The 69,364-nt window shown below is 52.7% G+C and overlaps 3 protein-coding genes across 3 annotated transcripts; all 3 read left to right on the forward strand.

Moving 5' to 3' along the window:
- Window positions 1–1,546: 1,546 nt before the first annotated feature.
- On the forward strand, window positions 1,547–29,012 carry MTMR8 (myotubularin related protein 8). The gene is made up of 14 exons (XM_054641482.2): window positions 1,547–1,630; window positions 3,117–3,239; window positions 4,119–4,281; window positions 6,383–6,540; window positions 8,057–8,185; window positions 10,312–10,446; window positions 12,746–12,878; window positions 14,266–14,375; window positions 16,782–16,907; window positions 18,492–18,541; window positions 19,117–19,317; window positions 19,685–19,813; window positions 20,975–21,101; window positions 23,352–29,012. Exons 1-14 carry the CDS (start codon window positions 1,607–1,609, stop codon window positions 23,577–23,579), a joined length of 1,836 nt encoding a protein of 611 aa, XP_054497457.1. The 5' UTR covers window positions 1,547–1,606; the 3' UTR covers window positions 23,580–29,012.
- Window positions 29,013–35,188: 6,176 nt separating this feature from the next.
- On the forward strand, window positions 35,189–36,796 carry ASB12 (ankyrin repeat and SOCS box containing 12). The gene is made up of 2 exons (XM_054641695.2): window positions 35,189–35,981; window positions 36,663–36,796. The coding sequence occupies exons 1-2, from the start codon at window positions 35,189–35,191 to the stop codon at window positions 36,794–36,796; spliced, it is 927 nt and encodes a 308-aa protein (XP_054497670.2).
- A 2,173-nt stretch (window positions 36,797–38,969) lies between these two features.
- Window positions 38,970–48,472, forward strand: AMER1 (APC membrane recruitment protein 1). Its single transcript, XM_054641661.2, has 2 exons — window positions 38,970–39,104; window positions 40,809–48,472. Exon 2 carries the CDS (start codon window positions 40,896–40,898, stop codon window positions 44,100–44,102), a length of 3,207 nt encoding a protein of 1,068 aa, XP_054497636.2. The 5' UTR covers window positions 38,970–39,104; window positions 40,809–40,895; the 3' UTR covers window positions 44,103–48,472.
- The last annotated feature ends 20,892 nt before the right edge of the window (window positions 48,473–69,364 follow it).

Below are 69,364 nucleotides of genomic sequence, written 5' to 3' on the forward strand. Positions count from 1 at the left end.
CATTGCTATTCCACAGGTACATTTTGTGCAGTGCTGCAAAGTCCCCTAAGTGATGCCCACCCCGTTTATTATTAACTTTAAAAACCATGCTCATGCTTCTGCAAACCCCAGGAGAAGCTACCGGGGAAAAACGACTTTGGATCACGTGGAGCACAAACACAAAGCCTTAATTAACGAGCGCTGCCCCCACTAATTGCAGAGGAGGAGCCTGTGCTGCTCCGCACCGGGAATGACAGGGAATTACAGCCCGTGTGTCTCTTCTTCCCTTGATCTCAGGCTGTGTGGGTTTGTACGAGCAGTAGAAATTATAGAATATGGAATAACAGCCATGGAAGGTGTCCCAGCCCGTGGCAGGGATTGGAACTGGATGAGTTTTGATGTCCCTTCCAACCCAAGCCAGTGTGGGATTCTGATTTTGCTGTAATTAAAAGCTGTCAATTCTCATGCTCGATACAAGATCACCAATAATGAAAACCTGTAAATTTTCAGGCTCGCTACAAAATCTAACATTTAAAACCGGTACATTCTGAGGCTCCTGAAGGGATTTTTTTGGCTATTCAAGGTTTGGCTTGGAACAAACGCCTGGGAGCTGCTGCCCTTGGGGCTGTGGGACACCAGCACTCATTGCAGCAGTGAACAGCAATTCCAGCAGTTCCTTGGGCTGGGCACCCACGGGACACAGCATCGTGCTTGGAATTTAAAACACACGGCAAACAGGACGAACAGGTGTCACTAGCTGTGGGAAGTGTGACAAGTGTTAAAGTGACAAATGTGCCTGCAAACCCTTTCTCCAGGGGAGGATGCTGTCAGCCTGCTGCTCACCCAGACGGCACAGCTGATGGCCGCACGCATTGAGGGGGGAAAAAAAGTGTTTTTTCCTGAAATATTCCCTGAGAGCTTCGCGATCGCCGGTGCTGGGAGGGGAAAAGACACGGGGAGAGAGTGGGACTGCAGCAGGATGGAGAGGAGGATGAGGGGGCTCCCGGGGGCTCTGGGCACATCCCGGGCGTTCCGGGCACATCCCGAGGGCTCCGGGCACATCCCGGGAGTTCCAGGCATATCGTGGGGACTCTGGGCACAGATCGGGAGTTCCGGGCACATCCCGGGAGTTCCAGGCACATCCCGGGGGCTCCGGGCGCATCCCGAGGGCTCCGGGCACATCCCGGGAGTTCCAGGCATATCGTGGGGACTCTGGGCACATCCCGGGAGTTCCGGGCACATCCCGAGGGCTCCGGGCACATCCCGAGGGCTCCGGGCACATCCCGGGAGCTCCGGGCACATCCCGGGAGCTCCGGGCACATCCCGAGGGCTCCGGGCACATCCCGGGAGTTCCGGGCACATCTCGGGAGTTGCAGGCACACCCCGGGAGCTCCGGCCGCACCCCGAGGTCCCGGGGCAGCAGGTCGGGGCGCACCCCGTGCTCTCCGGGTGCATCCCGTACTCTCCGAGCCCGTTTCCCGCTCTCCGGGCGCTGCCCTCAGCGCTGCCCTCAGCCGAGATGGCGGCGCTGGCGCGCGGCTCTCGCGAGGCGGGCGGGGCGGGGCGGGGCGGGGCGCGCGCGCCCTGATGGCGGCGGGGCGGCCCCTGACGGCGGGGCCGGGCGGCCATGGAGCACATCAGCACCCCCAAGGTAACCCCGCGGCCCCGGCCCGCTCCCCGCCGTCGTTCCCCCCGCTGTCCTCACTCCCCCGCCACGGAACGGCCCTCGCGGCTGCGGGTGGGGGGTCACAGCCGCGGTCCCCCGGTGTTGGTGGCTCCGGCGCTCTGTGGGGAGGGGGTTGCAGTGCTGGGCAGAGCCCCGCTTTGGTTGCAGTGGTTTGGGGACGATTCCGGGATGTTTCCTTTCTGTCAAAGCGCGGAGGTTCCTCTCAGTCCCAAGGAAGGAACCAAAGGGTGCTTTTTTTTTTTTTTTCCCCCGTTGAATTAAGTCAAACAAGAGCTACGGGAATGCTGTGCTAAAAGGAATTGCATTTATTCAGGCAGCAATAATTTCATTTTCTCCTTCACTGCAATGAAGGTTATTGTTACTCGTTTTATTCTGTAGAACATTAGTTTGGGGATGCTCCTCACCCCCTGCTCTGAGGTGCTCCGCTGGTGCTGCATGTCTGTAGTGCCCTGAAAAGGGCAATATTGTATTTCATAGTTATATCTGCTGAAAATCAAACCTGCTAAAAGGACACCGAGCCCAGGCCTCAGCTCTCCAATTTATCTGCTGAGATTGTTCCATTTGCACTTGAGACATATGGAAGCTCGCACATTCAATACCCAGAACTGATCTATCATTTACTTCTAAAACATTTGTTTTCATTGTCCATCCAATTATTTTTTCCTATTATTTCTGCTTAATGGCGAAAGAAGAATTCCATCTGCGTTCATTAGGCGGCAAATAGGCCAGGAGAAAATCAATCCGGTGCTGTAACATATTTTATTATGTCTGTGCTCAGTTCTTTAAAGATGTTTTTTATTAATTAGCTTGGTGTGGTTTATGAAATACACTTGGAGGCCAGGAAGTGAGTTACAAGAAGTAGCTACTAACAGGGAATGAGCAGTGGGAAGTCAGACTGGAGAGGGCTGTTCCTTTCAGGGCAACATGTTGATCACCCTGAGCACAGGCAAGGCTTTCCTCTGCAGTTCTTTGTCTTGTTATTTCTGCAGCTTCACACAGTAACAAACTGGGATCATCTTGGCTACAAGTCCAGTAATCCTGTTAGGGTTTGCTGGTGCTGAACCACGGCTGTTTGCTTAACCTTTATGGCTTTAATTCATGGAGAAATAAGTTGAGTTTATGGTGCAAGGCTGGCTTGGTGCTGCAGGGGGGACTTAAGACCTTGTGTTTTTCTGTCTTGCTTCATGAGCTGTGTGTTAGAAGTTGAAAGAATGGAGCTCAACATGTATTTAGGCAGTGCTTCCATCAGAGCTGGAGGAATTTCTCCTTGGAAGGGGCTGCCAGAGAGGTTTGGAGTCCCCATCCCTGGGGTGTCCAAGGAACAACTGGATGTGTGCTGGGTGACAAGGTGGGAATTAGGCACAGGCTGGACTCCATGATCCCAGAGGGCTTTTCCAGCCTCAGCAATGCTGGGATTCTGTGGTGCTCTCATGCTGTGTTCCTGCTGCAGGTGGAAAACGTGAAGCTGCTGGATCGCTACGCCAGCAGGAAGGCAGCGAGCGGGACCCTGTACCTGACAGCCACACACCTCATCTACGTGGATGCCTCTGCTGAAGTCAGGAAGGAAACATGGGTATGCTGGGCTGCAAACACACCTGGGAAAGCTGCTTCAGGTCACAGGATGGATTGGTGGGGAGAGAATTGAAGGATTGTCCCATTCCACCCCTTCAGGGACACCCTCCACTGTCCCAGGGCTCCCAGCCCCACTGTCCAGCCTGGTCTTGGGCACTGCCAGGGATGCAGGGGCAGCCCCAGCTGCTCTGGGCACCTCCCCACCCTGCCAGGGAACAATTCCTAATTCCCAATATCCCATCTATCCCTGCCCTCTGGCAGTGGGAAGCCATTCCCCCTTGTCCTGGAACTTAATGCTCTCATTTCCAGAAGGAGCAGATTTGGGAATTCCAGAGCCATAGTGGTCTTTTAGAGCATTTTGATCCCAAATGCTTCCCAGAAACAGCTGGTTTGGAAGGAAATGAGCACAATGGTGACGTGACTTGATAGAGTTCACTTATGGAATTAGTGTCAGTTCAAGGAATGTAAAAAACTTCTGTAATTTCCTATTTAAAACTCAATATACAAGACCACTAGACGTGAATTTGCAGCTTTTAGAAGTGCAGATTTAGCCTGAAATGAGCCTGTTTTGTTAATTCTAAAGTGAAATGGGAATGACAGAATGTGTTTCATGTGGAGGTGAAAGCAAAGCAAAGTGCATCAGGTAACCTGAGCTGCACATCTGTCTCTGAAAGCAATTTATGTAAATCTGTGTTTTTTCAGTCCTGCTTTAGTTCCCTGGGTTTTGGGTGCAGTTTATGTTTGATGTCACAAACTCATTTCCTGCTGCTCCTTAGCTGCAGGAAGCACCAACAGCTGATTGTATTACAGAGGTTTCCTATCTGCTTGCACTGCTCACAGCTTTATCAGTGACAAATGATGTTTATTCCCTTTTCTCCAGATCCTGCACCACCACATCTCCAGCGTGGAGAAGCTGCCCCTGACCACAGCTGGGTACCCCCTGCTCATCCACTGCAAGAACTTCCACGTGGCTCACTTTGTGATTGGGCAGGAGAGGGACTGCCACGAGGTGTTCACCTCCCTGCTCAAGCTCTCCCAGCCAGGTGCTGCCGTTGGGAATGTGTCCTGGGAATCTCTGGAATGCTCCAAGCTGAGCCCTGGGAAAGCTCTGCTGGGTTTGGGAGGGAGGAGTGGGGTCACAATCAGCATCCAGCAGCAGGGACAATGGCAGGGCTCAGGGAGCTGAGCTCTGTGGAGCAGGACATTGCTTCCAAACTAAACACAGTCTTGGGAGCCAAGGAGGATGGAGAGAGATTGTTCACAGGAGCCTGGGGTGACAGGACAAGAGGGGATGGATTCACACTGACAGAGCAGGGTTAGGTGGGAAATTGGGAAGGAATCCTTCCCTGTGGGGGTGGCCAGGCCCTGGCACAGGGTGCCCAGAGCAGCTGGGGCTGCCCCTGGATCCCTGCAAGTTCCAAGGCCAGGCTGGACATTGGGGCTTGGAGCAGCCTGGGACAGTGGGAGGTGTCCCTGCAGGGGTGGCACTGGATGAGCTGTTGCAACCCAAACCTCTCTGTGATTTTGTCACTGTCTGGCAGTGGGAGTGACATGGTCTCCCATGAGGAACTTCTGGAGAGCTGTGCAAAGTTCATATCCCAGACCTGGCCACTGCCAGCCCCTTGTGTCACCCAGCTGTTGGCTGTGTGCAGTTCTGCCCTTTCCAGCTGCTCCAGGCATTCACAGAATTCCCCAATCCCACAGTTTGGCATCTTGGCTGTGTTTCCAGCAGTGTGGTTAGGCTGCTCTGCAGTGTTTGCTCAGTGAATCCTGTGCTTCACCTGCCCTGACTTGGAGTCACTCTTGCAGTGTGAGCCAGACACCCTCAAAAGCCTGTGCTCTCTTCTAGCTCCAGCTTTTTATTCCAGCATGGATGAATCTTCAGGCTTTTCTTGCAGGACAGCATTCCACTGGGCTCCTACCTGGCTTCTGCCTCTGGCAGCCTCTGCTTTTGGGATGCTGGAACCCATTTTGGAGTTGTCTTATTACAAGGATGTCATTTGTAGTTGCAATTTGTGATGGTGTCACCAGGCTGAGGGAGGGGAACTAATGGCACCAGGCAGCTTCTTGCTGGCCTTCACACAGGGCTGGGCTGGAAATGCTGTAGGAGAAATGGGCTTTGCCCAGTTTAGATGGTTTTTAATTTGATATTAAGGCCTGTGTCTACTCCTAGAACCCTCTTGTGCTCTTTGGAGTTTTTTTAGTTCTGAGGTTCTGCCTCTGATGCTGTAGCTGGCAGGTTTGTGGTGTTATATTTAAAAGCTGTCACTGGTTTTTGAGGTTTGAAAATTGGATGTCTGGGTAGTGCCTGAAGCGTGGGAGCTGGCACTGCAGGGGCTCACACCAGTTTCCTTTGGTCTCAACTGTGTAAATGCTGTAGCTCTTTCTTTTCTCCTTGTTTGTAACAGCACATTTTTGTTGTTTGAAGATGTCTGGGTGTGCTCCCTTCATGGATTTCTGGCAGAGCACGTCATTGCTGCTTATTTGCACACATGTGATGGACAGCTCTGGGTTACCTGCTCGGTACCCAGCTGCTTTATCAGCCTCTGACAGGTTTCCCTCTGTCTCTGGAGCTGCCTTGGGAATCAGCTGGATGAATTATTGGTTGGATTTGCACTTTGTGAAGAGAGGGAAGGAGGTTGGGATGGTAAACGGGCACTTGTCAGAGGCAGCCTGAAGCCTTTGTTGGGCTGACAGCAATACTCCAGACATCCCTCATGTCTTCCAGTCTCAGAATTTGTTACTCAGCAATGACCTTACAGGTGTGCAGGAGCTGTTGTTTGAACCCTCCACAGAAAACAGATCTTTTAATCCATGTTTTAATGGTGATGATATAAATCCCATCTAACATGCTTACTACAGTGAATTCAGGAGGAAATCATTGGTTTAGGAAAAATTGTATCTACCAACTTGGGTTAAAACACTTTGTTAGAATTAATGTACCTCCCTGCATTTGGAAACTGAGTACTGGAAATTCCTGGGGATTTCAGGATGAATTTCAGCACTTGGTACTATCCCAAACCAAAAATCTATAAAAGTTGAGATGTCTTAAATACTTTGAGTGCTAAAGAGGAGCAGAAGTTTCGGCCTCCATGGGTGTCTTTGCATCTCTAACTCGTTGATTTTTTTCTTTCTCCTCCCCAGTGAAACCTGAAGAACTTTATGCTTTCTCTTACAACCCTAAAATGTCCAAAGAGAGCCGGGAGATGGGCTGGAAGCTGATTGATCTGAAACTGGATTACCAGCGCATGGGGATCCCCAACGACTCCTGGGAGATAACGGATATTAACAAGGACTATGAGGTAATTCCTGCCAGAGCAGCCATCCCCTGCACCATCTCCTTGCTGTTATTAATGCCAGCCCTGCTGCTGCCTCTGGGGAGGAAGGAGCTCGCTTGGTCTGAGTCAAAGCAATCATCTTGATGGGGAGTTGCAGATGGTGATGCTCCAGGAGAGTCACCTTGTTGTGTTTGATCCCCCTGGCAAGGGAGCAGAGCTTTGTTTTTCTGCAGAAATGTCAACCCATCTGTTAGGCAAAGCCTCAAGTACCCTGAGCTGCTTTTGGTATTTCCAAAGCCTGTCCCACCTGGCTGGTGACAGATGTGGAGGAGAGAAGGAAATGGCAGCAGTTTGGATTGGTGGGAAATGAGGCAGAGTAGAGAGGGACTAGGGAAGGGAGGAAGGGAAAAACAGCAGTGGAAAACAGAGCCTTTTTTGCTTTCTCAGTTGGATCTTCTCCTACCTAAGGGCTCTCTGTCATTTCAGTCTGAGCTGCCTGCTGCTGTTATTTTCCCTGAAAGGCCAACTTGGATCTAAACAACATGAAACAAAAGCATTTGTCAGCAAGCTTGTTCAAAATCCTGCTCCACATTATTTCCCTTTTTATTTCCTCTGGGGCTGTGTGCAGTCAGACCTGGCTGTTGAAAAGCAAGGCAAGCAACTTCAAGGAAGACACCAAGATATTTGTAACCCTGAATCTCTTTCCCTGGTAACTTTCTTTACTTTAAGCTCTGGATTGAAGAAATACAAGCCTGTGCTGTCAGAGGTGGCTGCCAGTTTTACCTGCCTGTGCCTGGGGGGGCACTGAATTGAGCTCTGATGTGAGAGGTGCTGTTTCCAGTAGCTGCTGTGGCCTCTCAAATCAGTAATCACTCAGAGGCTTTGCTTGCTGCAGTGCAACTCTCAGGTGCTTTAGAGTTTCCTCATGGTTTGCAGCCTGTTTTAGAGTTGTCAAGCCTGATGTAAAGCCAGGCTTGGAGAGCAGCTTATCTTTGAAGTCCAAGCTGCACAGACTGTGCTTGTTTGAGGAGAAAGGATGAAGCTGCTCTCTGAGGATTCCACCTGAGTGCTGGAAGTGATTTCCAAGTTGCATAACATTTAGAGAGAACTTTTAAAATAGAGTTAATTACTCTTTTGTGGGAAGGAGTTCTTGGCTGTGAGGGTGGGCAAACTCTGCAATAGAATTCCCAGAGCAGCTGTGGCTGCCCCTGGATCTTTGGCAGTGCCCAAGGCCAGGCTGGACAGGACTTTGGAGCACCCTGGGATAGTGGAATGTGTCCCTACCCATTGCAGGGGGTGGGATGGTTTTAATGTCCCTTCTGTAACTCTAATTTAGAAACTTCCATGACATTTCTGCATTTAAGGAACTTCTTTGAAGCTGCTTTGTGCAGTCCAGTTTTTAGATTCAGCTGCAGAGTTGACTGTTTCCTGCATTCTTTTCCTGAACACCTCGTAACCTAATAAGCTAAAGATGAATTTTTCATGAATTTTGAAGTGCTCAGGAGCAATATCTGGTTTTTTTTGCTCTGTTCTCCCTCAGGTTTGCAGCACATACCCTCCTGAGATCGTGGTGCCTCGAGCTGCCACCAAGGCCGTGGTGATGGGAAGTTCAAGGTTCAGGAGCCGAGGGCGGATTCCGGTGCTTTCTTACTTGTACAAGGAAAACAATGTTAGTGCTTCACTGCCTGCTGCCTGGGGGAGTGAGGGCTCTCCTTTTTGTCCAGTTCCCTTCCAATGGAAGGAAAGAATAAGATAATTATTAGACTTGAGGCCTTTGAGAACTGTGCTTCTCTTAATGGCTTTCATTCTGAGTCACAGAATGAGCTGAAGGCAAACACTTGGAATGCATCCAGAGCCCTGCCAAAAGCACAGACTTTCCAAGCTTCCTGTTGGGAATTTTTTCTTAATCAGCTTTCAGCAATTCCTTCTGATGTGGGGTTTTTTAATCTCCTCTTTAGCTATATTGAATAATGTTTTACCAACATTTATATATTGACTTGGCTGGATTTTCTTAGTATTGAAGAGGAGGAACCACCCTGAAATAAATCCCCACTAGTCCAGAATAAGTGAAGGTTTCATTTTTTTTTTCCACTGAAGACCAGAATGTAAATTTGTAACTTTGCTGCCTCAGCAGTGTTTTAGATGCTGATCTTAGGAAAATTCAGTCACAGCCAAATTGTTGTTTTCCTGAGGAAGCGTGCCTTGACCTGGGCACTGCCTGGAGTTGTGCTGGAAACTAATGAAATTTCCTTAAAATACACCCTGTGCTGCTCTGAATGTCCAACAGCAACTGAGAACAAAAACTTAAAAGAATGGTTTGGAATAGAAACCAAATGGAAAACATGAGAAATTGCTCCCTTCCAGTACTTTCTGGAGGCTCATGAAAAGGACAGAGAGGGACTTTTATATGGGAACATAGTGACAGAGCAAGTGGGAATGGTTTTAAACTGCCAGAGGGCAGGGATGGATGGGATATTGGGAATTAGGAATTGTTTTCTGGGAGGGTGGGCAGGCCCTGGCACAGGTGCCCAGAGCAGCTGGGGCTGCCCCTGGATCCCTGGCAGTGCCCAAGGCCAGGCTGGAGCACCTGGCAATAGTGGAAGGTGTCCCTGCCTATGGCAGGGGGCAGAATGAGATAGTTTGAAGGTCCTTTCCACCCAGCCATTCTGGGATGCCATGAACTGCTGACATTTGGGGTGGTGACCATCAGGCAGAGCAGGTGGAGCCTCCTCACCCTCACTACTGCAAGTTCCCCAAAGTTGTCACTTGTGAAACCTCCCAGTGTGTGTCCACTGCAGCAGCAGCTGCTCAGAAGGCGCACAGGGGGCAGTTAAACTGTGACTATGAGGGGTGTGGGGCAGGAGGAGAGGCTGAAGCTGTGAGCCCAGGGACAGGAGGAGAGGCTGAAGCTGTGAACCCAGGGGCTCTGGGGCAGGAGGAGAGGCTGAAGCTGTGAGCCCAGGGACAGGAGGAGAGGCCGAAGCTGTGAGCCCAGGGGATCTGGGACAGGAACAGAGGCTGAAGCTGTGAGCCCAAGGGCAGGAACAGAGGCTGAAGCTGAGCCCAGGGGCTCTGGGGAGGAGGAGAGGCTGAAGCTGAGCCCAAGGGCAGGAACAGAGGCTGAAGCTGAGCCCAGGGGCTCTGGGGCAGGAGGAGAGGCTGAAGCTGTGAGCCCAAGGGCAGGAGGAGAGGCTGAAGCTGTGAGCCCAAGGGCTCTGGGACAGGAACAGAGGCTGAAGCTGTGAGCCCAAGGGCAGGAACAGAGGCTGAAGCTGAGCCCAGGGGCTCTGGGCAGGAGGAGAGGCTGAAGCTGAGCCCAAGGGCAGGAACAGAGGCTGAAGCTGAGCCCAGGGGCTCTGGGCAGGAGGAGAGGCTGAAGCTGAGCCCAAGGGCAGGAACAGAGGCTGAAGCTGAGCCCAAGGGCTCTGGGACAGGAGGAGAGGCTGAAGCTGTGAGCCCAGGGGCAGGAGGAGAGGCTGAAGCTGAGCCCAGGGGCTCTGGGGCAGGAACAGAGGCTGAAGCTGAGCCCAGGGGCTCTGGGGCAGGAACAGAGGCTGAAGCTGAGCCCAAGGGCTCTGGGACAGGAGGAGAGGCTGAAGCTGTGAGCCCAGGGGCAGGAGGAGAGGCTGAAGCTGAGCCCAGGGGCTCTGGGGCAGGAACAGAGGCTGAAGCTGAGCCCAGGGGCTCTGGGGCAGGAACAGAGGCTGAAGCTGAGCCCAGGGGCTCTGGGGCAGGGCACTGGCAGCAGGCTGAGCTGTGTCTGTGTGTCTGTGTGTCTGTCTGTGTGTGTTGCAGGCTGCCCTGTGCCGCTGCAGCCAGCCCCTGGCCGGGTTCAGCGCGCGCTGCCTGGAGGATGAGCAGATGCTCCAGGCCATCCGAGAGGCCAACCCCGGCTGCCCCTTCATGTATGTTGTAGACACGAGGCCAAAGGTACCTCCATGGGCTCTGGGCTGCTTTTACATCTCTTGTGAATGTGCAGTGCTGTTTCCAGTTCATTCTGTCACAATCCTGGGTCGGTCAGTCCTGCACAGGAATGTGGGACTGGGCTCCTGGTCCAGGGTCTACAGATGGAATGTGAAGTTGATCCTGAGGGTTTTTGCCTCCTGGGTTTGAGGTTTCACAAGGTCTCTTGTGTTGAGATGACCCCAAGGTGTTGGAAAGTCTCTTTTTTCCCAGCCCTGAGAACAAAGAAGAAGACAGGGTTCCTGGGCTGTGGTTCTCAAGGCTGTTTATTTTCTCTTATCTAATACATTGTCTTTCTGACCCTCTGAGGTCTGTCAAGCAGGTTGGGTTGAGGGACCCTGAATGCCCTTGGGGTGGTGTTATTTTTTTGTACTAAAAGCTCTGTGTACTTTATTTACAATAATTTTCCAATACCTATCCCCTATGTTAGACAGTCTGTCCCTGCTCTAAACCAGTCCAAAAGTGCCACCAGCACAGCAGAAGATGGAGGCTAAGAAGAAGAAGGAGAAAGACAGGACAGGCCCAGATTCCTCCATCTTGCCTCCTGAACCCCCATTCTAAATCCCCAAAATTCTACTTTTTCTCCCTGTGACAAATTCACTAACATTCTACTCAAACTTTTGTGGCTTGTAAAGCTTCACACAAAGTTGGGAATTGTTTCCATGGGCTAAAATCGAAGGCACAGGTGTTTGTGACTCTGTGCCAAGGTCTCTGAGCCCCTGCCAGGGTCTTGAGTCCTCCAGGGCAGCCAGAGCAATGTCCTGGGTCCTGACAGAGGTTTGTGTTCAGGATCACCTGATGGAACCTGATGGTCCCTGGCTGGGACAGTGAAGCTTTTTCCTGCAGAGTCCTAAAGGATAAAGGAGAGAACTGGAAGTGGAGTTGGAGAGAAGCCTCAGGATTCAGTTCCACAAGGCTGAAGTGCTTCTACTGGCAGATTTGGGAGGAAGTGCAGCTGTGAAAAGCAATCCCTCCCCCTTTTTTTTTCCTTTTAAAAATAAGACTCATGATGGAGCTTAATACAACTCAGCCCCACTATTTGGAGCTAGAACTTGAGAGCTGAGGGTTTATTTGAAAGGAACTATTTGCAAAACGCAAATTTTAATGACTGTCATCTTGAGAAACTGAGTTTAGAAACCAATTCCAATGATTCTCCTGTAAACATAGGGATTAGAAGTGTTGTTAGAAGCCAGTTAGAACACAAGGGTTTTCATAGCTCACAATTATTTAAATGCAAAGATTTAAATTGCTCTGATTATTTGAAAATGGAGCTTTCTGAGAACCTGCTCCACTGCTCAGATCTTGCAGTTATTTTATATAAACTACAAGATTAATTAAACTGTGGCAAGGGCAAGAAAGAAAGTGTGTTTTTGGGGAAAACAGGGAGTGTTTCCCATCTTGCTCCAGTGGGTGTTTTGGCTTTTAGTGTGACATTCCCTGGAGATCCATGTTCTGCAGTGATAGGTGCATTTCTCCTGGGACAGACAGCTGCCAGTGGCAGAGATGTGCCACTGAAATCCATAGCTGGTGGCAATTTGTGCTAAAGCATTTGGTGACAAGGGGAGAATTTATAATTGGTGACACTTCTTGTAAGCCAACCTGTCCCATTCTGGCAGAACTGAGGCACTGGGGTTATTTCACAGTTCTAAAGGTGTCTGCACCATCTCTGACTCTTCTCTCCCAAGAGCTGCCCAAATTGATAAGGGGGGGTTGAGCTGCTTTGTTTTCTGTCTGCACCAGAGATGTCCTGGTAGCTCTTGAACTGGTTTGGGCAAGGTTAAAGCAACTGATTTCTTTTCTGCTCCTGTCTTGCAGTTGTTCTGTTCTTTCTGCTCAACTTCAATGTTTCTGGGTTTCCCTCAGGTGGTTTAATTTTCTCTGTGCATGTATGTCTGTGAAAATTCCCTTCCTATTTCTACTATCATGTATGTAAAAATGTTAAAAATGGCTTTCCTAGTTCTGCTTTCCTGTGGCTGTCTCTGAATTTCCTTAGGTAAACTCAGTTAGGTCTCTGCTAGCAGAAACTGGGGGTTTATACTACCCTAAGCAGGATTTTAATGAGCCTCTGACTAATGAACTGCAGTAATTTTAATGAAACAGCTGAAAGAACTGTCTGGGAGGTGGGGAAGTACAGCTGAGGAACAGCTTTGTCCAGTACATTTTCTGGGAGATTTAAACAAAAGAAAAAAGGACTTGCAAAACAGCCTCTCTGAATTTTGTTGTGATTTTTGCCTTTCTTTTCTCTTCTGCTCCTTGAATTTGCCAGTTGAATGCCATGGCCAACAGAGCTGCTGGGAAGGGCTATGAGAATGAAGATAATTATGAAAACATTCGTTTTAAATTCATTGGCATAGAGAACATCCATGTGATGAGGAGCAGCCTGCAGAAACTGCTGGAAGGTGGGTACAGCCCTGGAGGGGTTTGTCTTTCCTACCCCTCTGGACAGAACTTCCTGCCAAACATCCAAATATTCTGTGCACAAATGTGTTCTGATGGAAGCAAAGTCAGCATCTTGCTTTGTTTGCTGCATTCAGGTGACTGAGAGTATTAATGCTGATAAAATGCTTTCCTGCTTGACATGTTCTTTGTTCTTGTGCTTGGTTTTAAAGTGGTTCAAAAATAGCAACTAATACTAAAAGCATTCCTTGATGAATGTGCTAAATGAATAGAAAAAGGTTAGAGAAATATTGCATTTTACAGCTAAGACAGTCTCATTGTTGCTTCCTGACTTATTGAAGGAAAACCAACAGAGGTTGTTCAGAAATGCTTTTTGGGGTTTGCTCTATTTGGATTATTAACAGTATTTCTGAGTTGGAATGCATGCTCTTCCAGAGTCTTGAGTCTCATACATACTTGGTTCTAACTTTTCATTTACTTCTGATTCCTTTTAACCAAACTCCTCCACAATGTATTAAATGAATGTTTTAATATATAAATATATGAAAATGCAGAATAATTAAGCTCATTGTGATCATAGGGAGGAGTGCAAAGCAGGGCAAAAGAGTCACCTGAGATTGGGGATCCAGAGGGTAATGAGACCCAGAGTTTCATCAATAGAATTTTGGACAATTGTGCAATTCAAGTGCTGTGCTCCAAAATAGGAGTTTAATATTTTAGTAAGCACCATAATGCTCATCTGTTTTCCAAAGTAGTTGGGTAATTGGTGCTCCCAGGTGGCCCTGCAGGATCCATGGTGACCTTGGACACAAATGGGGCTGTTCCCACCCAAAAGAGTGGCCTGATCACAGCTCTGAGTCCTCAGTTGCCTCTTCCTGACAGATTTATTTTGTGGTGGAAGAGGCAGAATAAAAACTTGTTTGCTCCCATGTTCTTCTCCAGCAGTGATAAAATCTCATTCACTGGGGCTTGTGGAGTGTTCTGAACTTTATTACTCCAAGTGTTTTCTGTGCTGGGTTTCATTAGAGCAGCTGAGTTGCCTTCAAGGTTAGATTTGTTATTTCTGCCTCTAAATTAGAGAGAAATAACTTCAAATCTTTGAGAAGTCAGTGAGTGATGGTAGATGTGATGGTGATTTAGAGTGAAGCAACAGCTCTTTACTGGAAAAACCACAGCTGAATAAATAATGAGTTACCCTTTAAACAAAGAGCAGGAGGAGATTTCCAGAGCCTCAAATTCTCACAAAACCAGCTATTTTTTAGTTACAAATTCTAGATACAAGACCATTAGTGTGTCCTTTAGACAGGCTATTGCTGCAAGCACTTTACATTTTCAGGGGGATAAGGAGGAGGTGCAGGGGGTGCTGTTCTGACTCTGTGTTGCTCCCAGTGTGTGAGATGAAGTCCCCCTCCATGAGCGATTTCCTGACGGGGCTGGAGAACTCGGGCTGGTTACGGCACATCAAGGCTGTCATGGATGCAGGTGTCTTCCTGGCCAAGGTAAAGCTGCTCTCCAGCTGCAGTCCAGAGTGCCTCCTGCTCTGTTGGAGACTGCTGCTGGGGTGGGAAGGTGGCTCTGAGGAGGAGGTGTTGTTCAGATTGGTTTAATCTCTCCAAAGATGTTGGGTCGTGCAGCTGCTGGGCAAATACAGGTCCTGTGTCATGTATTGTACCAGGGCTTTTTTAGAGCTCATGTGAAACAGAGGATCACAAAATGTGAATAAATGACCTTTATAAACCTTTCTATATAGCAGTGCAAACAACTCCTAACCCTGTGCTAGTTATTCACCCACTGCTCTGCTTGAGTTGAGGGATTGTTTTCACTGGTTTATTTTCTCCTGGTTTGATGTGATGTGGACACTGATTTTGATTATTCAACACAGTCCTCACTTCTGCAGAGCTGTGGCTTTGCAGGTCGGGCAGAAGGAAGGAAGGAAGTCACTCAGGAGTGGTGCAGGGTGTGCAGGAAGTGTGTGGTCAGAGGAGTGAGTGTTAAAGGTTGGTTGTCTCTCACAATTTGCCCACATCACGAGCAAGAAACTTTTGTTTCTCTCCTGCCCTAAGTGGCAGAAGATGATGGGATAGGGGGAAGCTGGCATCAACTCCTCTAATTTATCTTGAAGTTCTGATCCCTGGGTGTCCAACTGTTTTTTACTCATCCACCAAATTTTTTCCTCAGAGGAAGAGCCTGGGAATCCTTGGCCTTCCAGAGATCACAGGGGCTGTTTTTCAGCAGCCTGCTGCAGCACTTTGCTCTAGCTGGGGCTTCTCTTGATGGACTGGTGCATTTCCACAGGCCACAGGAGCGATGGCCACCATTCCCCCGGGGTTTTGGGGTGGTGTAGGGGGGGGACAGCCTTTCCCTGAGCCCTGTGCTGTGTCCCTGGCAGCATCTCTCACAATTTGCCCACATCACGAGCAAGAAACATTTGTTTCTTTCCTGCCCTAAGTGGCAGAAGGTGATGGGACAGGGGGAAGCTGGCATCAACTCCTCTAATTTATCTTGAAGTTCTGATACCTGGGTGTCCAACTGTTTTTTACTCATCCACCAAATTTTTTCCTCAGAGGAAGAGCCTGGGAATCCTTGGCCTTCCAGAGATCACAGGGTGTGACCGTGTTCACAGGGGTCTGAGGATGAGGGAAGAGATGAGGATCTGACTCCATGTTTCAGAAGGCTGATTTATTATTTTTGATATATATTATATTAAAACTATACTAAAAGAACAGAAGAAAGGATTTCATCAGAAGGCTGGCTAAGAATAGAAAAGGAAAGAATGATAACAAAGGCTTGTGATTGACTGAGACAGTCCAAGCCAGCTGGACTGTGATTGGCCATTAATCAGAAACAACCCCATGAGCCCAATCCCAGATGCACCTGTTGCATCCCACAGCAGCAGATAACCATTGGTTACATTTTGTTCCTGAGGCCTCTCAGCTTCTCAGGAGAAAAAATCCAAAGGAAAGGATTTTTCATTAAAGATGTCTGTGACAACAGGGGCTGTTTTTCAGCAGCCTGCTGCAGCACTTTGCTCTAGCTGGGGCTTCTCTTGATGGACTGGTGCATTTCCACAGGCCACAGGAGGGATGGCCCCCATTGCCCCAGGGTTTTGGGGTGCTGTAGGTGGGGGACAGCCTTTCCCTGAGCCCTGTGCTGTGTCCCTGGCAGCATCTCTCACAATTTGCCCACCTCACGAGCAAGAAATGTTTGTTTCTTTCCTGCCCTAAGTGGCAGAAGGTGATGGGACAGGGGGAAGTTGGCATCAACTCCTCTAATTTATCTTGAAGTTCTGATCCCTGGGTGTCCAACTGTTTTTTCCTCAGAGGAAGAGCCTGGGAATCCTTGGTCTTCCAGAGATCACAGGGTGTGACTGTGTTCACAGGGGTCTGAGGATGAGGGAAGAGATGAGGATCTGACTCCATGGTTCAGAAGGCTGATTTATTATTTTATGATATATATTATATTAAAACTATACTAAAAGAACAGAAGAAAGGATTTCATCAGAAGGCTGGCTAAGAATAGAAAAGGAATGATAACAAAGGCTTGTGACTGACTGAGACAGTCTGAGCCACCTGACTGTGATTGGCCATTAATTAGAAACAACCACATGAGTCCAATCCCAGATGCACCTGTTGCATTCCACAGCAGCAGATAACCATTGGTTACATTTTGTTCCTGAGGCCTCTCAGCTTCTCAGGAGGAAAAATCCTAAGGAAAGGATTTTCCATTAAAGATGTCTGTGACAACAGGGGCTGGTTTTCAGCAGCCTGCTGCAGCACTTTGCTCTAGCTGGGGCTTCTCTTGATGGACTGGTGCATTTCCACAGGCCACAGGAGAGATGGCCCAGGGTTTTGGGGTGCTGCAGGTGGGGGACAGCCTTTCCCTGAGCCCTGTGCTGTGTCCTGCAGGCTGTGAGGGAGGAGAGGGCCAGCGTGCTGGTGCACTGCTCCGACGGCTGGGACCGCACAGCCCAGGTCTGCTCCCTGGCCAGCCTCCTCCTGGACCCCTTCTACAGGACCTTCAAAGGCTTCATGGTAAGGACATGCTGCACTTCCAGTGCCAGCAGGCCCTGGGGAAGGGCTCAGGCCATTTCCTGGGACAAGTATGGGTGACCTAGATAAAGCAGCTTTGGTTCTGTAACGAGCTGGAATTGCTGTGAGCAGCACAGCAGCTGCTGATTGACAATTCTCAAATCCTTGTTTCCTGCAATGTCTACATGGGAGCCACTAATGAGACATCTCAGCAAAGGATGCAGCTCTGGCAGCAATCCACCAAAAAGTGCTGGAAGAGTTTGTCCTGCAGTCTCTTATCTGCTGGGATTTGAAATTGGGTGAACTCATCCCTGTTCCCTGTCCATCAGTCAAATCTGCATCATTTCACACCTTTTTTAAAGCCATTTCATTTTCATTTGGCTGTTTGCTTCTAGTGTAGGCTTTTTCTTAATTTGCAGCCAACCCTGCATGAATTCAGGGCAGTTTGTGATGTTTCTTTCCATTCATCTCTGGTTACTTACCTGAAGAGCTGCTCTGTCTCAGGAGAGCTCCTTGAAGGATTCCCTGAAATCAGAACAGTGCAGATTTTGCCTTTTCCAGTGCCAGGACTGTTTCTTTGCATTCTATGCTGGTTTTATTGTTTCTATTTTTGTTTCTGGATTATACTGCAGTCTTTTAACATCAGCACTTGAAACATCTGCCTGGTTTTTGTCCCTGAACAATCCTGCATGAACTGAGAACAGGATTTCACTCAGGAGCAGTGACAGAGACACATCCCTGTCTGTCCTCATGGTTTGTGGGCACAAGTCCCCTGACATGGGCTTATTCCTAAATGAATTAATCAGCAGTGCAAGGAATGGAAAAATTCAAAAAGCAATTTAAATGAAGTTTTCTAAGAACTCTGCTGTGAGTTTTTGCCTTCCTCCTCTTAATCTGGATGATGATAGCAGGAATTATCTTTAAATATGTTCCAGCAAAGTAATGATGGATGCAGCTTCAGTCAGGTGGTTCCTTGTGAGATATCTGTAAGCAAAACTGATTATTTTATCATATTTATCTGTAAGGTAAACAGATTATTTTATTTATCTGTAAGGTAAACAGATTATTTTATCTTATTTTAAGGAAAACAGATTATAACAGTTATCATTTCCTATAACTACAGGCATCTCTTTTAAAAATGCCACACAGTTGTTCTGATTCATCCTGAACTCCTCATTACATAGCTGTACTTCATATATTTCTTTTTGTCTGTTAAACATTTGTTGAACTCCACTTGCTGATTTATTTTGCTGAATATCACAACATTCTTTTCTAAATTAAATAGCACAGTACAATATTAAGCTGTTAATTCTTTGAACTCAATATATTTATATGTTATGATTTTAAAAACTTAGAAACACCCTCAAAATGATACTTTTGAAATGAGTTCTGATTCCAGCAGGGCCATTGCCTTGGTAACTGGATAATCTATAAATCACAATTCCTGTTCCCATTGATTTCTGTGGATATATTCATAGCAATAGGGTCAGCAGGTTGTCAGCTTTTTAGGTTTTAACAGCAAAGGTTTCATTTTGCTTTTTTAACCAAATTAATGCTCTTTTCTTAATCCCTGCTTTGAACCTGCAGGTCCTGATAGAAAAGGAGTGGATTGCAATGGGCCACAAGTTCTCACACAGGTGAGAGGGGCACATTCCTCTGGGTGGGGAGTGAAACCAAAACTGTCTGCAGGTTTAGGGGATGCCTTGAAAAATCGAAATTAAAAGGAGAAAACATTGGGAAAATATTGGCATTGGTGACACAGAGCCAGGGTCTGCTAAGGCTAAGTCATAATAACTGCTAAGTTATTTCATCCCTGTGCTTTTATTCTTTACAAAATCATGTTTGAATTCTGGATGTTTTCCTACCTGCAAATTCTATTATCTGAGGAGTGCTAATCATGGAATCACAGAACCATGAAGGCTGGAAAAGACTTCCAAGATCATGAAGTTCAGCCAGCACCAGCAGCAGCACTAACCCATGTCCCAAAATGCCACATCCACACATCTGTTGAGCACTTCTAGGGATGGTGACCCCACTCTGTCCCATCCATAGTGCTCCAGCCAGACCTGGTAATTCTGGTAAATCCCTGGGAGTGCATCTCAGCCACTTTCCCAAGATCAAAGCATAAACCTGACCTGGAAGAAAACTGATGGCAAGGGGACGTTTTGTGGTGGGTGACAGAGGATTTATTCTGCTTTTTGCACCTCTGTAGGTGTGGTCACCTGGATGGGGACCCCAAGGAGGTGTCCCCTGTGTTCACACAGTTTGTGGAGTGTGTGTGGCAGCTGATGCAGCAGTTCCCCTGCTCCTTCGAGTTCAGCGAGCGCTTCCTGCTGGAGATCCATGACCACGTCTACTCCTGCCAGTTTGGCAACTTCCTGGGCACCTGCCACAGGGAGAGGGAGGAGCTCAGGTGAGCTGGGGGATTGGAGCCAGCAGGCCACACATCCCCTGGCATGGCTGCAAAAGGGTGTGTTTTATGCAATTGGAGATGTGGAATATAACCATTTATCAAGGGGATGTTACCCTTAACCAAACGGGAGGAAAGAATTTGAATTATATCCCTAAAAATGTGGTTTGGTTTGGAGCACAACAATAACTTGCAGATATCCCTTCTGGACAGGAGAGTGTCCATTTTAATATCCAGTGCTTATGAAATCTATCAGATCCAACATAAAAACAATTCTTAGCTCCCTTAATCTAATTCTGCTCCCAACAGCTGCAGTTATTAATCCACTTGCTGCTTTTTTTAGTGATCAGATGTTCTTTGTACTTGCCAGAATCTTTGAGAAGACCCATTCCCTGTGGCCTTTCCTCTTGCAGAGGAAGCAGGAGTTGAGAAATCCTTTGTACAGAGGATTTACAGCTTACAAAGAGCTTCAACCAAACACTCTACCTTTCAGTTTCCAGTAAGTGGCTCAGCTAAGAAGGGGAAGGAGGGGGACATTTCTTTCATTAATAACTCATGTTAAATCAAATAAATTTGCACTGATTAGCTTGGTTTGTTTTACCTTTCTCCTCCATTCCTCAGGCATAAGCTAAGAGGAGCAGTGCAAAGGTAAAATCAATCCAGATGCTGTAATTTAAAATAATATTTGTAATTTGGTGTTGAGAAAAGAGGGTGGGGAAAGGCAAGGAAAAGCAGAACTTCAGACAGAACCACATGCACCCCCTGACTGCTTGCTCTGTCACACTGAAGTGTTTGAAACAGTTCCTCTTTTCCTCCTTTTTAATGTATATTAAGGAAGTCTTTCAAGCAAGAATTTCGATGCCCAGTTCAGGATTGTTCCCAGCTTTGTTTCTGCTTCACTCCTGGGCCCTGCTGAGAGAGAGGGAGATGAAAATGGGATTTTAAGTGCTGTGTGTGCAAATGAAAGTTGGGAGGTTGGGCTGATGCTTTGTGATGGCTGCCCTAGAACAAAGGCTGGACAGAGATACAGAATAAAGCAGGGATTTATTAAAAGGCCTCAGTGGATGCACCTTGGGCAGCACAAGAGCCCAGCCAAGGTGAACCAAAATGGTCACAAAAATCCTTGACCGGTCACGGGGTCTCTCACTTGGATCAGTTCTGGAGTTCATTGTCCAATTCCAGCCCCAGCCCCTGCAGTCCCATCCTTGTTTTTCTCTCTCAGCCCACGGTGTTTGTGCTCTTGGGCCTGAGATTTGGATCATTTGTCTTTGGTCCCCAGCTGGAGCAGGAATTGTTTTGTCTCCCTGCTCTGTGCACAGAGCTCAGCATCCCCTCATATGAAGCCCAGAGCCAAACGCTAAAGCAGCACAGGATGTGAAACATATAAAAATGACTGAGGCATCAGGGCAAACTAAGGAGTGGAAGATAAGCTGCCCAAGCTTCCAATAAATCTGCTATTTTCATCCTATTCTAATATTTAGTTCCAGATTTTTTAACTTGAAGAAAAGTTGCCCATTGCTGCGGAATTCAATAATCCAACGCTGTGGCAGGTTTTCAAATTAATTCCTAATCTCAATTTATTAAAAATATTAACCAGCATCTGTTTGTTGGCAGTCATGTCCAGCTGAGCCCCTAACTGCTGTTTGTGGCTGTTTTTGAGGTTCTGGTGTGGGATGTACAACCGCTTTGACAAGGGCATGCACCCCAAGCAGAGCGTGCTGGAGCAGCTGCTGAGCTGCCTGAGCCACAGCGTCAGCCTGGAGGACAGCGCAGCCCAGCTGGAAAACGTGAGCCACAGGGGTGGGGCTTGGAAAGGGAACTGACAGCAATATTGGCCTTCTCAGAGAAATCTTGTGATAGAAACAGAGAAATATTGGCCATTAAATACAGAAATTGTATGTGTGTAATGTAAATATATTGTGTATATTATATATAAATATATATAGAATAGAAATATGTAATGGAAATATAGTAAATAAATATACTGTATGAAATTATACATATGTGTAATAGAAATAGAGAAATATTGGCCATTAAATATAGAAATTGTACGTGTGTAATGTAAATATATTATATATAAATATATATATAATAGAAATATGTAATGAAAATATAGTAAATAAATATACTGTATGAAATTATACATATATGTAATACAAATAGATAAATACTGGCCATTAAATATAGAAATTGTACATGTATAATGTAAATATATTGTGTATATTATATATAAATATATATATATAATAGAAATATATAATGAAAATATAGTAAATAAATATACTGTATTAAATTATACATATATTTAATACAAATAGATAAATACTGGCTATTAAATATATAAATTGTACATGTATTATATATAAATATATGTTATATAAAAATAGAATTAAATATATTATAAATAAATTGTATAAAATCATATTATATAAATATATAAATACTGGCCATTGAATATACAAAATACACATGTATTATATATAAATATGTTATGTAAAAACATAATTAAATATATTATCAATAAATTGTATAAAATCATATTATATAAATATTGGCCATTAAATATAGAAATTGTACATGTATTATATATAAATATATGTTATATAAAAATAGAATTAAATATATTATCAATAAATTGTATAAAATCATATTATATAAATATTGGCCATTAAATATAGAAATTGTACATGTATTATATATAAATATATGTTATATAAAAATAGAATTAAATATATTATCAATAAATTGTATAAAATCATATTATATAAATATATAAATATTGGCCATTAAATATATAAATTGTACATATATTTTATACAAATATATATTATATAAAAATATAATTAAATGTATTATGTATTATAAATATATTTTATAAAATAATATTACTAATTTGTAAATATTGGCCATTAAATATACAAAATACACATGTATTATATAAATATATTGTATAAAAGAATACATATATATTATATAAATATATAAATGTTGGCCATTAAATTTTACATTCTATATATGCTAGAAATATATTATATAAATATATTGTATAAAGATATATAAAATAATAATATAAATATATAAATATTGGCCATTAAATATACTATATATTATAAACATACATATTATAAGCATGTATATTGTAAATATATATATTATAAAATTATACATATATAATATAAATATTTAAATATTGGCATTTATTTCCCCTCTTCTCATCATATAAAATGAAATCAGATAAATATACTGACAATTCATGCCAATTCATTAAACAGGTCTTAAAATAACGTAAGCAAAACTACCTCTTTATATCTCCCCTAGGAAAAAGAATCCTGTTGAAATTTTAGTTTAAAAATGTGAGTGGAGTTGTTTTGTTGGGGATGTTTTTGCCATCCACTGTTGTAGGGCCAGGATCCAAGTCAGCCCTTCATTTCAGAGTAAATGCCATCCTTACTTTGCTCCCAGCATGGATACTCTGTGCCTTGGATATCATTTAGAGCTCCATGACAATGATTGGTGTTTGTGCTATTTCGAGGTGCTGGAGCTTTGTTCTGTCCCTCTTCTCCAGGCCCTGCCAGAATCCTTGGGCTGAGGTCAGGAGGTGCTGACACCAAGGCAGTGTAAATGGCACATGAGTCAAACCACATGAACCAAGCAGCTGGGTGAAAATGAGGGTTCACTGACAGACCTCTTTGGGATAAAATCCCCAAAGTATCCCCAGAGAAATGAAAACACAATTTTTAAAATCTACCAGTGAGAAGAACATCACTGCCCTTTGCTGGGGTAATGTGAATGCTGAAAACTTTATTCAGCTTTATTAGTTAAACATTGATGTTTGTGTCAGACATGGCAGATCTGTGTCCAGGTATTTCTGATGTTTGTGTCAGGCATTTGAGGATTCGTGTCCAGCTACTTCAGTGCTGGATTTCAGAGCTGGAAAAGAGGCACTGCCACAGGGCTGTTGTGTTGACACCTGGTTTTTGTCCCTCTCTGGCATCTAGGTATTAATTATTTGGTTTTGTGCCTTTTCTTTTGTGCAGAAACTCCCTATCCTGGACGGCCCCTTGCCCAGCAAAGGCTGCACCTCACCCAAGGCAGGAGCTGCTGCTGCCAAAGCCCCAACTCCTCCTCAGGACTGTGCAGAGGGAGCAGCCCCTGTGCTGAGCAATGGCCCCTCCCTGGGGCAGCAGAAGCACAAGGAGAGCCCAGCCCAGCCCCAGGATCTCGGAGCCTCCAGGGAGGATGGGCAGGCTCAGCACCAGGGATGAGCTCTGGGAGCTGCTGGGAGAAGCTCTGGGGAGCTGCTGCAGCCCCCATTTGCAGCTGAGTGTGAGTAGGGGTGTGCAGGGCTGGGGAGCAGCTGCTGGGGGACACCTCCTGCAGCTCAGGTGATGCAGAGCTGCCAGGAGCCTGCCTGGCATTCCTGGGAACTTGGCTTTCAGTGGCAACACGTGCATTTCTGAGGGTTAGGGCTGCCTGCCAGCTCTGCTGTTTGAGGCTGGAAGAAATCTTGCCAATTCCATGAGGAGCTGGGCAGTAACTGCAGGAGGAAGGATGCAAATCCCTCTGTTCTCAGTGGTGGTCCAAGGTCATCTTAAAACAAGAAAAAATTTCAGTCTGTCTTCAAATGATAAAAACCCCCCAACCTTTCTCTTAGCTGTGAATGAATCTCTGCATGGACCCTTGCCTTGTAGCAGAACTGATTCATGTTTTGTTTCCTATGCATATTTGTTACACAAAACCAAACCCCCTGTGCCTTCTCTGAGACTGTGTCCATGTCCAGCCAGGCCACTGCAGGTTTTGTGCTGGAGTTTGCAGTGTGCTCCTGGTCCTGTCTGTAGGCAGTGTTTGTGAGAGGATTTCTTCTGCTGCAGCTTCTCCAGGGTTTTTGTTGTTCCTCTGAGTTCAGGAGCTTTTTCCAAGCTGACCTCTTGAAGAGCCAGCTTTGGGAGTGCAGAGCCAGCCCATAACACATGGGTTTGTGATAAGAGGGAGGATTGGAAATGAGGAAAGGCAGCAGAACATTTATGTGGAATTTTTCTCTCTTATTTTATGATCTTGTTTAAACTGAAGCAAGAGAGTAACTCTGTTCCAAGGTGGAATCATTGATGAGACAGCAGTTACAGGTGGGGCTGTGTTCTGGTATTGAAATGGGGCCTGAAATGATAAAATCACTTGCTGAGTCATTCTAGGGAATGTTCAGATTCCAGGAACTTTAGGGATGTTTTGTCTGTCTCATGAACAGTATCTCATGGCAGTGAACTTGGGAAGAAACAGAAGAAGCAAGGACTTCTCTCCCAGGGATTGGGTGTCACAAATGAGTGCTTGAAGGTCACCCAAAGAATCCTTGGGAGAGGCATCAGCAAAAGCAGGTTTGATATAAAAAAGTGTGACCAAATTCATTTGCAAGGTTGACTTTGTTACTTATTAAATGGTTAAAGCACACAGAGAAAAACTAAAATAGAAAATCAGGCAATCTAAAACTACAATCAACCAGCGTGGAGGCTGGGATGGACAAGGGTCAGGAGGAAATGGAATGAAATGAAATGAGGGAGATTCTCCTGTTGAGTCACAGGGTTCAGAGTGGAGCATCCTCCCAGACTGAGCCCTGGAATTATCAACAGTTCAGGCCTAAAGGTTTACCTGGAATCAGAGAATCAGTGGCAGCACTTGAACTCAAGAGCAGAGAATCAGCAGGTAAGGAACTGAACAAGGGGTTTATGTAGAATTCCCTGTAAGCACAACAGGAGCTCCTTAGAGGCTGAACTCACAAATCCAAAGTACTCCATCCTCCAGGAGAGCAGCATTCCCAGTGCTTTGGCTCTGGCACAGCCCCAAGGACCAGGTCCAGGTGTATCCCTGGGGAAAATTCCCCTGCAATTCCCTGTTTATAGAGAGTTTATAGAGAGTTGCTTTTATCAGAGTTGCTTTCCAGCCTGGCTGCAATTTGGGTCAATATCTTCCTCTGAAAGGTCAATAACAAAAATGTTCCACTTGCCTTGTTATTCAGGCAAGAAAAATCAGATTCCAGGGCTGGTGGCTAAACCCAGGGGTTTGTAACCCAGCCCTGGGAGCAGCCAGTGTTCCTGATAAGCTCAGGGTGCTGCTTATCAAGGTCAAGGCCTGAGGACATTTCTGAGATCATGGTGAGGCCTTGGGAGCTTGGAGGATTCCCCTCCCCAGGAAGCTGTGCCACTGTCCTTGTTCTGTGCTGGATTGCACAGAGTCCCCCTGTGCAGCTTTGTTCAGGATGCTGCTCTGCCCTCTTCTCAAGCTGTTGTTTCAATTGGGTGCTGCCATCAAGTTTTTAAATCAGATTTTCTCTTTCATAAAAAGTTTGGAAGCCAACTGAAAATATTTGAGCCTTCCCACTCTCCAGTGAAAGCAGAAACATTCCATTGTAACAGCAGAAAGTGCAATAAAGTGCAATAACTCTGCTCATGTGCTTTTAACCCTTGGTGAAATCACTGGGTAAATCCAGTGTCCAAAACCCAACCCAAACCTCCCTGAGTGGCTGTTCTGGGTAAGAAAATACCTATTTTATAAAGCACATGAAAGATCCAGGGAAAAAAGAGCACAGTTTCTCCACTGCCTAGAATGGCAAAGAGGAAGATTTTTAGTATTGAGGGTTTTCAGACTTGAATAAATTTGTTAAAGGAGTGGGTGCTAGCAGAGTGATTGATTAAAAATGGAACACTGGAAATACTGACCCAGGTGTGACTGATGGATCAGCCCTGTCTTTTCTTTCCAGGGGCAATGGGCAAGATCCATCCCCAAATCTGAGAGAAAATGGGGCATGAAGCCAAGACAGGCACTTTTTAGGAGCAGTTATTCTATGGATCATCAGTTCTTTGAATATCTTTAATAAATTCTCTTATTTTCATTAGAGATCTAAAACTGGAGAGGGTTTTGATTGACTACTGAAGGACTTAAAGGTGTCATTGGTTAATTATTGTACAAATCCAGCTTGCAGAAGGCTCCTGGAAATGTTTGTATGGTGCTTTGCCTTTGGAATTGCCATTGGAGGAGTTTAATAACCTTTCCTTGTTCATTAAAGGTTGTCTCCACAAAACTCCAATGTTACTACAAGTGTGTATAACCACCACCAGGTTACTCAGTGTTGTAAGCTTGGAGTAATCTTGCTGCTTTTAACTCCAGTGGCAAAACAGAGCCAAACCCAAAAATTAATGTCTTCTAAACCTCTTGGATTTCATGTGTGCAGGCTCAGGCAGAGGCTGCAGTGTATCAAAAGCCTTTCATGCTGATGCTGGAATTTAGGGGCTGGAAAAGATCCCAGGGTTTCCTCTTTTTCCATGAGCCCATGGTTTGAAAACCAATGAAGGAGAAGCTTTTTGGTTTTGGTGGCAGCTCTGGGCTGTTTGAAGAGCAGAAATGAGGAGCAGCTCAGAGCTCTGCAGTGTCCTGAGCTCAGCTGGGATCTGCTGCCCAGGAAATCTGTGTTCCCTATCCTGGAGCATCCTCTGCTCCCTGGAAATCTGTGTTTGCTGCCCCTGGAGCATCCTCTGCTGCCCAGGAAATCTGTGTTCCCTACCCTGGAGCATCCTCTGCTCCCTGGAAATCTGTGTTCCCTACCCTGGAGCATCCTCTGCTGCCCAGGAAATCTGTGTTTGCTGCCCCTGGAGCATCCTCTGCTGCCCAGGAAATCTGTGTTCCCTACCCTGGAGCATCCTCTGCTGCCCAGGAAATCTGTGTTCCCTACCCTGGAGCATCCTCTGCTCCCAGGAAATCTGTGTTCCCTACCCTGGAGCATCCTCTGCTGCCCAGGAAATCTGTGCTCCCTACCCTGGAGCATCCTCTGCTGCCCAGGAAATCTGTGTTCCCTACCCTGGAGCATCCTCTGCTGCCCAGGAAATCTGTGTTCCCTACCCTGGAGCATCCTCTGCTGCCCAGGAAATCTGTGTTCCCTACCCTGGAGCATCCTCTGCTGCCCAGGAAATCTGTGTTCCCTACCCTGGAGCATCCTCTGCTCCTTGGAAGTGTGGAAGGAATGGAGGAGCTGTTACTGCAATTGGGAATCTACTGCTGCTGCTGCTGCTGCTGGGGAAAGTTCCTGCACCTGATTGATTCCTAGGGAGCAGCTGTGCTTTGTGAGCTCAGAAATCCTGTTTTTATTTGGAGCAGTGCAGTTCTTTCCATTTGGATTCCTTTCACTGGGAGAACTGGGAGGGAGGAGAGATCTGATTTGCTGCAGATGGGCTCTGCTTGTGGAAAACTCTCCCTTTGCTGGAGCTGCTCCTGCCTCTCCAGGACATTCCATGGTTTCTCCAGGACATTCCATGCCTTCCTGCCTTTTCCCAGTGTCTCCTGTGCTACAACCAGGTGTAACCTTGTAGTGGCCTGTCATATACTCTGTGTTAAAACTCCTACTCTGAAGCACAAGAGGGACTCGTGGAGCTTCATTTGAAATGTCTTAAATGTGAACTTTGTTCTGTGGATTCCTAAATTAGGGGTTTCTTTTGCTGTTGTCACCTGTGGGAGAGAAAATCCAATTGGTGCTGTTTGCTCTGCAGGGAAAAAGTGGGAATAATTGGGTTGTCCATAGTTTTAGTTCTCCATGGCCTCTTTAGGGGTGAGGAAAAGCAGTTTGCAAAAGCTTTTAGGTCTGCCTTGGTCTGTTCTTGTGCTTAGTGATTGCCTTTCCAAGTTAATTCCTTGGAGTAAAAATCCACCTGCTCTGATCCAGAGCCATCCTGGCTGGGCTTGGAGGGAGCTGGGGACCTTCAGGAAGCTTCCCCAGCCCTGCAGAGTGGGATTTGGCAGGAGCTGAAGGTGCCCAGAGCCCCACAGGATCTCCAGGTGGGAATGCTGGTGTGGAGCAGCCCTGGGGTGTTGTTTCCATCACCTCTGGGAGCAGAGAGCCCTCAGAGGTGCTCCCAAAGCTGAGGTAGCCCCAGGAAAAGCCTTGGAAGGGGAAGAACTCCTGCTGAGGCTCCTTCATCCTTGGCAGGATGCAGTGCTGGGTACCCAGGAGTGACCAGGAGCATTCCAAAGGGCTTTTCCTCTCCTCCCACCCCTCTGCTCTGTGCTGGGGTTGTTTTTATAGGGACCTCTCCCAGCTATTCCTGGTTTCCATCCTTCCCTCATGCACATCCAGCCATTCCCTGGGGGAAGAGCCTGCTCTGCATGTCCTATTTATGTTTAATTATCACCCAGCACTTGATTAATTAGCTGAGGAAGCAGGGGATGGTAAAGCCTGTGCTTGGGACCAGGCAGCCAGGTGGGCCATCATTAGGGCAGGTTTGCTAATGACATTAATGAATGTGACCCCCTGGGAGCTGCAGGAGCAGGGCAGGACCAAGGGGTTGTTTTTGTATCATTTCTGTATTTCCATCTCTTTAATGGAGCAGAAACCACTGGAGTAACTCAGCACTGGATCCCATCCTCTGGCTGGATTTTCCTTGGCATCCCCAACCTGATCCTTGTAGGAATGTCCCTAAAACTGTGTCTAGTGCTGGCTGGGAATGTCCCTGTGGCTGTTTGTGTCTGTGTCACTGCTGGGGGACATCTGTGGGGGATGAGCCCCAGTTTGTGCCCTGAGAGCTCTGTGGGGCACTTCAGTTCCTGCACTGCTTGAAGCTGATCTTGTCTAGAGGAGAATTGTGTCTGTTTGTCCCATGGAGTCTCTCTTGGATTGCAGGTATTTTTATTCCCTATAAAAATAAACACTTGGCCTTTTTAAAGGAAGTGGCTGCTCTGTTTATTGGGTGGTAACTCAGAACCCCCCACTTGGAAAGGTGGAGTCACTTAAAGGATCTTAATTAATAAAGTGAGTGTGGAGCCACTTCCCCTCTACAGAACAGAAATGGGGTGATCCCCCTGGTTTGAGGGAATGGGGAGTGCAGGGTGTTAAAAACAACCCAAAAAGGAACATAACTGATGGAAAAAAAGGGAATATAACCAATGGCACTGAACAAATCTTGCTTCTGCAAATTGTGCTATTCTGAGTCTTTTTTAATTTCAATTCTCCTTTCTATGTTAAACCCAAGTGTCTCCTCAGTGTTTCCTTGCTCCTGAGGAGCTGTTCTGTCCCTCACCCACCTGGCCAAGGTGTCTCCAGGCTGACTTCCACAGCTTTCTGAGGAGCAGCCAGAGCTGCTGCAAGGAGCTGACTCCCAGCTTCATGGGGCCAGTGAAGAGATGTTTTCTGATGGCTTCAGAGTGAAGACCCCCCAGTCCAGCTGATGATGGTATCCTGGAAAAATGCTCTTTTGTCCCATTCTTTTTAGTCATGGGTAGTGAGGTGTTAGAGATTTGAGTGCAGACAAATTCACCTGAGAGGGGAAGATGCTCAAGAGGGAGATTCCAGGTACAAAACTTCCCTAGGAACCCTGGAACAGACTCCAGACCCATCAGCCGGCCCCTGATGAATATTTTCCACCTTAAAAATGGGAATTTTCTATGTTTTAAGGGCCTGGCACTGGAGTACACTCAGTCCCTGGGTGTTTCTCAGGCTTTTTCACTTCTTGCTAATTTTAAATGTTCTTAATGCTGCCAGTGAAATCCTTCATTTACCTTAATTAGGCTCGCTTTGCATTTAATTGGATTATTAGCATTAACACTGGCTAGAATTGATAAAGCTGCAATTTAATTTGGGGGAAATTAGGACCAAAGGTGTGATAATTGGAGCTGCTTTGGGCTGCAAACAGCTCATGGATTCCAGTGTTCTGGAATTTTATTTTCCTTCTCTTTGGGGGAGTGGAGGGTATGAGAGGGGGATACAAAACCTCTCTCTCAACAACGGGTCTTGGAGCTGTGGGAGAGAGGGAAGGGATGCAGTGTGAATGGGAATCAATAAAAACCTATAAATAATCCAAATCCCCATGGATGAAGCAGAGGGCTCTGGCCTGGGCACCTGGGGCTGCCCCTGGATCCCTGGCAGTGCCCAAGGCCAGGCTGGGCACTGGGGCTGGAGCAGCCTGGGACAGTGGGAGGTGTCCCTGCCATGGCAGGGCTGGAATGGGATGGATTTGAAGTTCCTCCCAACCCAAACCATCCTTTTATCTGTTTTCCAAAAGGGAAGGTGCAATGGAAGTAAAGAGATGAACTCCTGGGGCTCCAGCACTGCCAGAATTCCTCAAGGAATGACTCATGGAGAAGCAGCATGGCTGGATTCCTCCTTCCTTCCTAACTCTGTATTTTGTGTGTGGATGCACTAAATAAATCAGGAATTTCCAGCAGCAGGGCCCTGGCAGGGATGTGCAGTGCAGCCAAGGGATGCTGGGCTGCTGTCCCTGCCCTCTCCTGGGTGATTCCTGGATAACACCTGGGTAAGAAACACCTGGGTGATTCCTGGATAACATCTGGGTAACACCTGGGTGATTCCTGGGTAACACCTGGGTAACAAACACCTGGCTGATTCTTGGGTAAGAAACACTTGGGTGATTCCTGGATAACTCCTGGGTAACACCTGGGTGATTCCTGGGTAACACCTGGGTAACAAACACCTGGCTGATTCCTGGGTAATTCCTGGGTAAGAAACACCTGGGTAATTCCTGGATAACATCTGGGTAACACCTGGGTGATTCCTGGGTAACACCTGGGTAACAAACACCTGGCTGATTCCTGGGTAATTCCTGGGTAAGAAACACCTGGGTAATTCCTGGGTAACATCTGGGTAATTCCTGGATAACACCTGGAGAACACCTGGGTGATTCCTGGGTAAGAAACACCTGGGTAATTCCTAGATAACAGACTCCTGGGTGATTCCTGGGTAACACCTGGGTAATTCCTGGGTTACAAACACCTGGATCAGGTGCTGCTGGGGCCACTCCCATCTGGGAGAAGCCCAGGGCTGGGGTTTGGGATGCTGGAGCAGAGCTGAGGGCACAGAGGGAGATTCCAGATTCCAGAGCTGTGCTCTGGCAGTGACTCCTGCCCAAAGGCAGGAGACACAGCAGCTCCATCCCCAGCTCTGCTCTCCCAACCTTGAGCACTGTTAGTAAATCCATAATCTCTGCAAAATCATTTATTTGGGACTGTTTAGCTCTAAACTTTTAACTGCTTAGCCCTGCTAGATCCACAAGCTCATTAGCTCTCTTCAGCTGCGTTAATAACGATAATCTCTTTAATGAGAGCAACTCTGGACAGGATTTACCTTCCCAAAAACCCCTTGACTGGCACTCAGTACCCTTCTGCCCTCTAATTCTTCCCCAAGTGCCAGGGAGCTGATCAAGAGCAGCCTGAGGAGCAGAGGCCAGGTCAGCCCCTGGCAGAAGGTGGAAGTTTTTCCCAGCTCCTCGTCCTTCCCCGGAGTCTGGAGCAGTGGGCAGCTCATCCCCACTGGCTCAGGCTGGAGTGTCAGCCCTGCCTGGGCTCCTGCAGGGAGGGGCTGCCTCTGCTGCTGGGAATATCCCCTGGGGTGGATGGAGAGGTTCCTGCTCCAGGCTGTGGCTGGGTGGGATTCCAGCCGGCCTGGGGGGGCTCTCGGGTTTGCCTCCTTAGAACTGGGTTTAATCTGCTCCTTAGAACTGGGTTTAATCTGCTCCTTGTTCCTAAGATCTCTCTTGGTTAACAACTAAACAGCAGCAGCAGCAACAAAAGAATGAGAGGTTTATCATTAATTTGCCTTTCAAGGATTTTCCTTTCATCTCCAAGTTTCCTACATTTCACATTTTCTAGCACTTCTGTTGTCTGCATTCCCTTTTTTTCCCTTTATAACACTGTCTTTTTAATGGCTGCTTTGATTTCTGTGGTTTGTGGAAGGGGTTTCCAGCCAGGCTTGGCTTTTGTGGCTGCAGCATCCCTGTTGTGGTTGCATCTTCCTGACACTCAGGAAAAACAACCCCAGACTCCCCTCTCCTACTCCAGAGTTCATCCACATCATACTCCATAATTCCATTCCTGTGCTGGCTTTGGGGAACTGACCTTTGTGAAGCAAGAATCTATTTTTGAGTGAATTTAGAGAGGAAAACCAAAAGCCTAAACCAAATCAATGTTGACCATTTTCCTGCATTCCAGGCTTTGCAGGGGGAGGCTCCAAAGCAGGAATGTGGTGGTGGCACAGATCACACACTTCACAGAGCACCCTGATTTCACTCCTTGCAGCAGTGGGGATTTTCCTGCTGGGTAATTTGGGTCTCTCTTGTTATCTCATGCCATGATAAGGCTGCCCCAAACCCCCAGCCTGTTCTTGCTCCACTGCTGAGGAGTTTGGAGAGGGTTTAAAGGGAGCTGGATAAAATAGGATTGCACTTCCCAGCTGACAGCTTTTGATAAGAGCCCCAGTGCTGCTCCCCACTCCTTTTGTTTGCCCTGGGAGCTTTCCTGCCTTCCTGGGCCCTGTTCAGCCTCAGGAATCCTGGCTGTGGTTCCTTCTGGCAGGTGCAGCCAGAGCAGCTCAGGTGGGAAATCTGGACCATCTTCAGGACCTTTTGTCATCCTGGTGTCTAATAAATAATTTTGGAGGTTGCAAGTGGCCATTTGTATCATTCTGAAGAGGGGGAGGCAGGGCAGGAGGGGGGTTATAAGAGGGAATTTGAGTGCCTGGCAGCAGCCAAGGTGAGGTAGAGGCTGGTGCTGCCCTGGCAGGGACCCCAAACTGCCCCATTACCTGCAAATCCTGCAAGGAAACAGCAGAGAAAAAGCTTTTTTGGGTGTGCTCAGAGGGGTCGAGCAGCCTCCAGCACCTGTCCCAGGCTCCCCCCACCCCACTGCCCTCTCTATATTTACCCAGGGGGAGCTTTCCAAGAATGGAAGTGGTAAGATAAAACCCCAGAGGGGCTAAAATTAGCCTCAGTGCCCCGGGCTGGTCCTGCTGTGGCATTTCAGCTGTGAGCTGCACAGCCCCAGCCCCACACAGCCCCAGCCCTGCCAGAGCCTCTCCTGCTCTGCCCTGTGGGGCTTCAACCACAGCAGGACTCCCCATGGGACCCCCCTGGCCTCAGGGGCTCTGAGCATCCCCCACACCCAGGTAAGGTGGCACCGGGACTGCTGGGGTGAGGGGGGGACTGGGACCCAGAGGGACAAATGTGAGCCCTGTGTGCTCTGTCACAAGCTCTGGGGGTCTGCAGGGGCTTGCACAGCCTCTGCCAGCTCAGGGGGTGACAGAACAGTGAGGGTGGGCAGGCCCTGGCACAGGGGTCTTGGAGCTGTGGGAGAGAGGGAAGGGATGCAGTGTGAATGGGAATCAATAAAAACCTATAAATAATCCAAATCCCCATGGATGAAGCAGAGGGCTCTGGCCTGGGCACCTGGGGCTGCCCCTGGTCCCTGGCAGTGCCCAAGGCCAGGCTGGACACTGGGGCTGGAGCAGCCTGGGACAGTGGGAGGTGTCCCTGCCATGGCAGGGCTGGAATGGGATGAACTTTTAAGTTCCTTTCCAAACCAAACCATTTTGTGATTCCATGAATCCTGGTTTGGGCTCTCCTGGATAAGGAGCCCCTCAGCCCAAGGAGCCTCCCTCTGGAGGTGCTGTTTGTGTGCTCAGGAGATGTCACAGCTGCTCTTTTCCTTTTGCACACCATCCCCTTGGGGCTCTCACTGGGAACACAACTGTCTTTTTGACTCAAACCTGCAGGAACCCCCAGCCCATTCTCCATGAGGGTGGGTGATCCCAAAGCTCCAGAGCTCATCCCTGGTGTGTCCAATGAAGAGCAGCACTGGAATTTCCCACATTTCTGCATAAATTGGGCTAACGGGTGGCAGCCCAGCAGAGCTTTGCTGTTGCTGCCATCACACTTGTCCCAGTGTCCCCAGCTGTGCTGGTGGCCTTGCTGGGGTCCCCCTGAGCTGGTGGCCGTGTCCCCATGGGTGATGTGGGACAGGCACCAACGAGCTCAGGTGCATAACGAGGCTAATTACTCCTTCTGCTTATCAGATAATTAACTGTTTGCTATGCCTCCTTTGCTAATTAATTGCCCCGTGCAGCTCCTTGGCCTCTCCCAGGCCAGGTCAGCCCCGGCTCTGCCTCTCCCGGGGAAACCCGAGCTGCCCCGGGCTGCCGAGACATTGCTCGGCCCACCCCGAGCGTTCCCAGCTGCTCAGGTGCCCCCCGGGACATCCCATCCCTGTCCCCGCTGTCCCTCGGCTCCTCAGGCCACATCCCGTGCGCAGAGCCCAGCAAAGCTCCAGGGTTCGGTGCCGCTGCTGTGATCAGCTCAGCACTTCCACCCTTCCTGCCCCAAAGCCCGGAGCAGAAACATCCCAGACCCTTCTGCAGCCGTGATCAGGGGGCTCCAGCAGGCAGGAGGGAGGAAAAGAGTGGGATTCTGGCATCGTTTGGGAAGGGAGATGCTGGGAGATGTTTGATCCCCAATCAAACTGACCGCTTCACATTCACCTCCTCCCTCAGGACTGGGGACAAGGCATGGAGGGACAGGACAAAGGGAATGGCTCCCACTGCCAGCAGGCAGAGATGGATAGGATATTGGGAATTGTTCCCTGGCAGGGTGGGCAGCCCTGGCACAGGTGCCCAGAGCAGCTGGGGCTGCCCCTGCATCCCTGGCAGTGCCCAAGGCCAGGCTGGACACTGGGGCTGGAGCAGCCTGGGACAGTGGGAGGTGTCCCTGCCATGGCAGGGGTGGCACTGGGTGGGCTTTAAGGTCCCTCCCAACCCAGACCATTCCATGATTTTATGGGGTCCTGACCTACATACCCACTACAGCACTGAGCTCCGTCGTTCCCTCAGCCTTTCACCCAAGTGGCACCAGGGCCATGAGCACATCAGCAGCATCCTCATCCGATGTTTGCCCATTTTTTGGAGAATCTTCCTTTTGTTGAGTACAAACTTGCACTAAAATGCAGCTGTCGGTGTCAGGGACTGGTTCTAACTCGGGTTTGGTGCCGGTTCTGCCATCCTGTAGATCTTTGGCCTCATCCTTTACCATGAGAGCGGCACATGGAGCCCAGACCCGACAAGATGAGCCTGATGGACATCAACAAGATGTTCTCCCTGCTGCAGCCCAGGGATGACGAGGAGGACAGCGGGGAGAGCGAGGAGCTGAGCCGGGCGGTGAGCCAGGATGACCACGAGGCTCTGGCCGGGCTCCTGTCGCAGGACAGGTACCGCAGGCTGATCAACCGGCGGAGCGGCTGGGGCGTGCCCAGCACCCCCCTGCGCCTGGCGGCCTCCCGGGGCAGCGTGCGGAGCCTGCGGCTGCTGCTGGAGCACGGAGCGCTCGTGGACAGCCTGGACGTGAAGGCGCAGACCCCGCTCTTCGTGGCGGTCAGCAACGGGCACGGCGAGTGCGTGCGGCTGCTGCTGGAGGCCGGCGCCAGCCCCGCGGGCAGCGCCTACAACAACTGCTCGCCGCTGCTGCTGGCGGCCCGGGACGGCCGGGCGGGCATCGTGCGGCTGCTGCTGGAGCACGGCGCGGAGCCCAACGCGCGGGCCCGCCTGCCCGAGTGGGCGGCCAACACCGCGGCCTGCTCGGGCCCGCTCTACCTGGCGGCCGCCTACGGGCACCTGGAGTGCTTCCGCCTGCTGCTGCTGCACGGCGCCGACCCCGACTACAACTGCACCGAGCCGGCCGTGCTGGCGCAGATCCGCGAGCCCAAGACGCTGCTGGAGACGTGCCTGAGGCACGGCTGCCGCGCAGACTTCATCCGCCTGCTCATCGACTTCGGGGCCAACGTGTACCTGCCCGGTGTGCCCCACACGGCCGGGCCGGGCCCGCGCAGCGAGGGGCTGGAGCTGCTGCTGCACGCCAGAGGTGACCGGGAGGGGAGCCCAGCATGGGACAGGCACGGCTCGGCTCCGATTCCCCCTTCCCGACAGCCACACCCGGCCTTCCTTCAGCCTCGCTTGTCACTTGGCTGTGCGGGTCAGGGGCTGTCCCTGGGTCCCCGCAAGTGTCCAAAGCCAGGCTGGATCAACCTGGGATAGGGGAAGGTGTCCCTGCCCATGGAATGAGATGAGCTTAAATTCCCTTCCCAACCCAAGCCCTCCTGTGATTCCACGATTCCCACAGCCTGGGTGTCCCCTCACTTGTGGGGTTACCCCCTGCTTTTCACCCTTGCTCTCCTTTCTGCTGCTCAGCTTGGGTTCTCCTGTGCCACCCAAGTCTAAAACCCTGCACCTGTTTCCATGTAGGGATGGGAGATTTCCTCTCCATGCCCAGCTCCCATGGGAGCTTGTGTTAGTCCATAGCCCCACCACAGAGGTTGAGTTTTCATAGGATGGTTTCATGGAATGGTTTTTCATGGAATTTTCATAGGATCATGGAGTTTTCATAGGGTCATGGAAGGGTTTGGGTTGGAAGGGACCCAGAGATGATTTTGTCCCAACGCTGTCTGGTTTGCTCAGCCCATGTCCCTTTACTTCAGGCAATGCCAGGTTGGAGGGCAGCAGGGTTGTGTGTTTTGAAGGTGACCATGTGATTTTCCTTCCACAGCTCATCCCAAATCCCTGCTGTCCCAATCCCGGCTGGCCATGAGGCGCCTCCTGAAGCAGCCCAGCCGCTTGGCCACCCTCGGAGAGCTGGAGATTCCCACAGCCCTGGCCAAATACCTGCAGTACCAGCTGTGATCCCAGCCTGCCCAGGGACACCCACTGAGCACCCCAATGAAAACCTGCTCCACCCTGGCAGTGAATCCCTGAGATCTGTGGAAACCCCAGGAATTTGTGGTCACAGGTTCATTTTTGCTGCCAGGTGTCTCCAGAAAGCAGTGCCCATGTGGAGAGATGGGAAGGGAAGGGAAGGGGAGGGGGAGAGAGAACAGGAGGTCTCAGCTCCTGGTTTGCAGCAAAGCAAGGATAGAGCAGGATCTGGTTCCCCTGGGCTTGCCTCACACTGTCTGTACTGAGGGATTTTACACCTTTAGCTGATTTTGGTTGGAGAAGGGGCTGGGAAAGAGTGTGGAAGAATTCTTGGCTGTGAGGATGGGAATTGTTCCCTGGCAGGGTGGGCAGGCCCTGGCACAGGTGCCCAGAGCAGCTGGGGCTGCCCCTGGATCCCTGGCAGTGCCCAAGGCCAGGCTGGACATTGGGGCTGGAGCAGCCTGGGACATTGGGAGGTGTCCCTGCCATGGCAGGGGTGGCACTGGGTGGGCTTTGAGGTCCCTCATGCTTCCAGGATTCCCAGAGAAGTCCCCAAGTGCCTCCTCCATTTAGGAGGGGCAGGATTTGGGCTGGTCCCAGCCATGTGTGCCCACCCCAACGAGGGCAGAGCCCAGTGCTCCCAGCTGGTAGCACAGGAGGGGCTGGGAGAGCCCCAGCTCTGACCCTAAACATCGTCTGCTCAGCCCAAAAGTGCTTCCTGTTGTGGCCAAGGGTCTCCCATGGCTGGGCAGGGCTGGGGTTTGGATTAAAGTGTTCTGTTCTTGCTATGAAGCTGCTGTGGCCTGTCTGGTGAAACTCCCCACATTGGGCAGCCCTGCCAGGATGGCTGGGCAGGGATGAGGGAATGGCTGCACACAGGGAATTCCAGGCTGGAGAGGGGCATCCCAGCACCCCCTTTGTGTCCCTCCATCTCTCCTGCCCTGGGCACTGGGATTGCCCTCACCAGTGGGCTGGAGGTGCCCTCCTGGCTCTTCCCACAGCCAGGAGCTGATGGATCAATCCTGCTGCTCCCTGGCAGCTCAGTGCCCACCCAACCATGGTGCTCTGGATGTTCTGGATGCTTTTGGGATGCAGCAGAAGTGTCCCATGCTTCATTCCCTCCTGCTCTGTGCCATCCCAGAGGGAAGTGCTCCCATGGCTCACAGCTCCAAGGGTGGCTCTGGGCCAAACACAGGCACCTCCCTGCTGGATTTATGGGCCTGTGTCAGGGGCTGTGGGATCTGTTAATCAGCATCTATTAATTAGGCTGTGGGCCTCTCCCAAGGGGAGCATTAGGGCTTGGAAGCAGCCTGGACAAGGCTCCATAGGGAATGATGACACTGCTGCCACTTCTGTCTCCTCGCAGCCCCCAGCAGGAGCACAGCAGGAACTGGGGGCTGGCAGAGGCTGTCCCGCGGGGACACTGCCACTCCCTGCTGTGATTCCCACTCCTTATCCTCACGTGGAGATCTGAGGGGCTTTTGGGATTTGGGGATCCCAAAAATGGAGAGGGCTCTTCCCTGCCGGGCTGTCAGTGCCTGTGGGACAGAGGGTGTGCAGCGGTGGGGGGCTGGCAGTGCCGTGGGTGACACAGCACACGCAGGGAGGTGTCCCACAGCACACACGCCGTGTCATCCTGGTGTCACACACCGTGTCACATCCCTGCGCCCCCCGGGCCACACACCGTGTGACATCCCCGCCCCCCCCCCCCGGTGTCACACACTGTCACATCCCTGACCCCCCGGTGTCACAGGACAGGACAGGACACCCTCCCGTGTCCGTGACCCCGCGTGGCCCGCGGGTGTCGTTCCAAGGCCACGCCCCGTATAGAGACCACGCCCCCTTGTCAATCATGCCCGCTAACGAGGCCGCGCCCTCAGCACAGGGACGCGCTCTGAAGCCACGCCCACTCCGCCACCGGGACGCCCCTAGATCGCCCCGGGCCACCGGGGAGGGCACCGCGGGACGGCCATGGGGGGACACCGTGGGGACCGCGCCCAGCGGCCCCGCCCCGTCACCGTGGCCCCGCCCCGTCCCATTGGGCCCAATGTGGAGACCGCGCCCTCCCTCACGCACAGGCCCCGCCCCCCGCCGCCGCGCCCCGTCAATCACCGCGCCCCGCCCTCCAGGCCCCGCCCCCTCCGCCCCCCGTCAGGAGGCTCCGCCCCGCCCGTCATGCGGCACCGCCCCTGCCGGCCGCGCCGGGCGGACCCGCGGCCCCGCGCCCCTCGCGCGGCCTGAGGGCTGGGCCGGGGCCGCGGTCCCGGGGGTGCCGCGGTTCCGCCGCCCGCCCGTGGTAAGTGCTGGGCACGGGCCGGGCCCGGGGCCGCGCTCCCCGCGCCGCCGCTCCCCGCGGCCCGGACCGACCCCCCCTTCCCCCCCCGCCCCTCGCGTTTTCACGGATCCTCCCGAAAGTTTGGGAGCGCGGCGGGGGGAGCGGGGAGGGCCGGCCTGGGGGAGCGGCCCCGTGCGGGGCTGGGCGGACCGGGGGTCCCGAGGGTCCCCTGTGCGGGTGAAACGCTGCATTTCATTGTTACCGTGCTGCTTTTTGTTGGCTTTTAAACCTTATTTTTCACGTTCTGTTGGTGGTGGCTCTTTGCCCTCGGTGCCCTTTATTTCCCTTTCTTTCATTTTTATTTATTTCATTTTTTATCCTACCCCAGCCTCCCCTCCGCAGCCGTGCCGCGGTGCTGACGTGGAGCTGGAGAGGAACGATTCCCAAAAGGAATTTTTGTAATGCTGGCCCTGTCTCGTGCCCTTCCCCGGCTGTTTTGCAGCCGCCCCTGTCCAGGTGCAGGTTTGGGCTCATTTCCCCCCCTTTTCCAGCAGCCCCGCACCCGGCCAGGTGCGAGCATTTCTCCCAGGCCCCTCTCTCCCGGTCTCTCCAGAGGCTTTGGAGGCTCCTGGGACTCGTGGTGGGCTCCGGCAGAGCTGGAAAAGCCCAGTTCGCCGCTGGGGAGGTGGCTGTGCCAGCCGGCTACGCCCCAGCTGCTGCTTCCAGTGGGACAGGTGAACGTGAGAGGTTATCAGCAATCCCAGAATTCCAGAATCATGGAATGGGCTGGGTTGGGAGGGACCTTAGAGCCCATCGAGTTCCAGCCGTGCTGAGGGCAGCGATGCCAGATCAATATAGAGGCAAAAGAACCCAGACCTGAGGAATAAAAATAACCCGGAATTGCAGGTTTGCTGTGGGGCTACAGGAGCAGAGAGCATCGTTTGGATGTATTTTTTAATTTGGGAACTCTGGCTAAACACCTCGGGAAGGTTTCCTGGCCTCCTGTCAGTCAGAGCTCAGCCTGGGGCATTTACAGCTTGAGAGCACATTAGGATTTTATTGCATTTAATTTCTCCACCCTCACCTCTGCGAAAGAAACATGATTATAATTGTTTTATTTCTGCTGTTCCTGACAGCAATCCAGGGTCAGATTTCAAACCTACCTCTCTGCTTCTGGGATAATCTGATCAGAGGGTTCACAGTGGGTGTTTTTAAGGCGATTCTCTCTGGCTGCACAGATTATTTTAAAAACAACTGAAATCTTCTATGTAAAAAAGCCAGGGTAGTAACCAGAGTGGTTTTTCCCCGGACACGTGTGTAGGGGGGGCTGTGTCCTGGTTTGGCCTCCCTCCGGATGCTCTTTGGAGCCTGGCATGAGGCCTGGGAGAGCTGCGACGGGGTTTGGGAGGTGCTAGCTCTCAGTTCAAGGTAGCCAAACCTGATCATCCTGGAGACAGAAAATCTGGGAAGCTGCAGGGCTTGGAGTGAGGAGGTGCAGGGCTCAGACCTGCCTGTCCCGAGGGATTCTACCCAGGGGGATGTGTGGTTTTCCCGCTCTGGTGAACTGGTACATTTAGGCGACATTTTGGTGCCTGGATTTTGGAAGCGGAGGCAGAGCTTGGAGGCTCCTCCATCTGGTGATGGAGCCCTGAGACCCCGGTGCCTTCAGCTCTTCCCCTTCCGCTGCCGTGTCCTCCTCACCTGTGCCCTCTCCCTGTGCCTCAGGTCGGCGGTGATGTGTCCATCCCTGCGCCCGGAGCTCCGCGCTCCCAGAGCCGCCGCTTCCAGCTAGATCCAAGCCCGCCCGCTGCCATGGAAACGGGCAGCCCGGAGGAGCGGGACGGAGGGGACCGGCGGCGGCAGGAGGGCGGGGACGCCCCTCCCGACAGCGCCAACGGCTCCGTGGTGGCAGCGGAGCCGCAGCAGCCGCCCCCCGGCAAGCTGAGGAAAACGGCCTTCAAGCTATTCGGGGGCAAGCGCAGCATCTGCACCCTGCCCAGCTTCTTCGGCGGCCGCGGCAAGAAGGGGCTCAGCAAGTGCAAGACCCACGACGGGCTGAGCAGCGCCGCCTGTGACAAAGGCGGTGCGGCACGGCCGGGCAGCCCCTCGGAGGGCGGCAGGGACGGGCAGCCCGCGCCCCTGCCCGGCTCCCGCAGCGCCCAGCTGGCCCTGGACACCGGCAGCAGGGGGGAGCTGGGCCAGCAGGACGGCTCTCCCCCCGGGAGCATCGAGGGCTGTGACAAAAAGCCCAACGGGGAGAAATCCTCATGCCCCAGGGCCAAGAAAGGGCTGAAAGGGTTTTTTAACAGCATCCGGCGGCACCGGAAGAGCAAGGCTGCCGAGAGCGAGAAGGCAGAGCTCCCCGAGTGGAACGGGGACACGGAGGAGGCCGGGAGTGCTCCTGGGATGGGAGCAGAGAGCCGAGGGGCTGTGGAGGGCAGGGGAGCAGGGCCGGGCCCTGAGGCCACGGCCGGCCCAGGGGACTCAGGGGGTGACTCCAGCTGTGGTGAGGCCACCGAGCCCACGGGCCCCGCAGCCGACGGAGGCACCTCCGAGGGTGACACGATGGCCGTGCCAGGGAACGGGGACGTTCCAGATACAAAATCAGAGCCTGAGGCTGCTGCCTGCGCCGAGTTTGACCGTGAGAGTTTGCTGCTGGCCTTCCACCCTGACTTCATGGACAGCGAGCCTCCCTGCCTGCACTCTGGGGACCTGCTGAGCCTCATGCTGGGGGATGTCACCTCCCTGAAGAGCTTTGACTCGCTGACGGGCTGCGGGGACGACATCGCCGAGCCCGACATCGCCGAGAGCAGCATCTCGGTGGAGCGCAGCCGCGACGCCGCCAAACGCAGCTCCTGCCTCGTCACCTACCAGGGCGGTGGCGAGGAGATGGCCATCCCTGAGGAGGCTGAGGAGTACCTGCACCAGGTGTGGGACAGCTGTGTGCCGGGGGACAGGAGCTACGGGGCCCAGGTGTCCAGCAGCAGCCTGGAGACACACGCCTCTCACGAGGCCAACGCCCACCCCTACATGGGCGATGCCATGGACGGCGTTGACCTCCTGACGCCCCAGAGTGACCAGCAGGAGTCTGCCCCCAACAGTGACGAGGGCTATTATGACTCCACCACACCAGGGCCGGAGGATGAGGCTGGAGAGGAGCTCAAGAAGGACCGACTGCCCCGGGACAGCTACAGTGGCGATGCACTTTACGAGTTTGACACCCTGATGAGCCCCTCTCAAGGGGAGGAATCCCTGTTCGAGGGCAAAGTCCCACGCCAGGGCATCTTCAGCTACTTCATGGACTTCTGCCTCCCTGCAGAGAAGAGCCTGATCCAGCAGATGATGGATCAGAAGAGAGGGCTGATGGAAACTGAAGAAGAGGGGCTTGCAGCCATTCAGAAAGAGCTGCTGTACTGGGAGCTGCAGAGGGAGCCGGTCCTGAAACGCCTGGATGTCTCCAGCAAGGAGAAGTGTCCCCGGGAAAAGCAGTGCATTGAATGTAAAAGCAGAGCAGGCAGCTCCATTGGCAAGAGTCAGAGTGGCCTTGGGAGTGAGCAGGTGGCCTCGCACACCCCAAGCCGGGCTGCCAATGCTGGGGTTGCAGTGGCTAGGGCTGAAAATCCAGAGTGGAGGGATTTTCCAGGGACTCTGTGTCTGGAAAACTGTTACAACAGCCAAAAAGCCCCCGGAAGTTGCCTTATTCAGCTCGCAAAGAACAACCCGGGGTTTGATGCAGACCTGGACTGTGGGATGTTTGGGGACCCTGTCCATGGCAGTGTGGCCCCAGCCAAGGCAGGGATGTTCCCTGGGTTCAGGCTGCCTGAGCAGGAGCACGATGGTGGAGCAGAGCCCAGCCCTGGTGAGCCCCAGGTGGGCAGCGAGCCCGAGCACGCCGTGAGCTTCTCACAGGCTCTGGTGGAGTTTGCCAGCAGCGGGACCCTCTTCTCCAGCCTCTCTGAGAGCCTGGGGAGCTCGGCCTCCAGCTCATCCTTCACCCAGAACCTCCCTGCCCTCCCCACCATGGTCACCTTCGACGTGGTGGACGTGGAGCAGGACGGGGAAGGGGAATGTGAGCAGCACCCGGAGCTGACGGCGGGCGAGGACATCGCCGAGGCCTTTGATGATGGCTACGGACAGAAAGAGTCCTTGGCTGAATGTGACGAGAGAATGTCCCTGGGCTTCTCCCCGGGCTCCTTCCAGAGCTGCAACTGGGGGGTGGCCAGCCTGCCCCGCCACCTGCGCCTGCACGGGCTCAGCCCCTCCATGCCCGCGCCGCTCTCCGTGGACCGGCGGAGCCGCTCGCTGGACACCGAGAGCCTGGAGTTCGAGCTGGCCGAGCCGCAGGGAGCCCGCAGCGCCCCCCAGCCCTGCCGGCTCTGGGCCAGGCACGACGCTGGCCGGAAGGACTCTGCCGGAGCCAGGAGGAGCAGGAGCAAGGAGGAGGGTGAGCTGGTGGCTCCCGAGGGCGGCTTGAGCTGGCCGGGCCTGCGGCACCTCCAGCACGGCCCCGAGGCGGCTCCCGGCGGGATGGAGCTCTGGGACTTGGCTCCGGCCGGCGCTGTGGAGAGCGTCTGGGAGCCCTCGGAGCCGCCGGACACCGTGTCCCCTTTCCTGCCTCTCTCCCGCGGTGGCATCGGGGAGGCTCCGGAGAGGCGGCCCCAGGAGGCAGAGCTGAGCAGGCTCCCGCTCCGGCCCTCCAACCTCCCCCTGCAGCCCGAGGCCAGGCGGGCCCGGGAGGCGGCCGGGTCCTTCCGCTACCACGGCGATGTCCCCAAGCTGTCCCGCGTGTTACCCCTGGGAGGAGCAGAGCTGCCCCCGAGCTTTGGCTTTGCCTGCTCCCCGGAGCACCGTGCCAGGGGCAAACCTGTGGGCATCGCCCAGGGCGTGCCACAGCACCCCGGGAATGGCAGCGGGGACACCGAGAGCCCGGAGCGCTGCACCGAGCCCCTCAAGGGCAGGGCCACCCCGGGGCACGGCGCCTGCCGTGGCACCGTGTGCGGCGTCACCGAGGCCGAGTAGCTGCAGCAATGTCACCGTGCCACCCAGCTGAGGGGCTGCAGCAATGTCACCGTGCCACCCAGCTGAGGGGCTGCAGCAATGTCACCGTGCCACCCAGCTGAGGGGCTGCAGCAATGTCACCGTGCCACCCAGCTGAGGGGCTGCAGCAATGTCACCGTGCCACCCAGCTGAGGGGCTGCAGCAATGTCACCGTGCCACCCAGCTGAGGGGCTGCAGCAATGTCACTGTGCCACCCAGCTGAGGGGCTGCAGCAGTGTCACCGTGCCACCCAGCTGAGGGGCTGCAAGAATGTCACTGTCACCAAGCCAAAAGGCTGCAGGAATGTCACCATGTCACCATGCTGAGGCTGCTCTGGGCGGGAGTGAAAGGGGAGCAAAGGGAGGGAGCAGTTTGGGGAGGACTTGAGTTGAGCTGGGCTGATGCTCCTCTTGCAGCCATCCGTGGCCTTGCCCCTGTGGATGCTCTGGAAGCAGCTTGGAGCTGCCTCCAGGATTCCTTCATCACCACTGAGGCACTTTCTGGTTTTCCAGCCCTCTCCAACACCAAGTGCAGCAGCAGCAGCAGCCCCTGGCAGAGGTTGGGGATGGACCCGCTGCTGGTGTGCCTGGTTGGGGATTGTGCAGGACTGGGGCTGGGGAACAGGCCTTGGGCAGAGTTTTGAGGGAAATGGGGCTGTTTTCCTCTTCTGGGTGAAATGTTTTGGTTCAGACTCACTTGAATGTCTTCCAGCCCAGGCTCAGTGTGGGGAGCAGGGAGGAAGGGTGCTGCTTGTTCCAGAGCAAGGATGGGGCGAGGCAGCTGGAAAGGGGAACTTTGCAGCAACCTTTTTATTTATTTCATTTGTCCTTACCCCAAAGGAGAGCAGGAGCTTTTGTGTGCGTGCTGATAACGCTCTCCAGGTCTAGATTCACTTTGCTCAGAAAGATGTGCTGTCCATGGTGTCCTTTGAAGAACAAAGTGTTGGTCCCTTCTTTGTTGTGGTCTGTCTTGACGGTGCAGAATTCCTGGTGGAAACCTTTCCTGTGCTTTGTCCTGGGCTCCTGGCCTCTCCAGGGCCGTGGGGACAGGGATGAGGCCTTTGAAATAAGCTAAATTTGCATCATGCCTGTAGCTGTGAAGTGGCAGATGATGTTACTTTCTCAAAAGGAAGCTTTGTGGCTTTTTAATTTTATTTTATTTTAAGGTTGTTTTCTTTGCATAAACCCACAGGAGGAAAGTTTTGTGTTCCTTGGAATTTGGGATGGACCACAGCTACATTGGGCTTCACTCCTCCTGTCTGGAGGGAACAAAAAACCTGGAAGCTGCTGGAGGGTTGGGATTTTTTGCCTCTTTGAAGGAGCACAAAGGAGGAGGGACACAACTGAGGGGACAGACTCTGTCCTGTGAGCTCCTGTGACATCTGTTCCTGGTCCCCTCTGTGATTCTAAACCCCCAATCCATGACACAAAGCTGCTTCCCTGTCCTGTCCATGCTCTGTGTTCTGATTTAATTCCATTACCAGTGATTTTTGTTTTCCCCCACCTCATCACCTTTTCTCTATTTTTCTTTGCAGCAGAGTTTGTAGCATTCAAAAAAAAAAATAATCCCAAAGTGGAAATACTGGAGTTTGACCACATTTGTGGAGTGAGGGATGGCTCTGCTTGGGCCAGACTCGATTTTCCTGCTGAGCCCTGCCCTGCTGGGTCACCCTCCTGCTGCTCTCCTGCTCCACACGGATGTGGCTCCATCAGCTGCTCCCTGCCATCCCTGGATTTCCAGGCACAAGGAGCTGCTTTGGGTTTGATGGGCTTTTCCCCCCCCAAGCAAAATGAGGTCTTGATATTCCTTTTGAGAAAAGATTCCTTCTGCCCCGTCCTTGGATGTCTGGGCAGGAGCAGGGAGGCAGGGCCAGGCTTGGTTCAGCTCTGTGTGTGATGTGATTGTCCTGCTGAGGCAGAGCAGACCCATCTGTGCATCAGGGGCTCAGACCTGGGTTTTTCCATGTTTTCCTGCCAGCCCTGCTGCAGGGAGTTCCACAGGAACCTGCTGTGCCATGGTTCTGTTCCCTCCTCCCTCTGGACACCAGGGAGGGTTTCCTGGGACACACCTGGCTCTTGGTGCCACTGGCACCCCCAGGGAGGACAATGTGGTGAAAGTGCCCTCGTTAGCACAGCTGCTAATGAACATGGAATCCCTCCCTGGAGCAAGGACAGGGCCAGCTCTGTGCCCATCTCACTCCATCCCAGCACACAAACCACGGGCACACCCTGCTGGGGACACCATTGTCACCCCCTCACACCCTGGCTGGGTTTAATCCCTGTTTTATTTCCTTTCAGCAGCTCACCAAAGGCATCTTGGGGGTTCCAGGCTCTGGAGCTTTGTTCAGCCAAAGTCCTGCTGAGGGCTGGGAATGTCTGGGTGCTACATGAATGTTCCAGGGTGTCCCTGGCATCCTGGGCTGGGTGCAGGTACAGGGTGGGGAGGTTCAGTGGGAGCAGTACAGCCAAGGCTTGGCCATCTGACTTTATACCAAAGGTTTCTCCTCTTCATTCGATGGGAATTCAATGAGGCAAATATCTCTGGAATTCAAATGAGTTTTCCTAATGCAGTTTAGTCACTAATTTGCTGGATTATTGGCAGATTCTGCCCCATTAACCCAAAGAAATTGGAATTTCTAGTGCAGTAATTCAGCCTGGAAAGGATGACTGCAGTAGGGATTGGATTTCACTGCCTGCTGAGCCACTCTTCCCAAAAAACCCCACTTGGCATCCATGGGAACAAAGCTGGGCTGGAGCTGGGTCAGTCCAACACTGCCTTACCCGAGGAGCTCACATCTGGGGCTGGTCACTGAGGCTGCTTATGCAAAAGGGCTTCCCAAGCAGAAACCAGGCACAAAAGTCAGGAACAGAGAAGGTTCTGCCAGGATAGTGAGGAAAAACTTGAGGAATTCCCCTGTTCCTTGCAGGGAAGTGAGGGGCTGGGGCTGGGAAGCTGGGATGGAACCACTGCCCTTGGGGTCAGCCTGCCAAGAGCTTCTGTGTTGCATTCTGGGGACTTGGGGGTTTTCTTTTGTTTGTTTGTTTTTATACACATAAGAAAACGGTCAATTTTCTCTATTTTTGTATAGTTTTGCATTTTATAATCATGGGGAAATTTTACAGACTGTTCTTTTACTCGTGTGTCTTGTCTTTCCAAGTGCTGTGGTTTGCTTTTCTCATGGATAAAAGGCCATTCCTGCTGCTGCTGTGCCCAGATCCCCCCCTGCTCCCTGGGAATGTGCTGGGGGCTCTGCCCAGCCCCCCAGGCCTCACAAACACACTTTGCACACACTTGAGATGTCCTTAACCCTCCTCTCTCACACTCAGCTGTCCCCTCTTTGCTTTTCAGTGTTGTTTTTAATCTGAATCTGTGGATTTTGGTGATTTCTCCCTCCAAATGTTGTGAAATGCCCACAGGTTTCAGCTGAGGCTTTTCCTGCTGTCTGCTGACGTTATTTTATCTCAAACTGGGGCTTTTCTTCATTCCTTGTCAGGAGATGCTGTTGGCTGGTGCATGGAAGTGCTCTTGGACAGGTTTCCTCTCCCCTTGGTGCTCCCTGGCCGGGCTGGGAGCTGGGATTTTGCCCTGGTGCCTGAGGATTGCTCCTTAAATAATCCTGGGATTAGCAGGGCTCCCCACCTTCTGCTCCTTCCCTGCTCCAGGGAGCTCCAGCCCCGTGCTCTGCATCACTAAAACATCTCCCTGGAATGCCACTGCCTTGAACTTTGGGATCAGAGGAGAGGAGAGCTTCTGCAATGCTCAAATCCAGCCCAAAGCAGATTTTACCCCCCTTTTTCCCCCAGCAGAGGTGGCAATTGTCACTGATTTGGCTCTGCAGAGTTTTTTTTTTTTTGTCTTCTAATGAATAACTTGTCACCTAATGGTGCTTTTAAAAGTTTCTCTGTGTTGGGTTTGCCCCATTCCCCACAGGGATGGCTGGGAGGTTTCTCACTGAACATTCCTGGGGCACTCAGACCCACCTTCCCCATTCCCTCTGCCCTGCAATTCTGGGCTCCCTCCTCTCCAGCTGGGGCCTCCTGCTCTTCTCACCCACATTGAGTCACCCCAAAGCTCCATTTGGGTGAGGTGAGAAATTCAGATCCCAAAAAGCCTCTCAGTTGTAAGGAAATAATGAATTAGCCCTTGTCCCCAGCTGCCCCTCCCTCCCTGCTGCCAGGCTGGCAGCTCCTCCCAGGTGACCAACCTGGCTGAATTTGGGGTTTTTTTGTTTCCTTCCTGCTCTCATTGCTACTAGTCCTTTCAAGTTTTTAATGTATTGATTGTGTTTTAAAATGAATGTTCCTTTCACTGAATTCTAATGAATAAACTGCAGATTTTTAGAGAACATTGGATTTCACTGGTGGTTTGGTGTTTTTGTGCTTATTTTATCCTTGATTTGCTGTTTTTCTTTCCCTTCCTCTTTGTCTGATGGTTATTTGCCAGTGAGGTGGAATTTTCCATGGGAGAAGGCAACAGAGACCCTTTGGAATAGGGTAAAGCTCCTCAAACCCTCGTGAAATGAACTCTGGAAATTCTCCATCCTTTAAGGCTCCAGAGACAGATTTTCTCTCTTTGGGCTCCTGCAGTGACAGGAGCAGAGATTCCCTGGCTCTGAGGTGGCTGGGACATCCATCCCTGGGATGCCAGAGCAGGGCTGGTTTATCCTGGACCCTGCTGAAGGAGCTCCTCAGGTGCCTCCCAGCCTTTCCAAACGCACTGGAACACCCAGGAATTGAATTTGTGAGGAGCTGTAATTACCCGGAGAGCCCGATGAGCTGTGCCCTTAATGAGCCGGGCTGAGGCTCTGTCCTGTCCCTCTCCAGCCCCTGGAGCCCCCGGGCCATTCCCAGGCTCTGCCCGAGCCCTGCCAGCCTCTCCTGCTCCCCCTGGTCCAAACCTCCCCCTTGCCCAAAGCCTCTCTGGAAATGCTGAGTTTCCAGCAGAGCTCCCTCTGCTCCCTGCTGCACTTGGGGAATTTCCCCTTCCCAGCCTGGATCCACCCCTGGTTAATGCTGGGATCAATCAAACCCTGCCCTGGCCACGGTTCTGCTCCTGCCCCAGCAGATGCGGCTGAGCTGAACCTCCCTGGGCCTCCAGGCACCTCAGGAGCTTTCCAAGATCCCAGCGCCAACCTCGTCCCCTGGGAGCCCACAGAGAGGGCTCAGGGCTGCCCCAGCCCAACTCGCCCCTCAGCAGAGGTTGCTTCTTAATATTTTTTAGTATTTATTGATTAATATATAATCAAGATATTCATTATATATATAATATAACCAATATTATATATAACATAATAAATATATAATATAATCAATATATACTTATCTATATAATATTTATAAACATTATAAATATTATCTATAATATTATAAATAGTATTTATAATATTTAATAGACATATTATAAACAATATTTATAATATATTAATATTTAGTATAAATATAATTATATGATTACACTATATTAATATTTAATATGAAATAATATAATATCTATAATATATAGTATCTATAATATAAATATTTTTAATATTTATAAATAATACTATTTCTAATATATAATATTTATACATAATAAATAGATGTTTATATAAAAAATATAATTATATATACTACATGAATATATATATTTGTATAAATATACTTTAAAATTTTTAAATACGTATGCTTTTAAGTATTTTTAAATGTTTATTTCACTGTATTGTTTTCTGCTGTATTTCAGCTGGTAATAACCCTCTCATCCCGCTGGAAAAGCCTCCAGCAGCTCCCAAAGCTCTGGTGCAGAGGGAGTGGCTTCTCCTTTGGGGTTAAATGAGGTTGGTGTGGCCCAGGAGCAGCTCTGACCGTGCCACTGGTGTTTGTCACAGCTCTGGTGGCTTTCACCCCAGGCAGGAGCAGGGGAGGGTCCCTGGGGCAGCTCCGTCCCTGTCCCCAGGGTCCCTCCCACGGGAGCCTCTGCTGTCACCTCCCCCTGTGGGGACAGTGAGGGACAGGGGCAGCAGCTGGGCCCAGCTCTGACAGCAACAGAGAGGGACCAGCCCAGGGCAGAGCCACCAGCTCCTGTGGGGATGGGCCCTGAAAACCCTGGCTGAATTTAGGGAGGGCCAAAGCTGCCCAGCAGGGCAGGAGCTGGAGGAGCAGCTCTGCTGATTCTCCTTCATTTTAAACGTGGGAAGAGTCTGGAAGGCAATCAGCTGGGAAAATGCCACGTGGGGCTGGGTCAGCGCTGCCTGGGCTGGAGAACTCTGCCAGAGGAGCCAAAAAAACTGGGAAAGGCTGGGCAGGGGTGAGCCTGGTGGGCCTGGGGGTTCCTGGGCCAGGAACTCAAAATTCAGGCTTCAAACTCCCCCTCTGGAGCTGTGCTCCCACCCAGCCTCCCTACAGCCTGCTGGGTGTTATTCCAGGCACCCTCCCTGCATCCCAAATCCTTCCTGGCTAAAAACATTCCCCAGGGCCCCAGGGTTCCCTTTTCACATCCCACTCTGAGCTCTGAGCCTGCAGGAGCTGCAGGGACATTTTCTCCCGAGGTGATGGCAAAGCTGGGATTCCCTGGCAGGGCTGGGGTTATCCAGGGGGTCCTGGCTCATGCCCTGTTTTCCCTGAGGAATATCCCTGAGGCTGCAGCCCCAGCTCAGGCAGGGATGGATGCAGGGGATACAGGAGATGGATTTCACCTGTCCCTGGGTTGTTTTCTCCTTCCTTTCCCAGCACGTGGCAGTGGAGTGTGGATGGTGATGAGGACAGCGGGATCAGCTCTTGGGATGGCCCATCCCGCTGGGAACGCCTCAAACCCTCAGCTCTAATTGCCTCCTTGTAAACACAAATTGACTCGTTTGCTGCAAACAAATTCCTGCAGACAAAACCCCCTGGAAGTCGCTTGTCATCACAGGAATGCATCTCACACTTTGAAGTGTTTCTTTTTTTCCCCCCTTTTTTCTCCAAAGTGATTTGAAAAGCGCCGACACAACAACTCTGTGACACAACAGCTCTGTGGCACAACAACTCTGTGACACAATAACTCTGTGGCACAACAACTCTGTGGCACAACAGCTCTGCTCTGTGGGGGAACACCAGGGCTTTGTGGCACTGCCAGGGTCCTCAGGCTCCTGTGCCCAAAGGCTGCCATGGCCTGGTGACCTTTGTGTCACCTGTCATCCCTGGGGCAACTGCTTTAGTTCCTTCCATATTTGTATTTCCATGGTTCGAGTGGAGTTTGTTCATCCCATCCCCATCCCCATCCCAATCCCATCCTAATCCCAATCCCCATCCCATCCCAATCCCCATCCCAATCCCATCCTAATCCCATCCCCATCCCAATCCCATCCCATTCTAGTCCCATCCACATCTCCATCCCATCCCATCTCCATCCCAATCCCATCCCATCCCAATCCCATTCCAATCCCATCCTAATCCCATCCCCATCCCAATCCCATCCCATTCTAGTCCCATCCACATCTCCATCCCATCCCATCTCCATCCCAATCCCATCCCATCCCAATCCCATTCCAATCCCATCCCAATCCCATCCCATGCCCAATCCCCATCCCAATCCCACCCCATCCCCATCCCCATCTCATCCCCATCCCATCCCAATCCCATCCCAATCCCCATCCCCATCCCCATCCCCATCCCCATCCCCATCCCCATCCCATCCCCATCCCCATCCCATCCCATCCCATCCCCATCCCATCCCCATCCCATTCCATCCCATCCCATCCCCATCCCATCCCCATCCCCATCCCCATCCCAATCCCATCCCATCTCCATCTCCATCTCCATCTCCATCCCATCCCATCCCATCCCCATCCCCATCTCATCCCATCCCATCCCATCCCATCCCCATCCCATCCCCATCCCATCCCATCCCAATCCCATCCCCATCCCATCCCCATCCCATCCCCATCTCCATCCCATCCCATCCCATCCCATCCCATCCCATCCCATCCCAATCCCATCCCCATCCCCATCCCATCCCATCCCCATCCCCATCCCATCCCATCCCATCCCATCCCATCCCATCCCATCCCATCCCATCCCATCCCATCCCATCCCATCCCATCCCATCCCCATTTCATGGGCTTGGTTCCCAGCTGGTGGCTCCCACTGGCTCAGCACAGCCAGGGACAGCCCTGGGACACCTTGTCAGGGACTCCTGTCCTGGGGACACAGCAATGTCCCCTCCTCACCGTTTTTGGGGGTTCCTGGGTCCCCCCAGCTCAGCCCCAGGGTCCAACCCCCAGGGCAGGCACCAGCCCCCAGTGCCACATCCCCACAGCCGCTCCATGCTGGAGGATTATTTCTAATCCCTCTATTTTTAGAACAATGCTGAAATCTGTTTAATGCAGGAGGGATTTGGGAAAGAAAAAGACAAACAACAATGAAAGAAGAGTAATTTTCTTTCTGATGCAAGAGCTGTCAGTGAAGGGGGTTTTGGGGGTTTTTATTTTGTTTTTCGGGAGAGTGTCTCTTTGCTGAGTTTTATTTGTCTGTCAGAAGGGAGGAGGGAAGGAGGAACTGAGCCTTAAGGAAAAGCTCTGAGGGGTTGTCCTGGCTGTTGTGGGCATGGAAAATTTCACAGCAGCAGCGGCAGCAGGACCAGGTCATCCTGCTCCCCAAAATCTGGAGCTGGCCAGGCCTTCCCCAGGCAGGGGATCCCCGGGTGGGGCAGACACAGAGCTCAGAGCTCTCTGTTCCACGCATGGAAAGGAGCAGGAGCAGACCTGGGAGAGCTCAGCTTTTGGGAATGTCCCTGGGCAGCACCGAGGGGAGGGGCTGGGGATCGTCCCCTGCCCACCCCGGTGACCAAATCCCGGCCCTTGGTGACCAAATCCCGGCTCTGGGCAGGGATCGCCTCCATCCCGGGAATTCGGGCCAGGTTTGGTGCTGGGCTGACCTCTAAGGGAGAGCTCCCACATTGCAGCTCATGGAATCCAGAATCTCAGAAGGGCTCAGATGAGAGAGACCTTAAAGCCCTTCCAAGGGCAGGGAGCCCTTCCCATATCCCAGGCTGCTCCAGCCCCAGTGTCCAACCTGGCCTTGGGCACTGCCAGGGATCCAGGGGCAGCCCCAGCTGCTCTGGGCATCTGTGCCAGGGCCTGCCCACCCTGCCAGGGAACAATTCCCACCCAACATCCCATCTAAATCTCTCCTCTTGTAGTTTAAAACTGTTCCCCTTTGTTCTATTATTATGTCCAGGGCTGAGCTGGGTCTCCCCAAAATTGCCCTGGGGCCCTGGAGCACTTTTCGGGGACATGACAGGGGAAAACTCAGAGATGAGCCAGAGCTTCATATTCCCTCAGTGCCCTGAGCCTTCAGCATCAACAGCTCCAAGTCACAACCCAGGGTGAGGGGGCTGTGGTACTCTGGGGACACACTGGGAGGATGGAGCTGCCAGAGGCCAGGGCTGGATGGGATTTTGGGAATTGGGAATTGTTCCCTGGCAGGGTGGGCAGGCCCTGGCACAGGTGCCCAGAGCAGCTGGGGCTGCCCCTGGATCCCTGGCAGTGCCCAAGGCCAGGTTGGACATTGGGGCTGGGAGCAGCCTGGGACACTGGGAGGTGTCCCTGCCCATGGCAGGGGTGGCACTGGAGGGGCTTTGAGGTCCTCCCAAACCAAATCAGTCATTCTGTGACCCTGGAGGGGTTTGGTGGCTTTGGTACCACCTGAAAGGAACCTGGGTATGAGAGCACTGCAGGTGCTGGGGGTTTGTGGGGTCCCACACCATAAGGGGACCCTGGGTGCCAAATCTTTGTGACTCCACAGGGGCTGGGAGCCAGGCAGGCACAGCCAGCACTGCAGCTCCAGGCTCCAGCGGCACCCTGAGCCCAGAGTGTGTGCCCCAGGGGGGCAGAGCTGCACAGCTGTGCTGTGTCACAGCCCCATACTGCTGTCCCCACTGCTGTCCCCCAGCACAGCTGGTTTATGCTCTTTGGGATGGTTTTGTGTTTATTGGGTTTATCTCCTCTGGAGCCTGCTGAAGGTTGGGTTCTGATACAGAGCTGGTGGCAGTTCCTGCTGGCATGGGGGAATGCCATCCCAAAGCCCCAGGGTGGGCACCACAGCCCACTGAGCCCCCTCTGTCATAGCAGCCTCTTCCAGCCAGGGCTCATAAGATCTTGGAGGACTACAACACACCCAAATAGCTCAGCTGCCCTCAGAGGCATAAAAGCAGGATGGCTTCTGTTGCAGTGTTGGAAACAAAAAGGTTTAATAAAAGGCAAAATAACAAACAGAAAAAAAACCGAGATAGATGCCAGAAGTTCTTGCTCCTGCTAAAACACCCCACAAAAGCCATTAGTTCCTTTGTTCACTTCTTTTTCTAGTGAATTGCTCAGGTGGGACTTTTTGGGCCCTGTCCAATTGGCCATTCTTAAGTTTGAGGTCAAGTCCCCAAGGTCCTATGAAGTGGCTTTTTCACTTAATCGAGGAGAGATTCTGGGCTTCTTTCCTTCTTGAAGAGACAAAGAACAGTTTTGTCAACAAAGGGCACACTCGTGTCCCCCTCCCCTCCTGCCAGCCCCGGTCCGGAGCTGGGAGTGTGCAAAGCCCAAGGCAGGGAAGGAAAGTCTGGGTTCCCCGGCTGCCCCGGGCCAGCCCGGGCTGGGAACGGGACAGAGCCGGGATGGGATGGGGACAGAGCCGGGATGGGGACAGGACAGAGCCGGGATGGGAGTGGGACAGAGCCGGGATGGGAGCGGGAGAGAGCCGGGATGGGGACAGGACAGAGCCGGAATGGGAGCGGGAGAGAGCCGGAATGGGGACAGGACAGGGCCCGGGATGGGGACAGGACAGAGCCGGGATGGGAGCGGGACAGAGCCGGGATGGGAGCGGGAGAGAGTCGGAATGGGGACAGGACAGGGCCCGGGATGGGGACAGGACAGAGCCGGGATGGGGACAGGACAGAGCCCGGGATGGGAGCGGGACAGAGCCGGGATGGGAGCGGGACAGAGCCCGGGATGGGGACAGAGCCGGGATGGGGACAGGACAGAGCCGGGATGGGGACAGGACAGAGCCGGGATGGGAGCGGGACAGAGCCGGGATGGGGACAGAGCCGGGATGGGGACAGGACAGAGCCGGGATGGGGACAGGACAGAGCCGGGATGGAAGCGGGACAGAGCCTGGGATGGGGACAGAGCTGGGATGGGGACAGGACAGAGCTGCCCCTGGCAGGTTCTGTGTGTTTTTGCTGCAGTAAATGAGAAATTCCTGTTTTCCGAAGGAGGGCGGGCTGGGACACGGAGTGCCCGAGGCAGGGCGGGCTCGGCGCGGATGGGAGGGAGCTCCGAGGGGCTGGGAAAGCAGAACCGGGATTTGATGTCCGAGCACTGCCCGTGCTTAATGAGGGATGGTTCCAAGCAGAAATTTCATCCCCCAAAACCCCCACCCCAATAAATGAGGGGCTGAGTTCCTCAAGGATCTGCTGGAGGAGGGCACGGAACCCCCTGGAGCCAGGCTGGGAGAGCTGGAGGTGCTCACCTGGACAGGAGAAGGATCCCGGGAGAGCTCAGAGCCCCTGCCAGGGCCTGAAGGGGCTCCAGGAGAGCTGCAGAGGGATTTGGGGTTTTAAGCACTGGTTCCAGAGCAGGAAGCAGTGATGGAAATCTCCCTGGGCTCTCCAGGGCTGGGAAAGTCGCTGGTGTGAGGGTCGGGATTGTCTGGATGGGACCTGGGGCCTCCTGTGGGAGCCCTGGCAGTGATTTATGGGAAGCATCTCCGAGATTAAGGAATGCCAAAGGCAAAGGAGACTAATCTGATTAAAACGTGATCAGGGCTGAGTCTGAAAAACAGGACTAGAGGAAAGAATTCCTACAGGATAAACCGAGGGACTTCCCTGCAGGGTCAGCCTGGGGAAAGGGCTTGAGCCCCTGTGAGGGCGGCTGAGAGCCACAGTGACCCCAACAGTGGCCAGGCTCTCCCCGAGCCCCAGCTTCCATCAATTCATCCTTTCTTTGGGACATCTCTCTCTTCCTCTTTCCCCAGGATGCCTTTGGAGCCAGCAGCCCTGAGGGCACAGACAGCCCCGAGCAGCCTCACCTGGGACCACAGCCGGGGACCAGGAGCACAACCCAGGCCAGCCCGGCCCTGCCGGGGCCCCAGACCCTGAGGATGAGCTCATTCCCAGCCCAGGCTCATTCCCAGCCGGGTGTGATCCTGCCCATCCTCCCTGGTGTGCCCTGCTTGGCCTGGGCCACCTCCCGTGTCCTGCTCAGGTACCGTGGGGGCAGTGCTGGGGGTGTCACCCCTGCTGCCCTCCAGGGTCCCTTGGTGTCATCCCTGCTGCCCTCAGATGTCCCCAAAAGCCCCTGAGGCTGTCCTGGGGCCAGACCAGGCTGGAGCAGGGATGCCCCAAGCCTTCCCCAATCCTGGCTCCTGGCTGAGGGCTCCCTCCTCTTCCCCACCCTTAGGGAAGCATTCCTGGGCACTGCCTGGCACCTCCCAAAGGTGGGCAGGGATTTTCCACCACCCTTTCCCTGTTCCCCTCTGCTCCCTGTGGGATTTCTCCTTCAGTCCCTTTTCACAATTTGATTCTGCTCTGATTTTTTGTTTTTTCCTTGGGAATACCCCACCCACCACAGAGGGGCTTTGGAAGCTGCTCCCACTGGAGCTGTGCTGGGAGCCCCCCCAGCCCCTCTGGGAGCTGGGACAGACCCTGCTGGGACAGACCCTGCTGGGACAGACCCTGCTGGGAGAGATCCCACTGGGACAGATCCCATTGGGACAGATCCCACTGGGACAGATCCCATTGGGACAGATCCCACTGGGACAGATCCCACTGGGACAGATCCCATTGGGACAGACCCTGCTGGGACAGATCCCACTGGGACAGATCCCATTGGGACAGACCCTGCTGGGACAGATCCCATTGGGACAGACCCTGCTGGGACAGATCCCACTGGGACAGATCCCATTGGGACAGATCCCACTGGGACAGACCCTGCTGGGACAGATCCCATTGGGACAGACCCTGCTGGGACAGATCCCATTGGGACAGATCCCATTGGGACAGATCCCACTGGGACAGATCCCACTGGGACAGATCCCATTGGGACAGACCCTGCTAGGGACAGATCCCATTGGGACAGACCCTGCTGGGACAGACCCTGCTGGGACAGACCCTGCTGGGACAGATCCCACTGGGACAGATCCCATTGGGACAGACCCTGCTGGGACAGATCCCATTGGGACAGATCCAGCTGGGACAGATCCCATTGGGACAGATCCCATTGGGACAGACCCTGCTGGGACAGATCCCACTGGGACAGATCCCATTGGGACAGATCCCACTGGGACAGACCCTGCTGGGACAGACCCTGCTAGGGACAGATCCCATTGGGACATATACCATTGGGACAGATCCCACCGGGTCCAACCCCACCTGGGTGTCCATGCTGAGGGCTCAGTGCTGGGAAGAATTGCTGCTTCCTCCCACAAACCCAGGTGAGATTGGGCACAACTCCTGTGACAGCTCCCACACGTGTTTCCAGCACATCTGAGCATCTTCCTCCTCCTCCTCCTCTTCCTCCTCCTCCTGCTGCTGCTGCTGCTCCCAGTCACTGCCGTGGGACAGTGTGAGGCTGCTCTAGCTTTGGTCTGGAGGTTTGTTCTGTTTGATCTGAGCTGTTTGATCTGATTCCTCCCCCCACACTCTGCTGCAGCTTTCCCTGAGCTTTTGTGCAAGCCAGGGAAGTTATTCCATGTGCCAAGGATGTGCTGTTATCTCCCATCTCCTTTTGGATAAACTATTTGTTTATGATAATAAGGTGCCTCTTGGTGTGAAACCAGGGGGAAAAAGTAAAATCTGGAAGTGAGCCAGGCCCAGGGAAGGAGGAGTGCTGCTCTCTGTTGTTGTTTCTTCCAGAACAGCCCCAGTCTAAAACACAGAACTCCCCAGCGTGTGCCTGTAGATTTTCATCAAGGTGACACTTGGAGCTGGCAAGTGCCAATGTTTGAGTGCCTGGAGCAAAGCTGGGCTCTGCTGCTCCTGTTCCACATCCCAAATGTGTCTCCTGCCTCGTGGGGTGTTGGTTTTGTGAGTGTCTCCCTGCTCAGGTGCCCTGGGGAGGATGGCACAGCTCAGCTTCCCTGGGCCCCCACCTGCCCCAGCTCTGAGAACCCTCTGGGCTGGGGTTCTTGCACTTTGCTGAGCTCCCTTTGAGAAAATCCCCCAGTTTTGACCCAAAGCAGCATCAGCTCAGATGTTTCTGAAGGCTGGAGCAAGCTGCAGCCCTGCAGGGCCCTTCCCTGGCTGGAGCAAGGATGGATTTGGGATCAGGGCAGGGTGCCCTGGGTGTTTTACTGGCACACCTCACTGTCAGCCCCTGTGCCTCGCCCATTCTCCTCCTCTTGAATCCTCTTATACCCCTGACTACCCTGGGAAGAGTTTTTGCTTTCACCCAGCAGCCTCAGCTCCTTGTTTTGGGAGTTCTGAGGCTCCTGAGACACCTGTGCCCAGGGGAAGGGCAGGCAATGAGACCTGGAACAGACCTGGAACGCTGCTTCAGCCAGGGGCAGCTTCACCTCTGCTTTTCCACTGAACAAAAACTGCCCTACCATTTTCTGGGACCTGGGTCTAGGGGGACACTGAGCTCTGTTGTGGTGTTTTTGGGATCCTCTGTCAAAGGGAGGAAATGATGAATTTGACTCCATGTTCTTAAAAGGCTAATTTATTTATTATTTATTATTTATTATTTATTATTATTTATTTATTATTTTATGATTTATATTATATAAAAGAATACTATACTAAAGTATACTAAAGAATAGAGAATGGATACTTACAGAAGGCTAAAAGATAATAATGAACACTTGTGACTTTCTCCAGAGCTCTAACACAGCTGGGCTGTAATTGGCCAATAAGTAAAAACAATTCACAGTAAACCAATGAACAATCACCTGTTGGTAAACAATGTCCAAACCACATTCCAAAGCAGCAAAACACAGGAGAAGCAAATGAGATAATAATTGTTTTCCTTTTTCTCTGAGGCTTCTCAGCTTCCCAGGAAAGACATCCTGGGCAAGAGGATTTTTCAGAAAATGTGACAGTGGCACTCTGTGAGCAGGAGAGCTGCACTGGCCACAGAACAGAGGCTGTGAGCAGGAGTTTTTGGGACTGGGATGATTTATGGACATGACACTACAGCGGGAAATTGTGAAGCCAAGGTTCCCAGGGGGGTTATTTGTGCCTCAGGGAGTGTCAGCCAGCACAGCTCCACACTGGGGCGGCTGCATCCCCCCTGGATGGGTGAGAGGGACCTGGAGGGGTGGGGATGGTTCCTGTGAGGATCCCCTGAAGGAGCTGGGGGTGCTCAGCCTGGAGCAAAGGAGACTCAGGGCTGCCCCCATCACTCTGCACAGCTCCTGAAAGGTGCCTGTGCTCAGCTGGGGCTGGGCTCTTTCTCCAGCAGCACTGACACAACCAGAGCACACAGCCTCGAGCTGCACCAAGGGAATACAGGTTGGATGTCAGGAAAAGTTTTTACAAAAAGGGTGATAAAGTATTGGACTCATTTGGTCCCATTCCCATCCTGGTCCTGTTCCCATTCCCGATCTCATCCACCACTGGAGGTGCTGGAGTCCCCATGCCTGGGTGTGTTTAACAAAACCTGGATGTGGCACTGGGTGCCAGGGTTTGGTTGATCTGGGCCTGGGCTGGACTCCATGATCTTGAAGGTCTCTTCCAACCTGGTGATTCTGGGAATTCTGGGGATGGGATGGGATGGGGATGGGATGGGATCAATGGGATGGGATGGGGGTGGGGATGGGATGGGATCAATGGGATGGGATCAATGGGATGGGATGGGATCAATGGGATGGGATGGGGATGGGATCAATGGGATGGGGATGGGAATGAGATGGGGATGGGAATGGGATGGGGATGGGATGAGATGGGGATGGGGATGGGATCAATGGGATGGGATCACTGGGATGGGATCACTGGGATGGGATTGGGATGGGACGGAATGGGGATGGGATGACCATCCTGCTGGGTGAGGGAGCTCCATCCATCAGCTGCAGCCACCCTGGATGCTCCTGGAGCAGCTCAGCAGTTCCCTTCCCCAGCAAGGCTTTCCTGGGGATTGTGGCTCCATTTCCCATTGCAGGAGGAGCTGCCAGGACTCCAGGAAACCCTTCCAAGGTCTGGCTGGGAGTGGTCGTGCTGCTGCTGTGGTGTTTGAGAGTTTGCTCAGGGGAGAGCCAGGGCTGCAAGCTGCAGGGCAGGAGCCTCCCCAAACACGAGGTGCAGGATTTGCAGAGGGTATTTGGCAGCTGAGGGTGCTTTCCAAGGTGGGTGGGAGACTCCCCATTGCTCTGAAGGCTTTTATTTGAAATTAGGTGTTTTCTGCATTGTGGGTTTCACCTCCAGCAGCATCTCCAGGGCAGCAGTAGGTGAAACTCCTGGGTTTCAGAGTAGGCTGGATAAATAAAATTATTTCTTTCACAATTAAAACCAGCTGCAATATTTTTTAGGATACTGGGACCCTCCGTTCTCCCCTCTTTTCCCTTCTGGAGCTGCACCACTGCAAAGCCCCCAGAGGAGATGGATCCTCGGGGGATATTTCTGGGGGATCTGGAGATGAAAGGGCTCTTTGCCAGCATCCCACCGTGTTTGCCCCCTCTCTGCAGCCTCCCTGGAGCTGGCCGTGCCCGTGGCCGGGCAGGAGCTGTCCCGGGCTGTCCCTGCCCGATCCCGGCGCTGCTGCAGAGGCAGATCATGAGTCAGGCTGCAGAAATGTGCCCGGGGCTCTCCCGGCTCCTGCCTTTGGAGGCCGTGCCCATCTGCAGCGAGCACGCCGGGACTGGTCCGGGCAGGGCTGCTGCGCTGGGGCGATGCTTTGGCACCCCCGGCTCGGGGAGCGGGGCTGGGCAGAGCCCTGGGGGCTCCTGCTCGGGATCCCCCGCTGATCCAGCTCTAACCCCAGCCCGGCTCGGGGGGGTGCTCCCACAAACGCCATCCCCTCTGCCTGCAGGCTTTGGGATGAGGGGTGGCAGGAGGGTGTCCCTGGAGAAACGTGTCCTCACAGGGAGGGCAGCAAAGGATGGACACCGAGGTGGGGAAATGGGGATTTGGGTCTCCATGAAATGCAGAAATGGGGATTTGGGTCTCCTTGAGGTGAGGAAATGGGGATTTGGGTCCCCTTGAGGTGAGGAAATGGGGATTTGGGTCCCCTCGAGCTGCAGAAATGGGGATTTGGGTCCCCTCATGTCACTAACGGGTGACTTTGGCTGCCCCCTCTCTGCCCCCTCTGCTCTGCTGGCTCCCAGCACCATTTGCTTTGCCCACACAGGAGAGCACAGCTTCCTCCTCCCCAGAGGAAATCAGTGAGATTGCAGCAGGTTTGATGTTAAAAGTGCCATTCCCAGAGCCCCGGGCTGGGGAGCAGGGAGAGCGTGGCTGCTCCCTGACCTTCCTCAGTGCTGTTCTGAGAGGTGTTTGCAGGGCAGCTGCAGGGCTGTGGTTCAGAGAGTGGATCTCACAGAGTGATGAGCTGTGAGTTCAGGGACTGGATCCCACCAGGACCATCCCCTCCTGGGCACAGAGGGGTGTCAGGACAGGCCCTGGGCTCCTGCAGCCCCAGCCATGGCTCTCATCCACCCTGTGCTATTAATAACCCCCTGTGAGGGTGCCAGGCCGGAGGAAAGGGAGGAAATGAAGTTAATACATGGAAATGTTTCCTTGTTTTCCCACTTGCTGCTCGGGGCTGGCCTGTTGCTCCCTGTCACTCCTGTCCAGCCCGGGTTGTGCCTGGGCTCAGGGGCTGGGTGGTGCTTCTGAGAGAGCCCAGCTGGGGAAGCAGTGTTGAACGGGGATTCTGGGGATACAGGAGGGAAAATGAGTGTTAGATGTGCTGGAGCTGCTTAGAAACAGGGAGGGGGCTGTTCCTTGGGGTGAAGGGGGAAAAGGCGCCTTTCCTGGTGGGTTTGGGGCCGGTCCCGTGCGGGATGTGGAGCTGGAGGAGGAGGCCGGGCTGTGCGGGGCCGGGCGATGCTCCGTGACTCAGCCGCGCCGCCCTTCCCACGCCGGCAAGTCCCTTCCTGCAGGCACCGGCCCGGGCTGGGCCCTGCTCCGCCCGGGATAAACCCCCGGCCCCCTCCCACCTCTCGGGCTATTCCTGCCCTCCTCCAGCTGCAGGCTCTGCTGGGGATGCCCCTGTCCCGAGGATGCCCCTGTCCCAGGATGCTGCCCCGGGGGGATGCCCCTGTCCCCGGGATGCTGTCCCGGGGGGATGCCCCTGTCCCGGGGATGCTGTCCTGGGGGGATGCCCCTGTCCCCGGGATGGTTTCCCAGGGGATGTCCCTGTCCCAGGATGCTCTCCCAGGGGATCCCCCGTCCCCAGGATTCTGCCCAGGGAATGTCCCTGTCCCAGGATGCTGTCCCGGGGGATGCCCCTGTCCCCAGGGATGCTGTCCCAGTGGGATGCCCCTGTCCCCAGGGATGCTGTCCCAGGGGGATGCCCCTGTCCTCGGGATGCTGTCCCAGTGGGATGCCCCTGTCCTCGGGATGCTGTCCCAGTGGGATGCCCCTGTCCCCAGGGATGCTGTCCCAGGGGGATGCCCCTGTCCCGGCAGCTCGGGGCTGTAACCCCAGCTCTGACCCCAAGCACACCTCGAGGCCTCACCTCGGCAAGGAGCAGCTTCTCCCGCAAATCCCAAAGCCTGTGGCGGGGCGGAGCCCGGCTCGGCCTCTCCTGGGCGTGGGGTGGATTTGGGGATGTGCGAACTCCTGACGCTGTTTGACGTTCGCTCCTCTGCCGGCTGGTTTCTGGTTAGGACAGGATCCTCCTCAGCGTGTTCTGGGTGGAGCAGAGCCAGAGGATGGAGCTGGAGTCCAGGACACGCTCTGGGATGGAAGGAGACCCCTGCAGTGAGTGCACACATGGGGAAACCTCCACAGATGGAGCAGCACATCAGCCCTGCAAAGCCAGGCACGAGAAATAGGGACAGCAAGAAACACATCCTGCAAACTCTCTGCTGAGTTATGGAGAACCAGCCAGGAATTGCAGCAGGAAGGATCTCCTGGAAGCAGAGCAGCTCCAGGGACGTGCCCCACGCTCAGCTCTCACCTCGGGGGTTCTGCCTTTCCTCCAGGTGTCCCTCGCTGATTTCCTGCCGTGGTTTGCGGTGTGGGCGATGCCGAGCAGCTCCTGCTGGTCCAGGGATGTATTCCCAGGCTCCTCCCCTCCCTAAACAATTCCCCTTGCAGAGGAGGAAGAAGCAAAGCCCAGGGCAAGGACAGGAGTCACCGCTGGATTAACCCAGGCTGGGTGCAGGGGCACAATGAGCCCTCATTACAGCACCCATTAATGAGCGGGGTTTGTTAATGAGCTGAGCCTTTCTCTGCCCCGTCCTGCAGCCACTAAAACGTTATAAGAGGAAAAACCAGTCTCTGTCTCCTGCTGTGGGCGGGCCCGCCTCGCCTTATCTCATCTCATCTTCAGGAATCCAAGGTCTGGGTGATGGTGCCAATGCCGGGTGAGGGCACCATCCCCTGCACCCCTCCCAGGGGGCTGGGGCCAAAGGGCTGAGCTTTATCTAAAACGTGGATTCAATCTGCTGCTGGGCCTGGGGTGTGTGCACAGCCCACTGCCCCTCGCCTGCCACCACACCCCTGGTGCCTAAAGCTGTCCCCATCCGTGCCTCGAGCTCATCAGGGCCACCACACCCGGCCCAGGGGCCAATTAATGAATTAATTGGGGCTCTGAAGGTGGGTGTTGGGCTAAACCACGCCGTGCCTGCCTTCTTTGAGCCCACTCACCACAAGCACCTGAATTTAAGGGCATATTTAAAACATCCCCTGCCCAGGTACAGGCGTTTGTCCATCCTGAGAGCCAGGGGGAGCACCAGAAACACAACGGGGTGGGAAATTGCCTGGGTTTAGGAGGTGTGTTTGGGTTTGACTCCCAGGGGGGAGTTCCTGGCATTCCCTGCCTGGATCAGGGCATGGCATCCCGGCAAAACTCAGCCTGTGCCCACCTGGGAGCTTGGATTTGATGCCCAGCTGAGGTGGGTGATGCCCAGGTGTCCTCATCAGCTGGAACGATTTGAACTGAATGTAATAGAAAATGAAAGGAGACAAGAAACGGCTGGGACCTAATGAAGGTGAAAGCTAAGGAATATATTGGGAGTATGGAAGTGCTGAGCCCTTCTGGGCAGGGAAAGGAGCCTGCAGCACCTGGTCTGAATTAAAAATGAGGATTAAGGAGTCCCTGAGCTCGGGTTTTCATGGATTTCAGGGCAGCATCACTGTGAGAGCGAGTTGAGAGGGACTGCAGCTTACGGGATGTGGTGACACCGTGGTACCTACCAGGAGAGCTTATCAAGACCCATTTTTATCAACCTGGGTGTTTGTGACCCACTCCTGACCCCACCAGGTGTGAATCTGAACCCCTGCAGAAGGCTGAGGTCTCCTGGCCAAGGCAGCTGCAGCTCTGCAGGGCTGAGCTCCTGCCAGGCACCCCAGCAGGGAGTGCTGGGGGTGACTTAATCACATTTAATCACATTTTCTGACTCCTCCATCACTGCAGAAACGTTGTTTGGGTTTCCAAGAGGCTGCTAATTCCTTATCACTCTTGTTTTGTGTTTCTTGCACTTCAGAGATATTTCAGGAGCTGTGTTTGGATGGCCCTGGGGGGGTTATGTCCTTGGATGGCTCTGGAAGCAAAATATCTGCTAGGGGAGAGGTGAGGAGGGAGGAAGGGACAGTGGCTGGGGAGGCCACCCCAATGGCTGGGGCATGTTTAAAATTTCACCGTTGATACATCAACAAAGCTGGGGTTTAGGGGGAAAAAAGGGCTGGGGGTTGTGAGGTGTTACCCTCAGCCATTTGGGCACATCAGTGTTGCTGCCCCTGGATTTTGTATTAATTGTGATTCTTTTCTTTTCTTTTCTTTTCTTTTCTTTTCTTTTCTTTTCTTTTCTTTTCCATCTGAAGGTTTTCTTCAAGCCTGGCTTAGGCAGCTGTGTGACCCCTTGGATTCTCAGCTTTCCTGGAAAAGGGAGCTCTTAGCTGCTTCCCCTGAGGAGGAAAACAGGAGATGACAGCACTTCATCATGTTCCTGGTGGGAATGTTAAACACAGCTTGGAGCAGAGCCCCCATTTGCCCAGCCCCAGGTGTGTGATCCCCAGGACAGCAGCCCTGTGGGTGCTCTCCGTGGTGCCAGGTGTTTATGGGATGGGCAGGGGGCTGGATGTGACCCCTGTGTGCCACCAGCAGGGCTGAGCTCTCCTTGGGACACAGCTTAGCCTCAAACGCTGCCCTGCCACGGCGCTGCTCCGATGTTGGGTCCTGGCAGGAACTGGGATGGAATTTTGCCCCTCAGATTAACTCCCCATCAATGGGACAATGGCACAGAAAGTTAAGGAGTTTCTTGCTGCCCTGGTGAATTTCAAGTATTTTCTTTGGCTTTGATGCATCATCGAAAGCATGGGAAAAGCAGGTGGAAAACTCTGCACGCGTGCTGCTGCAAGGAGTGATTGATATGATGCTCCCAATTACACTTAATTGTGGTTATCCTATTAACAACAGCCTCATTCTGTGGCACACACCTGCCTCTCCACGGGAAACACTGTTAACATAACTTAAAACACCAATTACATGTGATGGAAAAGCAGCAATTAAATCCACTAAGCCTTGTCCAAATAATTATTTCATTTCCCCGTACTATTTTTAATATTATAAAGGCAGTTTCTTCAAAGCAACTCTTTTATTTGTGTGATCTCCTATTTATCCATGTGGGAACATGGGAGGAGAGCAGGCCTAGGTTTGCAGGGATTTATGGAGAGGAGGATGCATGGTTAGGGTAGGAAAACCCTCATTTTAAGCTTTCAGTGTTCAAAATGTGTGTGGATGTGGCTTGTGGGGACATGGGTGAGTGGTGGCCTTGACAATGCTGGGGGAATGTTGCACTCCATGGTCTGAGAGGGCTTTTCCAGCCTTCATGATTCCAGGGTTCTGTGGGGAACAGGCTGGTGATGTTCTCCAGGTGGTTCTGGTTCCAAGCCGTGATTTGAAGCACCTGGTCAGGCCCAAACGAGCTGGGTTTGCCCAGGTGGGTTTGTGGCTGGGCAGGTCTCCTCTCCCAGCAGGGGAGAAAAGGGATCTTCCTCCCTGGGACAGGGAACAGAGAAGCTTGAAAGAAGATAACATAGAAGATAATGGAGTTAGAGCCTTTGGGAACCAGAACCCTGGATAAAATCAAGGTAAGTTTAATTCCTGCCATGTGGGCAGCTCAGTAGTGATTGAAGAGCCGCTGTTGGGTGCTCTGAGTGTGCCCGAGGTGAGGCGAGGTGTCCTCTTGTAGCTGTGGAAGGGACATTGGGGATGCTCTGGCTCCAGCCCCGGCCCCTTGTGGGGGACAGAGCGCGGGGCCCTCAGAGCCCGGCGGGCGGCTCGGCCTGCGGGGCCGGGGGTGCCGGGGCTGCGTGGGCCGGGCCGGGGCCGCGCTTCCTCCGATTGTTCTGCTGGCCGGAGCGGGGCGGGGACACGGCGGGGACACGGCGGGGACACAGCGGGGACAGCGACCCCCGAGAGCTGCGTGCGGGCATCGCCCCCAGCCCCGAGCAGCTCCGGCGGGACAGCGCGGCCGGGCCGGGGCGGCGCCGGGCGGGCGGGGGGGGCCGGGCCCGGCGGGCGGGCGCTCGGCGATCCCGCAGCGATCCCGCAGAGATCCCGGAGCGATCCCTCAGAGATCCCGCAGCGATCCCCGCGGCTCGCAGCGCGGCCGGCACCGCACGGAGCGGCCGCTTCGCCTCGCCTCGCGTCGCTCGCCGTCGGTGCCGTGTGCGCGCAGCGGCGGCGGCGCCGGGCGGGCCCCGACGGGACGGGGCTGCGGGGGATGCGCGGAGCAGCGCGGCCCGCGCCGGGCCCCGGCGGCCGCCCCCCGAACCCCGCTGCCCGCGGGCGGGCGCCGGGGACGGCCCGAGCCCGGCTCGGGGGGGGCCGCGCCGCCGCCCCCTGAGCGCTCCGCCGGCCCTGCCGGGGCTCCCGGGCCGGGGCCGGCGGGGAGCGCCCGGCGCAGCCGGGAGGGCGGCGGGAGCGGCTCCCGGAGCGGGGCTGCTCTCTGCTCTTGCTTTTCAACTCCCTCTCAGGAGCTCGCACCTTCGGGCGCTTTTAAAGTTTTTATTTTGTTATTCTTTTTGGTGGTTTAAAACTTTTTTATTTTTTAAGATTTTTTTTTTAAAAAAAAAAACATTTCAACTTTCCGACGTCAGCGCAGAGTTTTGCCGTGATTGCCGGGACCGCGTGAGCGTGCGGCGCCGAGGCCATGCGGTGAGCGAGGTAAGAGCGGGGCTGGCACCGGGACCAGCACCGGGACCCCCGAGCCCCGTCCCGGGCTGGGGCTGCCCCCGGAGCCGCGGCTTCAATGAGAGTGAAGCGTAGCATCACCGCTCTTTGTGCTCTGACTCCAGAAATCCGTGTCACCCCGCGCAGGTACCTTCAGGACAAACCCTCCTGTCCCCCAGAACGGTCACAAAGCCGCGAAGTTCGGATTAGTTTCGCAAAACCTCCCTTTTTTATAGAACATCACGTGGGAATCTTTTCTTTGTTGGGGTTTTTGGCTGTGTTGGAGCTGCTGAGGAAGCACCAGCCCGAAGCTGAGCGGGGCAGTTCCTGCCGTGGCCCGGGTCTGGGTTTATTTTCCGCCGCGTGTGATGGAATTGAGCGGTTTGAGCCGGGTTTACACCCGTGTGAGCTCCCGAAGAACGGGGTCACTGCTCGCCCGGGGTGATTCAGGGCGCGTTTGAGTCCAGGGGAACATTTCTGTGGGCTCTGGTGGGAGTTCGTGCTTGGGAGCGTTCGCTTATTGCTGGTTTTAGTGGTTTTGGGGAAGCTGACGGAGAGAAAGTCTCACTCCGGTGTTCACAGAGCCTGGCTGGAGGGCTCCTGTTCCCACCTCCACCTTGGTGCGTTGGTTTTACACCTGAACATTTATGAGATGAGAGATTTCAAATGCGGGGATTAATGGCTGATATCACCTCCCTGCTCCTCCCTCGGGTTTTGTTATAGAACAAGGCATGAATCCTTCCCGAGTGACGACAGATCCCGGCAGCAGCTCCGCCGGGACCGGGCTGCGGTGCCGGGACAGCCCTGAGCCATGGGCTGGCTGCTCACAGCCGATTAAACCCTGGCTCTGCCGCATCCAAACTGCTGGAACTGTTCAAATCAAGTATTTATGGAATGCTGCTCACTCCCTGCCCGGTATCGTCTCTGATTGGCTTTATGTAAAATCGCCAAATTTAGGTCTGTTACAGTAAGTGCTGGAGCAGGTGGATGCTTTGCTGGAGCTCCTGCCCAGAGGGTTTGGGTGCCCTGCTCCAGTGCTGGCAGGACGGCTCATTCCAGTGGCTTTTGGTGCCTCATTGACCAGAGAGGGACTGGGAGTGCTGTACTTCTGCTGTGCCACCTTGTTTTCCTGGAATTAATCTGTTTTGTGTGCATTGCAAGGAGAGCTGGCCGGGTGTTAGTGTTGGGTGGAGAGGGACCATTGCTGCCACTCCTCCTTGGAGTCCAGGGAAGTTACAGACTCAGTCCCCACAGTCCCCCTGTGTGACACTGAGGCGCCCACTGTGGCCTCAGGGAGGGCTCTGTCTTTCAGAGGGGTGACAGTGACCTCACTGCCTTGCTCTCTTGCTGCCCTTGGAGCTGTCTCAGAGCTCAGGAGCTGCTCCAGGTGGGACTCCAGGAGCTCTGGGTGGTGCCATCACTGGCACAGGTGCAAAGGGCTGGTCCAAGGGAAGAAGCTGCTGGTGGGGAGGAGGAAGAGGCAGGTGCATCATCACAAGGGGAGGAAAAATGCCTCCTCTCCTTGGGGGAGCCTCCTGATAAGTTCAGCTGGAAGTGCTGCAGAAAGGCCTGCTTTGGAAAGATGAGTCTGGAAACTATGCTTGAACTAAAAGCCACAGCTGCAACAAGTTGATTTAGGTCCTTTGCTCCATTTTTGGTTCATCCCACACCTGTTTTAAAGGTTATTTCTTCCCATCCTGGTTCCCAAGCTCTGGAGGCTCCTGCCTGCTGTTACTGCTCCTTTTCCTGAGTGCCGATTGCTCTCAGCCATCCTGTTCAGTGGGGTTTTGTTCTCTCCAGCTTGCAGGCTCCTTTGAAACTTGCAGGTGAAGTTCAAGAATGGGTTTGCTTTTCCATTTACCTTACTAAGCCTCAGCAATAGTCTGGGACTTCCTAGATTTACCTTGGGGAGCTGAAAACCCCACAGTTAATTACTGGAGCCCAGTGACACTTGGAGCAGTTCCTT

The sequence above is a fragment of the Agelaius phoeniceus genome, chromosome 14 (assembly GCF_051311805.1).
Source record: "Agelaius phoeniceus isolate bAgePho1 chromosome 14, bAgePho1.hap1, whole genome shotgun sequence".
NCBI lineage: Eukaryota > Metazoa > Chordata > Aves > Passeriformes > Icteridae > Agelaius > Agelaius phoeniceus.

What these genes read in the sequence shown, in the direction of transcription:
- MTMR8 (XM_054641482.2), top strand. Translation starts at nt 1,607, where the DNA reads ATGGAGCACATCAGCACCCCCAAG. An exon ending in AAGTCAGGAAGGAAACATGG is followed by an intron (nt 3,240 to 4,118) that starts GTATGCTGGGCT and finishes CCTTTTCTCCAG; the next exon opens with ATCCTGCACCACCACATCTC. An exon ending in GCTCAAGCTCTCCCAGCCAG is followed by an intron (nt 4,282 to 6,382) that starts GTGCTGCCGTTG and finishes TCTCCTCCCCAG; the next exon opens with TGAAACCTGAAGAACTTTAT.
- ASB12 (XM_054641695.2), top strand. Translation starts at nt 35,189, where the DNA reads ATGAGCCTGATGGACATCAACAAGATGTTCTCCCTGCTGCAGCCCAGG. An exon ending in GCTGCTGCTGCACGCCAGAG is followed by an intron (nt 35,982 to 36,662) that starts GTGACCGGGAGG and finishes TTCCTTCCACAG; the next exon opens with CTCATCCCAAATCCCTGCTG.
- AMER1 (XM_054641661.2), top strand. Translation starts at nt 40,896, where the DNA reads ATGGAAACGGGCAGCCCGGAGGAGCGGGACGGAGGGGACCGGCGGCGG.